This window comes from Erythranthe guttata, chromosome 5 (genome assembly GCF_056151865.1).
Source record: "Erythranthe guttata isolate IM_541 chromosome 5, IM_541, whole genome shotgun sequence".
NCBI classification, from domain to species: Eukaryota; Viridiplantae; Streptophyta; class Magnoliopsida; order Lamiales; family Phrymaceae; genus Erythranthe; species Erythranthe guttata.
Genome location: NC_142537.1, coordinates 5,407,460 through 5,479,548, shown reverse-complemented (window position 1 = coordinate 5,479,548; position 72,089 = coordinate 5,407,460). Strand labels below are relative to the sequence as shown.

The 72,089-nt window shown below is 36.1% G+C and overlaps 2 protein-coding genes and 1 long non-coding RNA gene across 3 annotated transcripts; 2 read left to right on the top strand and 1 right to left on the bottom strand.

The window, feature by feature from the left end:
- Window positions 1–214: 214 nt before the first annotated feature.
- TRN2 (Tetraspanin family protein) lies at window positions 215–2,351 on the bottom strand. The gene is made up of 2 exons (XM_088818721.1): window positions 1,766–2,351; window positions 215–710 (listed from the first exon to the last, which is right to left on the bottom strand). Exons 1-2 carry the CDS (start codon window positions 2,261–2,263, stop codon window positions 390–392), a joined length of 819 nt encoding a protein of 272 aa, XP_088674847.1. The 5' UTR covers window positions 2,264–2,351; the 3' UTR covers window positions 215–389.
- A 36,634-nt stretch (window positions 2,352–38,985) lies between these two features.
- Window positions 38,986–39,746, top strand: LOC148770487 (uncharacterized). Its single transcript, XR_016031388.1, has 2 exons — window positions 38,986–39,477; window positions 39,712–39,746. It is a non-coding gene; the product is annotated as an uncharacterized LOC148770487 (long non-coding RNA).
- Window positions 39,747–50,957: 11,211 nt separating this feature from the next.
- On the top strand, window positions 50,958–60,274 carry LOC105961145 (class I diterpene synthase 2, chloroplastic). Its single transcript, XM_088818720.1, has 14 exons — window positions 50,958–51,123; window positions 51,254–51,318; window positions 51,419–51,701; window positions 56,708–56,888; window positions 57,260–57,456; window positions 57,617–57,737; window positions 57,826–57,923; window positions 58,039–58,241; window positions 58,368–58,477; window positions 58,609–58,707; window positions 58,809–59,024; window positions 59,178–59,319; window positions 59,407–59,652; window positions 59,798–60,274. The coding sequence occupies exons 1-14, from the start codon at window positions 51,048–51,050 to the stop codon at window positions 60,086–60,088; spliced, it is 2,328 nt and encodes a 775-aa protein (XP_088674846.1). The 5' UTR covers window positions 50,958–51,047; the 3' UTR covers window positions 60,089–60,274.
- Window positions 60,275–72,089: the final 11,815 nt, after the last annotated feature.

Below are 72,089 nucleotides of genomic sequence, written 5' to 3'. Positions count from 1 at the left end.
CTTCCTATGCACCTCCATAATTCTTTTATCCCAAAGATTATTTATTTATTACATTGTTAAAATTTAGTTTCAGTTCGTTTGACCTTTTTTTTCAAATTTTATTATTGCTGTATATAATAAGATATTGCATGCACTAATAATTACAATTGTGCATTTGGATTTTGGTGTATATACATTAATTGAACATGATAAAGCGATCATTAATAAATCACAATTAAATAAAATACTTAAACAATACCATTAATATAATGTGTAAGTAGGTCAAAAAGTGTTCCACAAAACAGAAGAAAAAAAATGAACTCCAAACCAAGCCAAAACCAAATTACAACCCCACATCAATTAATTTATCTAGGGTTTAATAACTAATAATGAAATGAAAGAAAGAAATTTTAGTTGTATGGATTATTACCTTGCTTGTATTTCCTAAAAAGCTCGTCGGTCTTGGCGTTCCGAAAAGCACAGCATCCGATGACGTAAACCGAAATCAAAGCGACAAGAGTTACGATCAAAATAATATCAGCCGTTCTCCATTCTCTCTTGAGGTTGGCTAGTAAACCAGCCTTGCATGAATTGCACGAGTAGCAGAGATTCGTCTGTTCGTTGCTCCACTGTAAGCAGTCGGTATCTGCCGCTGCGTTTATCGGGCTTATCCAATATGTTGGGCTCACAAATGTGTGCCCGCATTCCGTTGGTGGTTTACAGCATCCTGACTGTACATATAGATCATGATCAAAACATTTTCTCAATTATATATATATATATATATATATATATATATATATATATATATATATATATATATATATATATATATATATATATATATATATATATATATATATATATATATATATATATATATATATATATATATATATATATATATATATATATAGGAAGATATTTATTTATTGAATGTTTTCTTTAGTACTTGTATAAAATAAAAGGAGTAATGAATTTGATACTTGTTTATACAGCATGCATTAATCAGGAAAAGCTGAAAATTGTAAAGTAAGCACATGTTTTTGAGAATCTCTGTAGTTATGCAGATGCTTTGTGTAAATCTAGTATATGCTATGATAAATAAATTAAAAATTAATAATAATAAATGAATAAAAATCAAAATAAATAAAAATATTTGTTTTGCTAATTGCATGGCATGACCACTACTCAAAGAATCTTGTCAAAAAAAAAATCTCGAGAAAGAGGACTCCTTAATTTTGTAAGATGTTGGATTTGATAATTAATGAACATACTAATATGGATGTATAAACTATTCTTTTATTTATTATTATATAAAAATAAAAAAATAAAAAATAAAAAATAAAAAATAAAAAATAAATAAAAATAAATTGTGAATGTATGGTGATAATGGGGTAATACTCTCGTATTTCATCCGATGCAGCACGAAATAAACAAAAAATGTGACCGATCGAATAGTAACTAATTCATTACTCTATAATTACATTGATGACAATTTATAGAACATTACCTTTTATTTAATATGTTTTTTTTTTCTCTTTTTAATGAAGAAACCCGCAGCCAACTATACAGATGCACTGAGTAAACCTACACTATTGTATAATAGCTTGCAAAATATTTCTCATGTTGGTTTAATTAACATATAACTTAGGAAAACCATTTTCACCTAGAAACAAATCTACTAAAATATAACTAGAGACCAAAAATCATATGAAAGATGAAGACCATATAATATTAAATCAAACAAACCCCTTTAATTAATTAAATAAATAAAATTAATTACCTGCAAGGGAGTGATATGAGCGTCGAAAAAATCCTGCGCCATGCGATAGCTCTGGTTCAACTCGGCGCACATACTCGACGAACTCAGACAAGCCCGGATTCTATCCCACTTGTAAGAACTCTGCACCCTTCTTCGTAGCCAACCCGAGTAGCTATCGAGATCGTACTCCAAGTAAGCTCTACTCGGGGCAGGATGACCCGACCCGTTAACGGTCACCATGTATATGAACCCAACTAAGCATGCAAGAAGTATTATTAGAACAAGCATGGCAATTAGGTAGAATATTAGCAGCCACGAGATTCTCCAAAACCCTCCGATAAATCCGGCAATAGCCACAACGAGGATAAGTACTCCGATAACGATGACCGGATATTGTAGTATTTTCACGCATGAGTTGTCTGCTTCTGTCGCTAACCAGACTCCGGCCCCGATTATCGGGATGGATAGTAGCATGGCGACGAAGTTTATGGCTCCGATTACATTGTTGCTCAAGGCCATGGATTTTTCTTTTCTTTTTATTTTTTGGTATTTATTTTTTTGTTCTGGGAGAGAAAAAGTGGTTTCTTGGGATGTTTTGATGAGGAGTGAAATATGGAGGAGAAAATGGAAGATGAATTTCAACTTTTGAGACAAGGGTCCACTACTTTTTGTTAATTGCTTCTTAAAGGGAAAATTGTGATTTGGTCCTTGATCTATGTTGGTTTGCTTAGAGATTTAGTCCTCTAAGTTATCCTATTTTGATTTTACACACAATGAGTTTACAAATTTAGCATTTTTGGTCCTATTTCTGTTGAATTTTGAATTTTACACGTTGATTAATAATAATGCGGCTAAGATACCCTCCGGAATTTATTTATACATATAGACGTTGTAAAATTATGATTTGTTCATCATCTAACTTTGTTTTCTCACACAATCAAATATCTATCAAAGGCCAATTTAGATGTCAAATTTGTATAATTTTGAAGGGTCCGTATTAGTAAAATCGGTCACGTTTATTTGTACTGTTTTAATAGGGCAAAAAATACTATATTTGTAAAACTATTGCATGTGAAACTGAAGTATGGCAAGTTAGATGACTAAATCACTAAATAAGCTAACACAGAGGACCAAAACTATAATTTGGAATTATATTGTACCTTGAAAATGGTGTTTGTTTGTCATATTATCGAATTTTTGGGTCCCTTAAGTTGGACTTTTTTGAGAGGAGAACAGGATGTAAAGAAGGGAAAAAGTAAAAGATGGGAAGAAATTCTTTGCTGGAATACAAGTACTTGATGTTGTGTCGTCCCATTGGATTCGCTTGTTCAAATATAATTAAATATTGTAGAGCTTTTGTAGTGAAAAATTGTGAGTTAACTAGTTGATTAGATATTGTTGGGCTTGTTCAATATTTAACTTTTAATTTTTAAATGGTAGAGAATAATATATTTAGTGTACAAAATTAAAATTAATTCGGATCATATATAAATATGGATTTTTTGCCATCTTTATTAATCTAAGTTTAGGGATTATATCTCTTTCGCCAATAAGTCCATCCTTTTAATTTTATTAACAAAAGAAAGGTTCCTGAAAAAAACCCTAAGAAATCTTCCCCACTCATTTGAATGTTATTATTGTCTGATATGTTAAATCACACACTAATTTTACCAAATCATACACACAATTGAATATTTTTCTCTCTAAAATCTCATCTTCTCCTTCCCCACCCTTCTTCTTTTTCCCTAACCTTTTTCACAAAATCACACACTAAAAACGTCCATATCATTCCAAGTTCGAATTTGAGAAAAATATTCATGTGTTCAAACTAAAATAAAGTTGGAATTTGAGAAAAAAATTCGAATTGATATGAATTTAAATAATTAAAAAGGCATAATCAAATTAAAAAATATTAAATAAACTTAAACTCACTTTTTATGATTATTCACGTGAAAGATTAACGAATTTTGAGTGACATGGAAAAAATCATCATAGAAAAAAGTTAGAGAGAATATAAATAGAGAGAGATTTTGTTTTTAATTTATGCGTGGGATTTAGTAAATTTTAGTGTGGGATTTAGCATGCCCCATTGATTGTACATGTCTTATTTAATATTTTTTAATTCAGTTTTTGAATTTAATTTTATAATTATCATTTTATTTTTTGTCCATAATGTTTGTCAATCCTATCCCTATCAATTTTCAAAACATTGTGATTAAAACATAATCACAAAAATAATATACTAATTCAAAATATTGTTTACAAGATTTTTATTTCTGAATTTGTATTAACATTAAATTTCTGAATACATTTAATATTAAGAATAATATACTAAATGACCGTTTATTATCATTTATTATTTATTTTGACCAATCTCAAAAAAAAAATACTATGAGCACTTTGTGATTATATTTTTAATGATCGTAAATATAAACCCATTAATAATTCAATAAAATATAAAGCATAATAAATATTATTATAACACTGGAGTACATAAAATTATGATTACTTTGTAAAAATATTTTTAATGCACATAAATATAAATCCATTTTTTTTGACTAAAAGTATAAACCCATTCATAATTCAACAAAATATAAAGCACAATAAATATTATTGTAACTCTGTAGTATACTATAGTATATTTGAAGTCTACTTATTTTGGACACTACAAATACAATTTTAAACTATAGTTGCGATTTTATTTTGTACACATCTTTATATATTTAATTTTACTAAATTCCATAACAACGTATCTTAATAAGTTTCCAGTAGGCCTAAATAGAATTAAAGGAAATATAATGCAAAATGAATCGAAATGTACACTTTATTACGTAAATATGATAATTATTTTCCTTTTGACAATATTATTTTCTTCATACTTTTGAATTAATAGGTTTGCCATTAAGCCTAAATAGAATTAAGAAAATATAATGCAAAATGAATCGAAATGTACACTTTAATACAAAAATATGATAATTATTTTACTTTTGACAATATTATTTTCTTAATATTTTTGAAATAGTATTCTTATTTTGAATTAAGTATATTATTAAAATGCCTTCTTATTTGAACATGACCAACACAATTTTAGGCTATATATAATTGCAATTTTATTTCACACGACTTTGAATATATTTATTTTGCATATATCTTATAATGTATCTTAATGGTTTGCCATTATGATTTACGCCTAAATGTAATTAAAGAAAATATAGTTCAAAATAAATTGAAATGTACACTTGAATACAAAAATATGATAATTAGTTTTATTTTTGACAATATTATTTTCTTCATATGAAATATTCTTATTTTGAAATAAATATATTATTAAATATTGATTAGGAATATATATATATATATATATATATATATATATATATATATATATATATATATATATATCGTGCATCGCACGGGTGAAATTTCTAGTATGTATTATATAAATAGAGGAAAAATGTATATGACATAATTACCCTCAACCCTTTACACCCAATTCTTAACTGTGATCTTAATTTAATCAATTTTGATTTTTTTTAAAACAAAAATTATGGAATTATTTTTTTACCGCCGATCTCCGGCGTTGACTCTATCGATTCTTTTTTTTTTTTTTCTGGAATGCTTTTTCCGCCGTCGGTCTCCGGCGTTGACTTTTTCGTATATTTGTTCTTACGCCCCGACGTTGAATTTTTTTAGTGATTCTTTTTTTTTTCTGAAATTCTTATAGTTTTTTTTTACCCCCACCGCTAAACGTTGACCGTAATTGTACTGTCATTAACAATAATTATACTGTCATTGATAGTGTATTAATGTTACAATATTTTTATTTTTTTGGCTTTCTTTATTTTATTTTTTATTTTGTTTGATTTGTTGACAAGTCAACGTAATTATATTACTGTCTTGATAGTAAAATAACTGTAAACACAATATTATTACTATCAACCACATCAATATTGATTTTTTGTTTTGTTTGAGTTGTTGACGAAGCAACGTAATAATATTACTGACTACTATTGTAATATTATTGTAAATACAATAATGTTACTGTTGTTACAGTAATATTACTGTCAACTACATCAATATTAATTCTTTTGACTTTTTATTATGTTTACCTTTGTTGAACGGTCAACATATTAATATTACTCTATTACACAATAATAACGAATTTTGTTCTGTTAATATTACTGTGCTAGAGATTAATATAATAATATTACTGTGTTAAACTGTAGTTTAGTTAATTTTACTGTGTTTAACAGTAATATAGTTAACATTACTGTCAACCATACCCATATTGTTGTTTAAACGGGGGCACAAAGATGTTAAAGAAAAAAATACTCAAAAAAAAAAAGGTCAACGACTGCGACGGACGAAATTGTACTCAAAATTGTGTTTTGGGTCAAAATTGAATAATTTGTAAAAGAGACGTGTTGTTTCCACCCTCAAAATATCTTATTTCACCACCAAATTAAATATATTTCTCATTTTACCCATTTCTTCTTTTTTCACCTGTATTTTTTACAAATTTATAAACCGTCTACCACTAAACCAATTTAAATATTTCTAAAAAAAACACCACTATTTTCATTGGAAACCTCAAGTGAATAATATTTTCGTCAGAGAAAAATATTTTCAAAGGTCAAAAGGAGTCACGTTTTTTGAGAAATAAATTAAGAGTACGTATGCAAGGTCCCGAACTTCCTCCGGAATTAGCTAGTTTGGCTTAATATAATTTCGTTTCCTAAAACAATATTACATAATCTGTAGGTCATCTGATATGGAAGTTTTAATATCTTGTAATAAATATTTCATTGTAAAAAATAAAAAAATAATAAAAAAAAACAAAAAAAAAATAAAAAATTTAAAAAATAAAAAAATTAAAGAAATAACTTAGAACACATGATGATTAAGTGAATATAAGGAAGTGTGGTGGATTATAAATTTTAGGTGTATTTATGAGATTTTATAATCTTTGGTGATGAATTGAGATACTTTGGAGGTGGAAATAGTACCATTCTTTGTGAAATTTGGGGTCAAATTGAGGTTTAATTAAATTAAAGGATGAAATTGGAGCATATTAAAATGTGAGGGGTTATTGTAGTCTTTTACAAACCTCTGAATAATGTGTGGACTCTTTTGTAAAAGAGTTTTTTGTGTGAACCCCTTTATGAATAAGTATTCATTAATGAACTTATTTGTAAAGTGCCTATAAATTTTTTAATTACCAAATGTTATTACTTTTATGGAATTATTATTTGACAATACCCCTGAGATGGGCTAGTTTGCCCATTTTCTACGGCCTCATTAATGTCGGCCCACTACCTGGAAATGTGGAAGGCCCACAAGCATATGGAAGGTGTGTTCTAACTCTAAAGTTTCGGTTTGTTTTTTGCAAGAACCACCTCTGTGCAATCTCTAGTTGCTGAAAAACCCCTCATATTAAAACAATTAGCAAGCGCCCCTCTATTAAAGTTAGTTAAAGCCAATATGACCCTTATCGTGTTCTGCACGTGCACATTGTACGGCTCGGGTGCATGTTTTGATCTGATAAAACCTAAATATCTTTTAAATAAAAAGTTGAAAATTACAAATTAGCCCCAAAATTTTCATAACCCCAGAATGAAGCTTGTAGAATTTTCAATTCAGTCCTTGACAATTTCTAAAACGCCCTTTCTCCAAATCATCTCATCCCCGATCAAACTCTCCACCATTTTCACGCAAAACACACGCAAAATGCTTCCTGATGGCGCCCCCCTTTGCATATATGTTTTTTTCCGACAAAATGTTTGGTAGGTACCTCACCAAAACCCGAGGAACTCTGACCACTTCACCCGGCGAATAATTCCACAGTTCCACCACATCAATTACCACCACTGCACCGCAATCCGTCGACGAAGAAGTGGCACAAGCATCTTGCACAAATTTATGGCGACGAATAGGACGGATTTGAGATGCGACTATTACGGAACTTTGTGGGACGCCGCTGCTGGACTCCGCCTGTCAGAGATTCGAGTGTGCAATGCACGGTGGTCGATGGTTGAGTTGGCATAGTATGGGGCGGCGGCTGGAGGAGGTAAAAACGGCTGGGTATGGTGGTGGAAGATTGAAGGAAGAGAGGCAATGGTGGAAATGGCTTATATGTTGGTTCTTAGTTCTTGAACAAGAATTTTTTTGGGTCGGGGTGGGGGTGGGAATGGGTCGACGGGGAAGACAAGACTCTTCTCTTAATTTTTTTTCGCACTGATTTTTCAATTGGGTTTTAGGTATTTTTTGTTTTTAAATTAAGGATATTTTTTTCATTTCAATTAAGTCAACAATTAAATCTGATAAAAATGGCAGTGTGCTATATAAAACTAAACATAAGGGGGTCTTTGCTAATTATTTTATCACGATGACTATTATGCCAATTAGAAATAACACAGGGGGTCTGTGCTATTAGCTCCTAAAGTTTCACTTCCCTCTTTTATATATATATATATATATATATATATATATATATATATATATATATATATATATATATATATATATATATACTAGTATTTTTCCCCGTGCGATGCACATGGTGACATTATAAAACGGAAAGTAGCAATACCAATAACATTCACTAAATTACATAGAAAAAATAGAAAAGCAAATAGAACATAATAAATTAAAGTTCCAATCAATCTCATTTTTTACACTGTATACATGTTTACACATGTCTAATAAATAATGAGAAATGTCTAGTTTCTCTGATCAAGTAGGATCAAGTAAGACTATCTAAAAGGAATGGAGTTTTTTCTCTCCGCGTGAGCGGCGAGATTCTCTCTGTGTGAGAGGCTTCAATGTTCTTCCTTTCTCTACCATTGAACTCAGCACATTATCTTCCCGGTATACGTTGTGATCGTGTGCTTATTACCTTCCAAGTTTCATAGTTGTAGAGTCTTGTTTCCAGGGTTTGAGATTCTTTTAGTCCAACCTAGGGGTGTAAACGAGCCGAGCTCGAGCCGAGCTCGCCTCTTTTGGCTGGCTCGAGCTCGAGCTCGAGTTTATTTTGTCGAGCTCGAGCTCGAGCTCGAGCTCGCGAGCTCCTCTTTTTTTGGCTCGAGCTCGAGCTCGTGTCAGTTTTATCGAGCTCGAGCTCGAGCTCGAGCCCATTGTCTTTTTTTTTTTTTAATATTTTTTTAAATATTTTTTTAATTATTATTTTATTATTAAAAATTATTTTAAAAAATAAAAAATAAAAATTAAATTGTAATTATATATATTTTTAATATTTGTATTTATTTCTATAATATTTTATATTATTATACATTATTTAAATAAAAATAACATATAAAAAATAAAAAAAATAATAAAAAAATAATAATAAATCCGGCTCGCGAGCCGGCTCGCGAGCTCATGAACAACTGAAAACCGGCTCGAGCTCGGCTCATCAGAAAGCTCGAGCTCGAGCTCGAAAATCTCGAGTCCGAGTTCGAGCTTTTTACGAGCCGGCTCTTCGAGCTCACGAGTCGGCTCGGCTCGTTTACACCCCTAGTCCAACCTAGTGTTTGCTGTATCTTTTGTTATCAATTATCATTTTATCTAGAAATTGTTGTCACCTCGTTCTTCGTCCTCTTATACCCTCCAGATCTGTTATGTGACGCCGCCGTTGGAATCCACCTATCTCGTCCATCTACCGTTCCTCCATGGGCGGTTTTATAGCAGTTTTTGGGAAAAAAATCACCCTTACTATGAAAGAAGAAGAAATGGTCTCAACAGACCCCATCCGCCTATCCCAATGAGTTGTGTTTTTTGAAATTTTCAAGGGCTTCGGGTACCCTTGACAATTCATATCCTCGGAGATATTCTCCGAAAATACCATCGTAAGTTGATGTTTCTCTCGAAAACAAAAGCATCATCAAACTTGGTGGAGAATTTGGAACTTGTTTGGAGTCTCTGTGGACAAGATAGGACAATATGGTGGTCTTGCACTACTATGGCCAAAGGATAATTTGATAGATCTTATTAGTCTCTCGATTAATCACATTGATGTAGAGGTGCGCTGGAAGGATTCTAATATTAAGTAGAGGGAAACATGTTTTTATGGAATTGTAGACCAAGCTCAAAGACATCGAACATGGGTTCTCCTACGCACTCTTCAAACTCAGCAGTCTCTTCCGTGGGTAGTGGGGGGTGACTTTAACGAGATCCTCTGTAATGTGGAGAAGGAAGGGGGAAAATTGAGGCAACTGAAACTCATCGAAATGTTCCGAGAAACCTTAGATGATTGCAGGATTTATGAGATTGTATATGTTGATTTCCCCTTCATGTGGACTAACAACCAAAAGGACCCAAACACTATCCCATGTCGTTGGACCGATGTTGTGCCAATAATGAATGGCTTTCACTATTTCCCAGACATGTGTTCATCATTTAGAACTGCCAGGCTCGGCCCATATCCCGATAATGCTCTCAACACGGGACACTATGACAAGGAGACGAAGAAAGCTTAACAGACCATTCGATTCGAGGCTATTTGGATTCGTAGAGAAGTATGTGAACATATCGTACAAAAAAAATGGGTCGGAGCTGATGGTATGAACCCTGCAGAGGATTAACTAAGAAAAGCTAATGAATGTCGACTTTCACTTATCCATTGGAACAAGTCGACACTCAAAAAGTCGAGAAGTAGAATTGAGGAAATCAAGAATAAACTCAATGCTCTCCAAGAGGGGTCTCAAACTAACGAGAGCAGAGTTGCAGCTAGCATTCTTCGAGGGGAATTGGAACAATTGTATGAAGATGAAAACACCTATTGGAAGCAAATGAGTCGAATACAGTGGATGAGAGAGGGTGATAGGAATACAGGGTTATTTCATGCCAGGCTACTGTCCGAAACCGAAGCAACAGGGTTAACAAACTTGGAGATGATGCTATTGGAAAGAAGCTGATGAGGAAATGGAACATATAATCTTTGAATATTTTAACCGTATTTTCTAGTAAACCAATCTCCGAGAAGATGAGATAGACGAGGTACTTGAGCATTTGGAGGCCAGGATACCCAACGAGGATAGTCAGAGATTGTCCCGAGCCTCTACAGTAGATGAGGTGACCCGTGCTATTTCTCAAATGGCACCTTTAAAATCTTCGGGCCCTAATGGCTTGCCAGTTCTCTTTTATAAGAAATATTGGCATATATTGGGAGATACTATTTGATCTTGTGTCATTAATTTCCTTAACAGCCGCAAACTCCCCGCCTTTATTAATTTCACCTTTATTGTCCTTATTCCAAAAGTTAAACAACCGGAGCGCATAACCCAATTAAGGCTCATAAGCCTTTGTAATGTTACCTACAAGATAAGGTCAGAAATTATTGCCGACCGACTTAAGCCTTTTCTCTCCAAATTGATTTCCCTACCCAGTCAGCCTTTGTTCCTAAACGACTCATTATTGATAATGTGCTTGTAGCTTTTGAGATTAATCATTTCATAAAGTCAAACCAGAGTACTAGAGTTAGTCATATGGCTATTAAACTGGACATAAATAAAGCATACAGTCGGAGCGACTGGCTGTTTTTGAAAAAAACCTTAATCCGACTTGGCTTCCCTGTTACTTTTATTGAGCTTATTATGCTATGTATTTCCTCAATTTCTTACTCTTTCTTGATTAATGGATCTCAGTTTGGATATGTTCACCCATCAAGAGGTCTTCGCCAGGGCGATCCTCTTTCCCCATATATTCTCATCTTTTGTGCTGAATCTTTAATTTCCATGGTACAACTAGCGGTTGGCGATGAACGACTACATGGAATCAAAATCGCCCCATTGGCTCCGGTAGTGACTAACCTATGTTTTGCAGATGACACCCTCATTTTCTGTGAAGCTAGCAGGGAGGATGTGGCTGTACTGAAACATATTCTGGACAAATATGCACGAACCTCTAGGCAAGAAATTAATTTTGAGAAATCAACGATGGTTTTTAGTCCATCAACTTCTTTGGAGGTAAAAATCCGGATTCATTATATTTTAGGATTCCAAGTCGTTGATTGCCATAAAAAATACCTTGGTATGCCAGATTCCATGGGCCGAACGCAAAATGAGATTTTTAGCTTTTTCAGGGATCGAGTGTGGGCGAGAACCAAAGGTTGGGGCGAGAAGCAGTTGTCTAGGGCGGGAAAAGAAGTGTGGATTAAAGTCGTCCTCCCGTCTATTCCTTCGAACATAATGAGTTGTTTTCTAATACTGCAAGGACTCATTCAAGATCTAGAATCAGCAATAAAAAGATTTTGGTGGGGAGATGGGAAAGCTCGGGGAATGGCGTGGATGTCGTGGGACAAAGTGTGTAAGGAAAAGACTATTGGGGGTATGGGCTTTCGTGACTTGTACTGTTTCAACCTAGCTCTCTTGGAAAACAAGCATGGAGATTGGTGATGCAACCAACCAAGCTCTCCTCTATTCACTCGAGTTTTCAAAGCAAATTACTTTCCATAAGGGGATATGTTTTCGGCTGGCATTGGAACTCGACCCTCTGCCAGTTGGCGAAGTATTTTTACTGCTATGTCGTATTTAAAGGTTGGTATTCAAAGTAGAATTAGAGAGGGGACTAGTACCTCAATTTGGAGAGACCGATGACTTACGGATTACACTTCTTTCAAGGTTATCACACGGAGACCGATTCATAATGCTTTTCCTGATAAAGTGACAGACATAATTGATCAACCAACTCGCTCTTGAAATATTTCCCTGATCAATGCTACATTTTGGCCAATCGTTAGCGATCGAATCCTTGCGGTCCCAATTGGAAATACATAAGCGAAAGACAAGATGATATGGCACTATACGAAGAACGAATATTTTTCTGTTCGGACTTGCTACCGTTTAATTCTTACAATGAGGCAACGGGGCTGACTTAATGAGAAATTGAGGTGCATAATCGAATCGTGGATCTCACACTATGAATTGGAAGGAGATTTGGCAACTTCTTATTCTCCCAAAAGTTTGTTTATTCCCGTGGAGAACATGTTCAGACATCCTACCCAATTTTGTGGAGCTTTATCGTCGGAAAGTTATATAGTCTCCTCATTGCCCTGCATGTGGACATACTAGTGAGACTACATTATACGTTGATAAGGAATGTAGAGGTCTTAGTAAGGTTTGGGAAGCTCTTCCTTTCAATATTTTCGTTGGTGCAGAGTTGGGGTCGATGTGGTGCTGGTTTGACTATCTCAAACATCATCTTAGCTCGGACCTTCTTTCACTCGCTGTGATTATCATGTGGAAGGCATGGGATAATAGAAACATTGAAGTACATGGTGACTATCCGCCATTGACGAGCAAGCTGAGTAGCTGGAGCATGTCCTTCATGTAGGCTTTCCGTAACGCGCAAAGCCCAGTTGCAATGTTCGAGATAGAACAACACCCGAGCTCCTGACTTACACCTCCGATGGGAATCATGAAGATTAATTTCGATGCCGCTTTCCCCAAGGAAAATGATTATTTCTCAACCTCGCTAGTGGTGCGAGACTGGAATTGAAATTGCATTTACTGGAAAACACGGAAGTATCTTGGCAAGCCACAACACTTTATAAACAATGTTGAGAAAACGAAGAACAGATAACATAATTGAATTGTTAACAAACGCAAAAAACATATAATTGCTTACGCTTATTGATGTGATGAAATAGATGACAAAATAAATAATAATAATAATAATCTCTAAAAAGCAATAGTGTTCTTATTGTTCTTGTATGTTCTTGGTAACGTGTATGGTACTGGAAGTTTATGGGGTTGAGATTGAGAAATCCTTGATGAAAAATGCGTACAGAGAGTGGGGCAGTTAAGAAGAGAAGTTGAAGATCATGTTCAGTGGAAAACGAAAAAAAAATGCATAATTGATCATGTTTAGTGGGGAAGGAAAAAAAAAAAGAAAAAGAAAATAATTAAAAAACGCGTGCTATAAAAAGGAGAAGTTAATGCTGGAAGGGAAAAAAAGAAGAAAAAAAGAAAAATAAATTAATTAAAAAAAACAAACAAAAAATCAAAGTTGATCGTGTTTCGTGGGGAAGGGAAAAAAGAGAAGAAGAAAGAAATAAGTTCGTATGTGTGCTATAAAAGATGAGAAAATAAAGGAAACAAAAAAATTAAAACTAACGTGTATTTTGAAATCCAACAAAATAAGGAAAAAATAAAAAAAAAATAATAAAAAAGGGAAGAAGAAATAATACGTTTGAATGTGTTATGAAAAAAGGAGAAAATAAAGGAAACACATATTTCACAATTTGTTTTTAGAAAAACAGTGTTTAGTGTTTCGGGGTTAAACCTTTCTTTTATATATAAAGATGATATTCCACTCCAAGAAAAAAGGTATATTGACTATTTCTCTAACAACACTTTATCTCTACAATATTTAGCTATAATTCTTGGGAGTCCTCTAACTTGGGAGTCAGAGTGTTAACTGTTGATTGTAATACCTACACGCAAGTGCACGTATCGTACAAGTAATATAGTGGACTAAAAGTCCGGATATCGAACCCACAGGTAATATTTAATTATTTAAACCTAGACGCTAAATTCTACCAATTATTATCAAGCCCACCCTACACAGTCGACTTTAGAGAGAATTAACTAAATTAAAATAAATTAAAAAAAAACAAATTAAAAAGACTAGAGCACTAAAGCAATAAAAAACGAAGGTTTAATCAGAGTAAACAAGCCTAGGATTTTATTCTTCCCCCTATGTGATTATTATTCCTCTAATTCCTTCAATTATGCAAGCAATTAACCCGGATTATTAACCTGCGAATTTGCTTGCAATTTCGGACGGCCGTCTGGACCACCTGACCATGTTTTCGACCCTGAAAATTAAAATTCAAATAAATTAATTAGAATGCATGCCTATGACAATAAAAACGAAACGAAAAATTAAATAAAAATCCGAAAAACAATAAAGCTCGGGTTGCCTCCCGAGAAGCGCTAAGTTTAAAGTCTTCAGCCGGGACGTTGCTTCGTTATTTTCAAGCAAAAGTGACCGAGGTCACTTGGCAATCTTCACTTGCTTCCCAATACGGTTTGAGTCGGCTCCGCTTCACGTTGTACGTACGATTTGAATCTCGCTCCTTTATCTTGATTACCTAACGAGGAAGAATTTCTTGGACAGTAAAATGCACTAAATCAATGAGCGATCTAAAACTTTTACCTCCTATAGTACAAGGAATAGTAAACTTACCTGGATCGCCGAGTTTTTGTGGAACAGGTCGAGTAAGAATTGCACTAATTAGCTCCGTGAGTTGGATCATCTCGTTCCCTTTCAATTTCTTACCTTTCGTCACTAGGTCCTTGAGGAATTTCACCCACTTTGGCATCTTTTGAAGTGCTTCAATGAAAGGAATATTTATACGAATTTCCTTCAACTTGTCCAAAAAACTTTGATATTCGGCATCGAGCTTCTTCTTTATAAACTTTTGAGGATAAGGAATTGGAGGGACTTGTGAAGGCACCGTTGATGGTGGCTCTTCATGAGTTGATTATTTTTCCTCATTCACTTTTAGCTTCTCAATTACTGTGTTTCTCTTCTCTTTTTGTGGAGCTTCCTCCAATTTCTTGTTGTTCTTCAAGGTGACATCTTGGCATGTCTCGACCTCGATCTTTTTCGTTAGCAATCTTTGTGGATATGGGATTGGCTCGACCCATTCGACTACAGTGACTTGCTGCTTGACTTGAATTTCTACATTTTTCTCGATCTTGAAATTGATAGCTTGGCACGTCTCGAACTTTTGCTTTCGAGGATCTTCCGTATTCGATGGCAATGCTCCCGCAGAACGGTTCTCTTGATTCACAACGAATTGAGTGAATTGATTCTCCAAATTCCGCAGCGAGGCTTGGGTAGCAGTCATGAGTTGGGCCAATATCTCCTCCGTGCTTGCTTTTTGGGCCGGTGGATTGTTGCCTTGATAGCTTTGTTGAGGAGGGGTTTGATTTTGGAATTGACCTTGAGGTCTTTGATATCCTTGGCCTTGTTGATTTCCTCCATATTGCCCTTGTGATCTCCACCCTTGATTTTGGAATTGGTGAGGCGCGTTATTGACGTAGTTGACCGATTCCACATCTTGATGGCATTGGAGCGTGTAGTGATTTCCACCGCAAATTTCACAACATGGAGAATCATTTGCTTGGACTTGTTGTGGTGGACTTGCTTTGATGTGCTGTAGAAGGAGTTGATTTTGTTGAGCAATTTGGGTCACTTGAGATTGAAGGGCCGTAATTGCATCTAACTCCAATACTCCGGGAACTTTCTTGGCTCCACTAACCATCCTCTCGCTTGACTTGGCAAACCGATTTTGTGCAATTTGATCCAACATGATAAATGCATCCGGTATCGATTAACTCATAAAATTTCTCCCGGTTGATGCATCTAAGGCAGTTCGTGCATTCTCGTTAATCCCTTGGTAGAAGATGTGGATTTACCGCCATTGTTCGACTCCATGTGTTGGACACTGCCGCAAAAGAGTTTTAAATCTCTCCCATGCCTCGTTGCTCTTGGACGAAATTATGAATTTCTCGTCGGATTCTCTCGTCCTTCTCGGGTGAGCTGTAAACTTTCATGAAAAAGGTTGACGAGTTGAGGCCACGACGAGATAGAGTGGGGGGCTTGGGACATCAACCACTGGCGAGCTCTTCCTTGTAAGGAGTGCTTGAAGAGAATTAATTGAAGCACTTCTTGGGAAATGCCGTTTTGACGGTGGGAATTACAGGTATCTAGAAAATTGACAATGTGAAGATGGGGATCTTCACCCGCCAATCCACTTAATAGCCCGTTATTTTGGAACATCGTCAAGAGGCCTTGCTTGGTCTCAAAATTGTGCGCCTCAATAGGTGGATATTAGATGCTCGGGCGGAATCCGTCGAGAGTTGGGATTATGTAATCTTGAAGTGCCCGTGGCCTAACTGCTGGCTGTAACGGAAGTTGAAGGGGTGGGTATTGGATGAGAATTTCATTCGCATCGAGTAAATGACCCTTTGCATCTCTGCATTCTTCGTTTGCCATTATATTGTTTGCACGTTGACGTCTCCTAGCGGCTCGAAAAGTAGGTTCGATTTCGGGATCAAACGGTTCTCTAGCAAGATCGAGTCTCATGCGCATACACAGTACCTAAAAAGAAAAATAAAATAAAAGAAAAATTTAATGGGTGAATCGTGAAAATTGTTCAAATCTAGAGCTAGAATAAAATAAATAATTAAAATAATCCCCGGCAACGGCGCCAAAAACTTGTTAATTGTAATACCTACACGCAAGTGCACGTATCGTACAAGTAATATAGTGGACTAAAAGTCCGGATATCGAACCTACATGGAATATTTAATTATTTAAACCTAGACGCTAAATTCTACCAATTATTATCAAGCCTACCCTACACAGTCGACTTTAGAGAGAATTAACTAAATTAAAATAAATAAAAAAAAAAAACAAATTAAAAAGACTAGAGCTCGAAAGCAATTAAAAACGAAGGTTTAATCAGAGTAAACAAGCCTAGGATTTTATTCTTCCCCCTATGTGATTATTATTCCCCCAATTCCTTCAATTATGCAAGCAATTAACCCGGACTATTAACCTGAGATGCTAAAATAATCATAACCTGCTTCCGTGTGTATTACGATTCCAATACCCTAGATTCAATTACTGTATCCCTATGCAATTAATTCTAGAACACATCAATAAGCATAAATTTCAATAGTGGCTACCTAAGAGAATAACTATATTCCTATGTTAATATCACAAAGGCTCTTCTACCACAGTTCTAATTATTAACCCTATCTTCCGATTCATGCGATTAACAATAACATAAAAGCACATAAGGTGATCAAGTTCATGCACTTAATAAAACAAGTAGAAGAAATAATCCGGAATTAAAACTTGAATAAAATCATAGAAAAGGGTTCATAAATCCCACATAGGGTTCCAAATAAAATCCTAGAAATAAGAAAATTAGCTACTCATGATTAAAGCAAAAACGCAAATAAATAAATCATAAATGATAAATACATGCTTGGAGTCTTCGAATTCTTCGTCTTCGTTATTGCTTTGTTGCTCTTGAAATTGCGTAAAAAGATCCCCAATTGTGTGTTTGGCTTGGTCTTATATAGGGTGAAAAACTTGGGGAGAGAAGGCAGTTTCCTTGTGCAATTAAAATCCCTTTACTGCGATGCCACGTGGTCTCGGACGGTCGTCCCACAATTTGAACTAAAACTCGGACGGTCGTCCGAGTTTTAAAGCTTCATATTTTTGTTTTTTTTCACTTTTGGCCCATATTTTCTCCAAAATTGCAGTTTTTACCCCATACTTTTCCAATTCTTCAATTTGTACCTAAAATACAATAAATCAACTTTTAAAGCACCAATTATCGTTAAAACACACCAAAAGCTTAAATAAAAAGGTACGATAAAGTGTAAAAATATACACTTAACACTAACGCTGGGGACACCCTCTATGGCCCATTTCACAGGTCCACGATGCACATGCCCAAGGTGGAATGTCTTCAAAGATCTCTACATTCTTGAGGCAGCCAAATGAGTTGCGTCAACTTGCGCCGTTTGTGGGAAAAGAATCAAGTTAAGGCGTGAGTAGATCTAGTTTTCTTAATCATAGTGAAGAGATGAACTATTATTTGTTCCTGATCTGAAAATATTCACAGATTTGGAAAGAAACTGATAAGAAGAAGAAAACAAATCTCTTCAAATATCTATAGGGTAATTGTCTCTCTTTGAGAAAAAACAAAGTAGGTCGAGAAAAGGAAAAAAAAAGCTCCCCAACGAGCTGAGCTGGAAAGAGCTCTGCAACACGCTGAAAAGAGCTCTCCAACGAGCTGGATAATGCTCTCTAATGAGCTAGAAAGATCTCTCCAACGAGCTGAATTGAAAAGAGCTATTCAACAAATTTAAAAGAGCTATCCAACGAGATGAGCTCTCCGCGAGCTGACGACCTCAAATGCTCAGTCCGCCGATCTCCCGAATACACTCTATGGATGGCATTCCTGGATGGAGTGCTTGGTTCGCCGACCATTCGAATATGCCCTAAGGATTGCAATCCTGGATGGAGCGATTGGTACGCCGACCTCCTGAATATGCCCTAAGTATGGCAATCCTGGTTGGAGTGCTCAATCCTCCGACCTTCTGAATATGCCTAAGGATGGCAATCCTGGATGGAGGGCTTGGTCCGCACACCTCAAAAATAAGCCTAAGGATGGCAATCCTGGTTGGAGTGCTCGGTCCACCGGCCTCCTGAATATGCCCCAAGGATGACCGATTGTTAGCCCCTTAGCCGGTGACATCGGCGATGACTCAATTGTGGCCGAGTCATGGCCGAGAAACAGTGCCAAGCGAGGGTTCGCACAAGACAACCACATAATCGGGCAATGAGTGGTCCAGTGTTGGGCAATCATTTGGGGTGTTTGTCCGAGAAAGCAAGGAACGACTTGATTCGGGAGGGAACAGTGATCGAGAGTACTTGGATGATGGCACAAGTGAGTATCGACAATACTCAGCGCTTGTCATGGGAGTTGCTCGGCAAGTGGCATGAAGAAGTATCGGCAATGCTCGACATTTGGCACAAGCGCTGCAAGGCAAGTGACACGAGATAGTCTCGGAAATACTCGGCATTTGGCACGGGCGTGGCTAGACAAACCGCACGAGTAATCCTCGGTAAGACTTGTGGCTGGCACGGGCATTGCTCGACAACCAATACGGACAAGCGTGGGTAGTAATCAAAATGTGGCCGAGAACTTAGGCAAACAGGTGTCCGAAGGAAATCAATAATGACTTGGCCAAGTGACGACAGGTTGGCACGGCCGACTGGCAAGGCAAGGAAGGCAGCCCGATGACCGTGCGTGCTGACTAGATGATTTCGACGTGATACTGGGGCATGAGTACCTACTTTCTGCCAAGGCCACGGTGATACCGTTTCTCGGAGGCTTGATGATTACGGATGAAGAGTTTTCATGGTTCGCGGAGTGCTCATACATGACTAAAGCAAAGGTGGGAGAGAAACTAATGGGCTTGTTGGCTGCTGTGCAATTGAAAGCAGAATTGAGTGATGAGGAGTCATCGAGCCTACTTGCAGCCGTTGGAAACAAAGCGGTGGATTCCCGGGCGGGTGATTGTACGTTCACTGCCGAGAAACGAGACTAGGGCCGAGGGCAAGTTGAGGTATTCACTTGATTTTGTGAATGGGCAATATGGCCTTAATTTTGTTCTAAGTTGTTACCATGTGTCGTGGAATGTGTGGGTTCGAAATGTGGTATCTTCTGAATTTGTGAGGCATGTTAGATTTTTGTTGGTTTGGTTTCTGTTGTTGATGAAATGGAAGCCGATTTTGAGTGATTTATGTGGGTTGGAAGTCTGCTTTCTTTATTTGTGTTGAAATCAGAATAAAATACTTGTTGTGTAAAAAAACTAGTGTTTTCACTTGTTATGGGAAGTTGTTGTTTGAACGTGGTCTGCGTTCATTGTTTCGTGGGCTGAAGGAGTTTATAGGAAACTCGTGGGATCAAACTTGGGACTTGGGTTTGGAAGTTGTGCTGTTGATCAAGCACAATCGAGGGCAGTGGCAAGACACGTGGAATAGAGTAAAAGCTGAAGCTAATGTTTTCGGTTAGACGAGAGCGTCGGACACCGTTGGTGGGGGAGGTTTGTTAGACCCTTAGCCGGTGACATCAGCTATAACTCGAGTGTGGCCGATTCATGGCCGAGAAACAGTGGCTAGCGACGGTTGGCACAAGAAAACCACACAATCGGCCAATGAGTGGTCAAGTGTTGGGCAATCATTTGAGGTGTTTGTCCGAGAAAGTAAGGAACGACTTGATTTAAGTGGGAACAATGATCGGGAGTACTTGGCTGAAGGCACAAGTAAGTATCGACAATACTAAACGCTTGGCATGGGCGTTTCTCGGCAAGCGGCATGAGGAAGTCTCGGCAAAGCTCGTCACTTAGAACGAGCGCTGCTCGGCAAGTGGCACGAGAGAGACGTGGTAGTACTCGATGTTTGGCACAGGCGTGGCTCCGCAAATGGCACGAGTAATCCTGGGCAAGACTTGTGGCTAGCACGTGCATTGCTCGGCAGCTAATGCGGACAAGTGTGGGCAGTAATAGAAATGTGGCCAAGAAATTGGGCAAACAGGTGTCGGAAGGAAATTGACCATGACTTGGCAAATGAGGGCAGGTTGGCATGATCGGTTGGCAAGAAAAGGAAAGTCGTCCGATGTCTGTGTGGGCAAGAGCTGGCCAAGTGATTGACAAGATGGTCAGGGGGTTTTGGGAGATGGTTGATGGGGTAGTTTTGCCCAGCACATGCACGAAAACTTCTCTATTGTGTTGGTTTAAGTTGCTAAGTGGCAGTTTCTTAGGGCGCCACCAGTCCCTAGGCAGTTTGGGGTGTAAACTGCCATCTTCCTTGTATTTATAGGGGTAAGAGTGCACACATCCGGCCCATCTAGCATTAAAGAGTTCAGATTGCAACTGTGGGCATTCTTAGTGCGGATTTTGTGTGAGCACCTTAGTTTCCTTTGCATTATTTGTTGGGAAATCAACATAAAGGTGTGGCATTGCCCGTAAACGTGTTGTGTGTTTGTTGTTCGCTGCATACTCTTGTTTACGTTTATGTTGGCTTAAAAGACTGTGTTTGTACGTTTGTGCAAAGGGAATCGAGGGAAGGCTGACTTGTTTTGAGCGAAGAAACCAAGCTGCACGGACGGATATTTCTTGTGTAAAGAAACCCCAGTTACAACAATCCTGGTGGGAGTGATCGGTCCGCCGACCTCCCGAATATAGTGTTGGGGATCAGACACATGTACGCAGCGGAAAAAAAATTATTTTATTTATACAAACTAATTTATATAAATAACCACGTGCACATTAATTATATTTAATTGCGTACCTTTTTGTTTCCAATCACCGCAACATGCTTGCATATATAATTAATTTAAATAGCATAAATCAAATCATCATAGCTTGCTCGCAAAATTAAATCAAATATTAAACATGCTCAACGAATGATTCACGTAAACACATAATCGAACATATAGATTCATGTGATTCAATAATTAATTAACATACATTAATCTCAGTTAGTATAAATTAATTAATATATATTAATAAGGGAAACATACTTTTAGCCTTGAAGCATAAATCGAACGAAGACTCGAGAAGATGGCTAGCTGCTCTTCCGACTTCTATTGATCTGACAGGTGACGATGGTGCAGCAGATCGAAACTGTTTTCTGATCTGAAATTTCAGGGCTGCTCCGACTTTAATATCTCCATGATTATTGAGTGGATAGACAATTCCTTCAGGGATATTGTATATCCATTAGTCTTGAAGCTTCTGTCTAAATTTCACTTCCATCCGATCATTGGTTGATTTATAGCAATTTGTTTGGCTGGACTGCGCAGAAAACCCGAAAGCAGTATTTCATTGCCTTCTCACATCACCGGGTTTGTGGGGGCGCGTGGCGCCGCGTGGAGATGACTCTGGTGGCAACGATGGCGGCATAACACTCTTCATCCTCTTAGGTATCACGTCGTATATTCAATTAATCCACGCAGTACTAGATACGTGATAGGCTAAGTACAACGAAGAAGAACGAGGGAAAAAAGAGAAAGATGGCAATGCTGCGGCGGCTGGCAATGGCGGCGCAGCGGCTGGTGGCGGAGGTAGGGTTTTGGTTGCAAGGTGGGAAGCTGATGAAGGGAGAGAGGCTAGGGTTTCATCTTGTGTTATGTCTTTTTGTGTGTTTTTCAAAGATATATAAATCCTATTTATATGCTCCTTGTGAAAACCTAACAAACTTAAGTTGGGTTAGGCCCAATAGCTTAAGCCCACTCTCTTTCTCGGATCGTTTCTTACAAACGAATTGTAACACCCCTTAATTTTATTATGTGGTATAATAATAGTTTATACATGTATGTTATTGAAGTATATTCGTTAATGAGAGTAATATAGAAATATAGTGAGAATTAGGTAGCTGAAGTGTTATTAATAGATAAATCTGGGGTACAAGTATAAATAATAAAGCTAGGAAACTTAACAATCAAGGAAATGACGTAGGTTTATTTAAAACAGAAAATTGAGAAAATTATTTTGTTTATTTCAAAAATTGAGAGAGAGTCGTGTGTCTCGAGGTGTAGACTCGTCAGCGTCTTCTTGCTCCGATAAATACCTCGTCATTGTTAGAGTAGGTGACCGAAGAGCCAACTAATTGTTGTGTTTTCTCACGCCTCGTAAATAATCTATTTCGTCTTAATGTTAAATACCCCCTTTGACATTCTATATCTTTGACACATGCATAAGCATAGATATAGTCCTTACAGTTACTTAATTATTGTAAATGGATCTAGTAGAATTGTGAGATTATTTATTTAAGTATATAATTGTTAAACGTGGTTCCAAGTCAACGGGTTACGCCACTAATGAGGATATCGGCATTTCCCATTCGAGACTAGCACTTAGTGTATGTGTACTGCGTCTCATCAGTCAATGGTGTTGTCACATCGTCATACATAAGTGGGTGCTCATAACTAAGTTTGTGAGTTCACTGAACTCCCTCAATCTAGAGATCTCTAAGTGGTTCCCTATAATCGAGTAGAGGTTTCTATGATATAGTTATACACCATTAATCCTTAAGACCCAGACATCACCGTCACTTCACTAGAGGACCAGCTGTATCGTGACCTATCCATGAGTTCCACCGAGGACCGCCCCAAGGGCCATTGTTCGTGCATTCTAAAATCTAGTGTGAGGTCTGTGCACTGTAGTAGGGGATTCGATCGCTTGATCAATCATGGATATCCTGTGTGTTCTTACGATTTATAATTCATGAAGTCTGTGGCCACAGCTGAAAGTGTCGTGATTAAAGAAATATATTTCTCTAAGTCAAACACGAACAAATTATATAATCAAGAACGTCCACACAGTTATTGAACTCATAAAGAGGTCTCGATGAACCAATGCCTCTAGTTCAATCGGGATATATGTATCGAAGGGATCGTATTGTACGTTAACTATATCACACGGTTCCTGCAGGCACTTCATTTGTATCTAGGGAATCATGACGTGTAGTTGCTAGACGCCAATCTTGATTCGTTGGGTAGTTAATTTGAAAGTAGCTTCAACTTAATTGTAACTCTAAGGACGAGTTTAAACCACAATGGGTTGTGGGCTCACGACTAGCTTACACCTGAACCATCGAGGGTCACACTGCTCGTGTACTTGAGATCCTTAATGCAACGAGCTAAGATTAATTAGTTAATCTTTGTGTAATTGTAAGTCAATATGATTGAGTCCAACATTCGTAATTGTTAATTACGGATGAGAATAAGTAGAGGAAAAGAATCCGACAAAAATTTAAAGAACTTTCTATATTCGGAAGTTTCCCGATTTGGCAAGTTCTAAATTAGGGTTTCCAATTTTGGTAAATTGCAAAGTGGTACTCGTATCGACGAGAATTTGTGCTCGTCGTCAAATTATAATTGTTATATTTTTGCGAGCATTCGTTTGTTGGAAACGAGCCGAGAAAGAGAGTGGGCTTAAGTTGTTGGGCCTAGCCCAACTTAAGGCCTGTTAGGGTTTTCACAAGGAGCATATAAATAGGATTTATATGTCTTGTGAAAGACACAACAAATACAAAAAACAAAAACGACATAACACAAGATTGAAACCCTAGCCTCTCTCCCTCCATCAGCCGTCCACCTTGCAGCCGAAACCCTACCTCCGCCGCGCCGCCACCAGTCGCCACCGCACCGGCATCTTCCTTTTCCCTTCGTTCTTCTTCGTTGTACTTAGCCTATCACGTATCTAGTGCTGCGTGGATAGTGGATTGAATATACGAGGTGAAACCTAAGAGGAGGAAGATTATGATGCCGCCAACGCTGCCACCAGGGTCGTCCCCACTCGTCCCCACGCGCCCCCACATGCCGGTGATGCAAGAAGGCAATTATGAAAAACTGCTCTCGGATTTTCTGCGCAGTCCAGCGAGAAAATTCGCCATAAATCAACCGGTGATAGGATGAACGTGAAATTTGGAAAGAAGCTTCACAACTCATGGATCTACTATTTTCCAAAAAGAAATTGTGTATGCAGTAAATAACCATGGAGATATTGAAGTCGGAGCAGACCTGTAATTTCGGATCAGAAAAGAGGTTGGATCAGTTGGAGTGGGATCGTTTGTTTCATGCTTCAAGGGTAAAGTATCATTTTCCCTAATTAATATATATTAATTAATTTATATTAATTGATAGTAATGTATGTTAATTGATTATTGAATCACATGAATCTATATGTTCGATTATGTGTTTATGTGGACCGTTCGTTGAGCATGTTAATTATTTGATTTAATTTCGCGAGCATGCTATGATGATTTAATTTATGTCATTCAATTAATTATACATGCGATCATGTTTGTCGGTGATTGGAAGCGAAAAGGTATGCAATTAATTGTAATTATTATGCACCGTTTGTTTATATAAATTAGTTTATATAAATAATATTTTCTTTTTGTTTTCCGCTGCGTCCACGTGCCTGATCCCCAACAGTCATCTCGTCTCAAATTCCTTCATCACTCCCATTCTTACTCAGCATATGAACTACACCACCCAGAAATTCAAGAGATTGAATATCAAAAACCATAGGAATAAATAAGAAGTAAGAAGATGCTAAGGTTCAATCGACAGAGAGAAGATGGTGACTTGACGATCTTTCCGGTGGAGTTCCAGTGAGCGGGGTATGCGTTGAAAGCCCGCTGTAGAAGCTTTGATTCGGTGGAAATTTCTACCCGTTTGATTTGGTGACGAGTGCTCGGTTTTGTCAAAGATATCCAACTTACTATTAATTTCATAATCCGATTTGAGGTATTTTGACTTTGAATTTCAATTTCGGTTCTTCATAAAAATTGTAGAATATGCTGAATACTGTTAGTACAATTGATTTTCCACAATTTTTAGAACCCTTGTTGAAACTGATCTTAGCTCAACAGTAGCTTCAAAGGAATTTTCGAAAATAAAAATTGTTGTTGTTACTCTGATTTTTCAGAACACAATTTGGGAGCTTTGGAATTCGAATTTTAAAAACGTTTGTTCTCAAACATCATGGATTTTCTGGAACATGTTAATTATATGTCGAAGCTCGTTCCATATGATTGAGTCCTATAGGCTTTTAGAACAGAGGAATATGGGCGTTGAAGCTGTCAATTCTGGCAGCTCGTATGATTAATATTTTGGGGTTGTTTCCTATGTATTCGAGTGCTATTGATTGGAAGGTGAGAGTTCTCTTGCTTGACCTTTTCTGGGAATATGATAGACTCGGGTAATTGTATCGCTCGAGTACTTGGATTTTGCTCTCTTTCATTGAATTGATCCATTCGTTATCATTTTGATTATCGTTATTTAAAAGTGATTGGATTATGTTGAGCTTGAGATTAGTTGAGAAATGCTATCTTATCGAGGGTTCAATTCTTTAATTTCCATTTCCTTCGAATAGTAATTATTGAGTGATCGGTATAAAATTCTTTGAAGCTGATCGTTTTCCTTCAAGTTCTATTCAATGGTCTAAACTTCATGTTTTGAACCATCAAGCCTTTCTTTGAGCCAGTCACTTGATCATGTTTCTCCTAAAGTCTATTGTCTTTGAAATCCGGAAATAATCGAATAGTATGGTCTTCTTACATGATCTATAAGTCCTTTTAGGATGCCTCTCAAGGACAATGGATATTGATGGGTCCGGGGCTGTTTGGAGGTGATCGATGGGCAGTATCGGGCCGACGGTGGGTAGTCTCTACAACAGTATCCACATAGGTTTAGACACGTACACAACTGGAGGTCAGTTGGGTTTCGGGCTAAACCGGCATGCATCCGGGCATGCCACATTGCATTACAGGGTCATTCCTTGCTCGGTGAATAAGGTAGTAAACGGCTACGGAAGTCACAAGGTAGGTGTATTCTTATCTCTATTGATCGGAAAATCGATTGATCATTCTTACTATTATTCTTGAATTTCCAATCGAAATATAACCTTTAAACGATTCTATTTTCCGATATCACCTAATGGTTCGATCATTGAACTTTCTCTCAGATCATGTCGTCACTCGTTATTCTTATATTTCACCTCACTAAGTCTCCTATGACTTATTCCTCTACTCTATTCTTTCATATTCTTAGATACAGGTGCAAGCTTTGAATGAATCACAGGATTTTCCGTCCGAGTAGCTACCTTATTTATATTTGTAAAAGAGTGGTTTGAATTAAGTTCCCAATAATCGTTGCATGTATTATAAGTATCAGCGTTTGCACTTATTCATATTATTAGTTTTGTAATATTCTGAGATGAAAACAACTGTTAGAACAGTTGTGAACCTTTGTACTTTACCTTGCTATACGTAAGGTTGTTAATAATAAATCGTACGTATATTTCTGAGTTATAGTTTGATTAGTATTATTCAAAAAAAAAAATAGACTAGGTAATTTCACAGAGTAATTTGACAAATGCTACATAGAAGGCAGGCGTCACACGAATGTTTGCAAAAATATAAAATTTATATTTTGACGACGAGCACAAACTTCTCCTTGATAAGAGTACCATTCTGCAATTTTCCAATTTCCGAAATTGGAAACCCTTATTTAGGACCTGCCAAATTGGGAAACTTCCCAAATTAGAAAGCTCACTAAATTTCCGTCGAATTCTTTTCCTCTACTTATTCTCATTCGTAATTAACAATTGCAAATGTTGGACTCAATCATATTGATTTCTAATTATACTAAGATTAACTAACTAATTTTAGTTTGTTGCAATTAAGGATCTCAAGTTCACGAGAAGTGTGACCCTCGATGGTTCAGGTGTAAGCTAGCCATGGACCCACACATTGTTGTTTTAACTCGTCCCTAGAATTATAATTAAGATGAAACTAGTTTCACCTTAATTTCCCAAGGAAACAATATTGGCGTCTAGCAACTACGCATCATGATTCCCTAGATACAAATGAAGTGCCTGCAAGAACCGTGTGATATAGTTCACGTACAGTACGATCCCTTCTATACATATATCCCAATTGAACTAGAGGCATTGGTTCAGCGAGACCTCTTTATGAGTTCAATAACTGTGGGGAAATTCTTGATCATATAATCCGTTCGTGTTTGACTTAGAGAAACATATTTCTCTAATCACGGCACTTTCAGCTGTGGCCACAAAATTCATGGATTATAAACCGCAAGAACACACATGATATCCATGATCAATCAAGCGATCGAATCCCTTACTGCAATGCACAAACCTTCCACTAGATTTCGGACTGCACGAACATTGGCCCTTGGGGGGGTCCTCGGTGGAACTCTAGGACAGGTCACAATACAGCTGGTCCAGTAATGAAGTCACGGTGATATTTGGGTCTAAGGATTAATAGTGTACAACTATATCATAGAAACCTCTATTCGATCATTGGGAACCACTTAAAGATCTTTAGATTGAGGGAGTTCAGTGAACTCATCCACTTATGAGCACCCACTTATGTATGCCGATATCACAATACCGATTAGTAATGAGGCGCAGTACACATACACTAAGTGCTAGTCTCGAATGGGAAAGGACGATATCCTCGTTGATGGTGTAACCAGTTGACTAGGAACATGGTTTAACATTTATATTACTAATTAAATATCTCATGATTCTACTAGATCAATTATAAGTAATTATAATAACTGTAAGGACTACATCTATGCTTGCCAAATGGGGTATTTATCATTAATACGAAATAGATTATTTACGAGTAGCGTAAGAAAATATAACAATTAGTTGGTTCCTCGGTCACCTACTCTAACATATAGGCCATATGTAAAGATCTCTTTCATAAGCTGAGCTCTCCGACGAGCTAAAGACCCAGAGAGCTCTCTGATAAGATGAGCTCTCCGACGAGCTGAAGAATTAGAATGCTCTTCGACGAGATGAGCTCTCCTACGAGTTGAGATCTCTGACGAGCTGAGCTCTCTGATGAGCTGAAGACCTAGAGAGCTCTCTAACGAGCTGAGCTTTCCGACAAGTTGAAGGCCTAAAGAGCTCTCCGACGAGCTGAACTCTCCAACGAGCTGAGCTCTCCGACGAGCTGGAAGACCTAGAGAACTCTCTGACAAGTTGAGCTCTCTAACGAGCTGAAGACCTAGAGAGCTCTGCGACGAGCTAAAGGTCTAGGGAGCTCTCTGACGAGATGAGTTGTCCGACGCGCTGATCTTTCTAACAAGCTGAAGACCTAGAGAGATCTCTGACGAGCTCAGATCTCTGACGAGCTGAGCTCTCTGATGAGCTGAAGACCTAGAGTGTTCTCCGACGAGATGAGCTCTCCGATCAGTTGAAGACCTAGAGAGCTCTCCAACGAGCTGAAGACTTAGAGAGCTCTCTGACGAGCTGAGCTCTCTGACGAGTTGAGCTCTCCAATGAACTGAAGACCTAAAGACCTCTCTGACGAGCTGAGCTCTCCGATGAGATGAAACCTCTGACGAACCGAAGACTTAAAGAGCTCTTTGGCGATCTGAAGACTTAGAGTGCTCTCCAATGAGCTAAGCTCCTTGACGAGCTGAAAGCCTAAAGATCTCTCCGGCGAGCTGAAGACTAAAGAGCCCTCCGACGACCTGGAGACCTAAAGAGCTCCCCGACGAGCTAGAGACCTAAGAGCTCTCTCAAGAGTAGAGCTGTCCAATGAGCCGGCGACATAGGTATTTTCCGACAACCTTACCTCTCCGACGAGCTGACAACCTATCCTTCTCCGCGTACAAAATATCACTCCATATTGGTACATATAGACCAACATCCCAAACCGAAGTGGGGAAGTAGTTGATATGGGATAGTTTGCCCACTTCCTTGGGCCTCACTAATGTCGGCCCAAAACCAGGAAATGTGGAAGGTCCACAAGCCTAAGTGAGGTGTGTTCTAACCCTAGGGTTTCACTTCCCTCATATATATAGTATCCACCTCCAAGAGAAAGGTACATTCAGTATTTCTCTCAAAACACTTTATCTCTATGATATTTGGCTATGATTCTTGGAGGTCCTCTAACTTGGGCATCGGAGTGCTAACGCCGAGGGCACCCCCTCCGGCCCATTTTGCAGGTCCATGATGTACATGCCCAAGATGGTATAGCTTCAAAGACCTCTAGATTCTTGAGGTAGCCAAATGCCTTAAGGATGGCCAAATGCCTTAGAACACACCTCACTTATGCTTGTGGACCTTCCACATTTCTAGATTTTGTACCAATATTTGTGAGGCCCAATAAATGGGAAAACTAGCCCATATCAGGAGGGTGTTTGTCAAATAGCCCCTATTTAGTGGAAGACAAGAAAAATAAGTTGTTTCTAAAATACTATAAAACATAATTTTTTTTTCCCAAAAACAAATATTATTATACAAATAAATGAAAGAGGACTTCGTTAAAAACATTGTGGGCCATTTACAAGGGAAAGAATATCCGTAGTTCATATTAGAACAAAAAATATAAAATAGAATGCCCAAAATGGAATAAAAATCTAAAAAGAAAAAACCCTAACATCTTTCAAAATGAAATCCTCGTGGAGCTTTTCTCTGCTATAATCATCGGTCATCGCACAGTGGGAAAGCCAAATGATAGATTTTGAATTGGCAGTGTAAAATTTCTTATCCTAGTGATGAAATTAGCATCCTTGGCCAAGCTATCAACCACTGAGTTTGTTCTCGAAAAACGTGAGCTAGTGATTCCACCTCGGGAAGAATTTCAATGCAGTCTCCAATCAAATATTCTAAAGGAGAACCCATGCCAAAAGATTTCGGAAATCCAAAAATCATATCCCTAGTCTCATTTCTGTGAATTTGCTCCACTTGTGGAAATGTTAGTTTTAGAATAAGATCCATCAACATTAAATTAAAAGTTTGCACGCGAAGGAGCAATCCACTTAACCCAACTTCTCCAATGACTTTTAATTCGTTGAATCGGATTTTGAAGCTGTTGTGAATTAGGTTAAATTGCAGTTTAGAAACTCAAACATAAAACCATACAAACCAACGTAAGAAAACAGATAAGAACACAAAGATGTAACGTGTTTTGGATTAGTGTAATCATACACCCACAAGAACAACAATAGCAGCGTTTGATTTTACAAGACTACACACTCACACCTGGAACGCGCAGGAAACCTCTGCAGAAATCCCTAATTATTTTCAAGGAATTTTCTATGTTTAAACGTTCTATCCCGTCCTCAGTTTTTCAACTGAGTCACACCTCTATATATATGTATTAATCTTGTGCACTAAGTAAAGAAAAACATAACAATAGAATTTTGAAAGAATAAAAGTTGAAGAAGTTATTTCATTACTTTGTTTTGATGTGAGCACTTAGGCGATATAAGCAAGTATTTAAACACAATAATAGAGAATCCTTGATAACAAAGAATTACTTATCAGTCGGTGTTTGTTGAACCTTCATATTGATTTGCTTTATGCATAAACTTGAGTCGGTTTTCAATTTTGTTTGAATTTTCCATAGGATTTGGAGATTTACTTAACTTTTCTCCACTTGTTGAGGCTTGGTTAAGAGAGTCTCCATCCTTTTTACTGCAATAATTTTGGCCATCCTTATCTCTCCGTAGACTCTCAAAGTTGATGGACTATGTGTTGCCAATACCCTCCCACAAACTGTGTCGTGGCTGAAGGCACAGTTTGTTGAGAAAATACCGAAGATCTGTTTTTTACATCGGTTTTGTGAAGAGATGAGAAAATTGTTCACCAGAGGAGATAGGTTGAGTGATCAACAATCCACGGGCAACGTGTTCGCGCACAAACTGATAATCCAACTCATATGTTTACTTCATACATTGAATACATGATTTACGGTCATGTGAAGAGCACTAAGATTGTCACAATAGAGCATTGGAGGTCTAGTCATTGTAATACGAAGTTCTTTAAGAATAAACACGTCCATGTGAGTTCCGCCGCTATGTTTGCCATCGGTCAGTATTCTGCTTCGGTGCTTGACCGAGAAATTGTATGCTGCTTTAAGGCACACCAAGAGATAAGATATTTTCCTAGTAATGTACAGTACCCACTAGTTGAACTCCGTGTTGTAGTGCAACCTGCCCAATCTGCATCTGAAAAAGCAAACATATGAAGTGTATTGGCTGAAGAAAAATATAATCCCATTTCTATGGTTCCTTTGACATATCGTAGAATACGTCGAACCATTTTTAGATGTGCCACAGTGGGAACATGCATAAATTGAGATACAAAGTTAACACTCTACGAAAGATCAGGGTGAGTGAGTGTAAGGTATTGACGAGCTCCCACAAGTCCTCGATAAAAGCTCGGATCTTCTAGAGAAAGATCATTGGAATAGGCGTTAGTCTTTGCTTCAAGGGTGTACTCATTGGCTTACACTCAACCATATTGGATCGTTCAAGTCTGGTCATAATGTGATTGATATAGTTGAAAACCATTGGCTTTTGGCGTGACTTTCATCCCGAGGAAATGATAAATAAGCCCCAAGTCTTTCATTGCAAACTCACTACTTAGCAACTGAACAAATTTTGATAAGTTGAGGAGTTGATCCGGTGAGCAGCATGTCATCTACATAAAGAAGTAAAATTAAAGAGCCGTAAGTTGAATGAAAAGCAAATAATGACGGATCAGCTAAATTGCAAAAAAAAAAAAATCCATATTTAAGAAGAAAAGAACTAAACCGGTCGAACCAAGCACGTGGTGCTTGTTTCAAGCCATAAAGAATTTTTTGTAGTTTGCAAACATGTGTTGGCCACTAAGGATCTACCATTCCTGGTGGTTGTTGCATGTAAAGTTCTACATAAATGACTCCATGAAAGAAGGCATTTTTTACGTCTAATTGATGAATTGACCACTTCTGAACAAGGGTTATGCTAATTGCCATACCGATCGTCTTAGGTTTAATAACCGGGAAAGAGTTTATGTATAATCCACACCATCAATTTGATGACACCCCTTTGCGACTAAACGTACTTTAACACGGTCTAAATAAGTATTAGCTTTTGTTTTTGACTTAAAAACCCATTTAGAACCAATAACATACATATTTTGTGTACGTGGAACTAGTGTCCATGTCTTACTTTTAAGTAGTGCATTGGTTTCCTCTTCCATGGCTGGTTTCCAACAAGGATGTGCTAACATTGTGGGGCTCACGAGGTATGTTAGAGGATGTGATGGTGTATAAGGCATACTTAGGATTTGGTTTTACCACCCCTATTCTAAACCAATTTGTCATTGGGTGATTCACTGAAGGAAGAGGATTATTATGGGGTGACTCAATTGTTTCAACAATGTTTGGCGGAGTAGGGATATGAAGGTTGACAGACGGCACAAGCTGTGGTGGTGGTGAGTTAGAGTTGTTCAGTGATTCTGGAAATTCATTGGTTTCATCAGTAGTATGTAACTTGAGAATGGGGTGATGTGCATGGGATGTCTCAACGGGACTTTTGTTTTGACAATGGTTAGATAGAGGATGTGGAGGAAGAGGCAACAATGGACTTAGACATGGATATGAGAGAGAGTTCGTATTTTTTCCTGGAGTCAGAGAAATGTGAGTATGTGACAACCAAGAGTAAAAAATAATCATTACTTGGGCCGATTGTCTGTTGAAGAAGAAGTGTTAGTAGGTTTATATATAATTCAATTGATGAATCTTCTCTTTGTCATTTCCAACAATTAGGATATCATCCACATACAATAACAGTAAGATTTGCTTGCTAACTTCAGTTTCTCCATTGTAGTAGACACAACTATCATAGTTGCTTTCCTTGTACTCAGTTGATCTCATAAACGAATCAAGCTTTCTATTCCATTGCCTTGGTGACTACTTTAGACCATACAGTGGTCTTTTCAACAAGCACACTTTCTTTGAGTCTTCCTCTTCAAAACCTTGAGGTTGTTTCATGAAGATGGTTTCTTCAAGCTTACCATGTAAGAATGTTGTGGTTACATCCATTTGTTGTAACTCTAAGTCAAACATAGCCATAGTTGATTACATTATCTTTATGGAAGTTTCCTTTACTACAGGAGAGAATATGTTATTATAATATATCCGTTTCTTCTGTGTAAAGCTTTTAGCAACTAATCTTGCTTTGTATGTAGGCAACTCCACTCCAGTGATTAATGCCTTTCTTTTGAAAATCCACTTGCAACCCTACAAGGTTTTGATGATGAGGCTTATCAACACGGTCCCAAGTCTTGTTTTTCTATACATAAAAGCAAAGGTGCATTACAGTAAAACAACCTAGTCATTCCCAATTCTCTTATAGTCTTATGACGTCTTTCTACCACACCGGTTTACTCAGGGGTATAGGGAGATGATACCTGCTGTAAAATCATGTTGTACGAAAGTGAGTCGACAACCTGAAATTGATGAATTCACCACCTCCATCCGAATGGAACACTTTTATTTGATTATTAAACTGTCGAGCAACATACTTTTCAAACGCAGGATATGCATAAAAAAAATCAGATTTATTGCTTAAAGATATAATCCACGTTAACATGGAAAAATCATCAACCAAACAAGCATAATATCGAAAACTACATCAATAAGGCCATTATTCTTAAGCATACGTAAAGCTGAATATTGAGGATGTCCTAGATGGTTATGCCAAATATCTGCAGTGCCAAATCTAACCTAACCCGATGGGAGAAGTACAATGCTGGAGAAGTGGGTACGACATAGAGATTACCCTTGTGTGTTCTTGTTATCATTGCATGTCATGTTTCCCGTTCCTTAATACAAAAATTAATATTAGAAAACTCACAGTAAACATGAAATTGTGTAAGTTGGCCGACAGAAAGTAAATTTTTTTGGAACTAATAAAACATTATTGAGAGATAATGTAGCATTATTTCGTTTGACAGAAAAATCACCAATTGCGGAAATAGGCATAGAAGACCCATCTCCAATCAACACGCAGTATAATTAACACCAGAATATTTACGGAACTATTTGACAAAACACTCTAATATTAATTTATGGATTATTTTGTAGACCCGCTCATTTCCAAATTGTATAGAACTAACTACCAAGTGGACTGCATCCTAGGGGAAACCCCCCTCATTTCGAAAATATTTTGATATACCCCCTGGGCCACCCTGAAGTCCCTATAATACCCTTTTAAAATCAATTTTAAACCCTAGCCACTACAGTCGTCTCTCTCTTCTTCTCCCACATTCAAAATCCCGCCTCCACAAACCTCCCACCAGCGAAATTGCTTCTGGGAGCCATAACTCTCTCTCCGGTGGTCGAAATTCGATGGTTTAACCACCGTTGGATTCCTCTCGTCGAGCTCTTTCTTTTGGTGGTGATTTCATTCAGTTTCGAGCGCTGATATGTTTCTGCAATTTTTTTTTCATTCGAGGACGGTGGTCTTGCCGGAGCTTTATTTTGTGTTCCACCCGTCGAAATTTGACGGGCCACCCACCGTTGGATTCCTCTCGTCGGGATCTATGTTTTGATGGTAATTTCGTTTATTTTTATGTTTTCAGATTTATTTCTATATTTTTTTGCATTTGTGGGCGCGCGGAACCGTGGGTGGTTATTAGCGGCGTCTAGGGTTTTGGGGGGGGGGGGGGGTGGGGTGGGGGGGGAGGTGTTTGATTTAAAATCTGTAGCATTTCCCAGCAATAACCTATCTCTCTATCCCTCGATCTCTTAGTGTTTGTTGATTTTTGAGTGTTTTGATGTTTTTCTTCAAATTTTGTTGATTTGCACTAAAGTAATTTCTTTATGTTTTGATTTTGCAATTGCAGATTAATGAAAGCCATTGATCCTTTCCTTGAAAGTGTCAATTTTGTTTTTTTGAAGTTACAATTTTTTTTTTGAAGTTACATCTGATTTGTTCAACAGACTGTATACATTATTGTACATTACTATAGTAACATGTAGTTACATATGCGTATATTTGTGTATTTTCGATTTGTATTTTATTGGTTATGATGTGATGTATAATAAAAATATGTCAATTTGTAAATTTTTGTTGGGTTTTTATGAATTTATTTTGTATAAGCTAGTATTCGTGTGTGTATACAATTGATCGACTAAAAATTTGGGGAAAAAAAACGAACATAACTATGAATTACTATAGGTACTATAGTTACATGTAGTTATTTTCAGTACTGTAAACATATTGTTTTGAAAATTAAAAAAGAAGAATTAAAAAAAAAAAAGAAATTTAAAAAAAAAAAATTATTTTTTTTTTAATTTAAAAAAAAATTAAAAAACTAAAAAAAATTATATATATATATATATATATAACAAACAGGTTTATAAAAAAAAATAAAAAAAAAAGAAATAATAATAAATAAATCAGCGAAAATGATAAATGCAGGACCATAAATGTTGAATGCAGTTTGGCCGAAAATTGCATATAAGGGTAGTATAATACTTTTGCTTCTTCAGGGGGTATGTCAAAGGATGATTTGAGTTTGAGTTTATCCCTAGTTTATTTGGTGGCTAGGGGTATGTAAAATAACCCCATTAATTTAAGGGGCTTTTTGACAAAACACCATTAATGAAGTTCCCTATTGTAATAGTCGCATAAATTATATACATATAAGTCATAAATCCATTAGAGCATCCACAGTGGACTCCTTAAAGGGGTTGCTAGTGTCAGATCTCCAAATTTTGGAGAGAGAGGGTGCTGCAGTGGAGATTTTTTTTGCTCTTTATCCCTCTCCAAAGTTGGAGAGTGCCCAAACCCATCTCCACAGTTATAGAGTCATTTAGCCAGCACTTGTAGGCCCATGTGTTCCCTTGTAATTCTTTATTGCTTTTTATTATTATTATTATTATTTAAAAAGAAAAAAAGGGTTTCATTAGCCTCTATGTATTATTTATGTAAAACGTTTTAAATATAATTAATTTGAAAAATTGCAATGTTATAATAAAACTATATTATTTTTTATGATTCTGTAAAAATAATTAATATTACATTCATTTACTAATTAAAAACAAAATTATAATGTACTATGATTTTTTTTATAAATATTTTATTATACTACATAATATTGCAAATTATAATTAATAGATAAAATATCATAAACTAAGCTAATTATATATTGTAATTTACCAATCAGAGCATTACAAAATAAATTACGGATACAAACACACAAAATTAAAGAAATTATAACTTACATATGAAAATAAGACAACATTGAAAAGTACATTATTTAAGCCTCCTCGTCTCCAAAGATATTCCACAAATGGGTCGTAAGATCTGATCTCAAGACATCATTGGTTCGGCGATTGCGAATTCGACCAAGACGTGCCGAAATGTGAGACACAAGAATTGATGGATCTCGACCATATTCGGGAGGAAAAATATTTTCTTCTGGCAAAGGTGTCCATACGTCGTATTCAGTTTCTCGTTCATCTTCAATAATCATATTATGAAGGATAATACAAGTTTTTATTATCTCACATAGATCTTCTTTTGACCAATAGCGTGCGGTCCTTGTGTTATGCCCCATCTAATTTGTAAAACACCAAATGCACGTTCTACATCTTTTCGGACAGCCTCTTGTTTTCGAGCAAATAATTTTTCTTTTGAAGTGGTCGGATGAGGAATAGTTTGAATGAGAGTTGCATACTTGGGGTAAATACCATCGGTTAAGTAATATCCCATTGTATATATATGACCATTCACTGTATAATTAATTGGAGACACTCTACCATGTATGAGTTGGTCGAAAGTGGAGAGTGATCTAAGACATTAATATCATTATTACCTCCTGCCGTTCCAAAAAATGAATGCCAAATCCAAAGGTCTTGGGATGCAACTGCTTCTAAAATTAAAGTCGGTTTATGATGACGGCCTCTGTGTGTGCCGTGCCAAGCCGTTGGACAATTTTTCCATTCCCAATGCATACAATCTAAAGAACCAAGCATACCTGGAAATCCTCGCGATTCACCTTCTTGAAGTAAACGGGCAATATCATCTTCGTTTGGTGATCGCATGTATTGTTCCTCATAGAATTCTATGATCGAGGAACAAAATGTCTTTAATGTCTCTGTTGCAGTCGTCTCCCCAATCTTTGAATATTCATCGCAATGATCTACAGAAAATCCATAAACAAGTATACGAAGTGCAACAGTTATTTTTTGAATAGAGGATAGACCAAGGCGGCCACGAGCATCTCTCTTTCGAATGAAGTATGAGTTATGATTTTCAAGATCATTCGAGATGCGAAGAAATAACTCTCTACGCATCCTAAAACGTCTGCGAAAAAAATTCGGTGGATAAGTGCAATTATCAGAAAAATAGTCATCCCATAATTGTTGATGACTTTTTTCACGATCACGATTAATATACCGTCGATGGGATAATTGGTCTGCATATGCTTGATATATTATAGGAATACAATTAAGCATATTTTGAGTATCTCTCCTCATACGAATGGAAAAAAGCTCTTCGTCCTCTGAGGATGTGGATGAAGAACTTGATGATTGAAAATATGTTAACTCATCTTCTGGAAATCATCCAGATGAAGAATCCATACTGTTTTTTTTTTAGTTGATATAACTTTTCACATGAAGAAACTATTTTTATAATGAGTTTAAATTGGTTTGAATGGGGAACAAGGCCAATGAGAAGTTTATGGAGTGAATTAATTTCTCGGGAACAAGCCATGTGATTCTTTTTTTTTTTTTTTTGCAGGGATAAGATATTGATTAAATTATTTTTTAGGGATAAGTGATATCATAGTGTATGTGTGTGAATTATTTTGTTGGAGAGATATGGTAGATAGTGATTGAATTCATTTTTTGCAGGGATAAAATATTGATTAAATTGAGTTTTTAGAAAAAAGTGTTATCATAGGGAGTGAGCTATTTTGCTGTAAAGTCAAAGATAGATAGCAATTTATTTTTTTTGCAGGGATAGAACATTTATTGAATTGATATTTCGGAAAATGTGCTATCATAGTGGCTGATTTATTTTGTTGCAGAGATATGATGGTTTTTTGCAGGGATAAGATATTGATTGAATTATTTTTTTAAGAAAACAAAAGTGTTATCATAGGCAGTAAGCTATTTTGCTGCAAAGTCAAAGATAGATAATATTGCAGGGATAAGATTGAATTGAATTGAATTTATTGAATTGATTTTTCGGGAAAAGTGTCATGATTTTTGCAGGTAATATGTATATTATTTTCAGGGCAAAGTGTTATGATAATGGGTGGATTATTTTCTCCACTATAAATAGTAGTCTTATATTAATGATGAAAACTCACCCTTCATCTTCATTTTACATCTAAATCATGGACCCATACAGTAATTGCAATCCTAATACGAATCCACCACCACAAAATGAATCTCAAACATTTAATCCTTATTCTACCTTTTCACAATTTTCACAATTTCCATTCAATCCTTTTGTTTTTGCAGGTTCAGCTCAAATTCCAACTCAAGAGCAGATGCGTACTTCAAATACATCAAGTAAGAATAATTCTAAAGCAAAGGGACATAGAGAGCGAATGCCAAACTGGAGTATACAACAGGATGAAGTATTGTGCAAAGCTTGGTTGCATATTTCTGAAGATGCCGCAGTTGGTCCAGATCAACAGAGAGGGAGGTTGTGGGATCGAATCACAATGGAATTTATAATTTAAACCCCGATATTTGTAGAAATTTAGTTGGGCTAATGAATCGATGGTCAACCATTCAACAAAGCGTTAACAAATTTTCGGGATCCTACAAGTGGATACAATGCAGAAGATAATGTAAGTAAATAGAAAAAATGTTATATTTCATTCACTTTTATATATATATATATATATATATATATATATATATATATATATATATATATATATATATATATATATATATATATATATATTAAAGTCAGGTATTTATATTTCAAGTTTTATTTGTAGATGGGAGCAACGAAGAATTTATATTTCAAGAGTGAAAATCATCATTTTAAGTGGGATACTTGTTGGCTAATTCTGAAGGACACTTCGAAATGGCACCATCATGTCAACCATCATGTCAACGAACAACGAAAAAAACAGAAAAAGACTTCTCAAAGAAAAAGGACATAAATTAATTTGGATGATGATGATGTTGGAGAGTCTTCTAATGCACAAACTCCATCAGCTGAGCAATCAACCCTTACCGGAACTCCAACCGCAGTTAGTCTTGATGATGAAGATAGACTATCTAATCACGGTTCAACTGGACCAGCACGTCCTAATGGTCGCAAAACTGTAAAATGTCCTAGAAAGAAGAAAAAATTTCCTTCCATGGACTTATTTGTAGAGGAGTTTTCTAGTATGAGAAAAGAAGCTTCAAGTCAGTTCGAAGAAGAAGCCATTAGAAGAACTGCAAGAGAACAACAAAAGTTACAAGCCAAAATGGAAGCAAAACAAATGAGGCTACAAGCTCAAAAAGAAACCGAGCAGATGAGAATTGCAGCAATGCAAGAACAAGAAAAGAAAAGATTTGAGAAAGACATAATGATGATGGATCCCGAGTCAGCACCTACACTTGAAGGCAAAAAATGGATTATTGATCAACAAACTTGGATTCTATAACAACAAAGAGAAATCATAAGTCGTGAACGAAAAAATAAGTCAACATTTACGGATTCTGATAATTAATTTCCATGCATTTTCGTAAATTTTGATTTATTTTGTTTATGCCTATAGTTGGAGGGATGTTCCAACATTTTTATAATATCATATTCTATGTTTTTAACATTTATGTTATTTTTAAATAATAAATAAATTTTAATAATTAATACATTGTATATGAAAATAGACAAATAAATAAACTAATGAAACTCACAACATAATTAAACATAATAAAATATTAAATAAGATAGCGTAATTTAAAAATTAAAGTAATCAAAGAATTATATCTTATCTATTAATTAAATATATGAATTTTAAGTAATTATTTTTTTAATTTTTATGTTAATAATGAATATATTTTATTATAATTTAATATTTAGAGAGCTATTTTAGAGATGATCAAAATGTACCCATTGGAGCAAAAAATATTTTGGAGAGTGTATAAGTTGGACCCACTTCTATTGAGTAGTTAAAAGAGGATGAATGTGAGTATGTGGCATATGAGTCCCACGGTTTGGAGAGTTGATTTAGAGAGCACCATTGTGGATGCCCTTAGGGCATCTCCAACCTTGTGAGGTAAAAACATGACTGTTATATCTATTATTGGTGGGGAACAGTGTTTTAGCAAGTGAATTTTAATTTTGCACTCCAATCATACCACCTATATTTATACCATTTATTATATTTAATTACCCCTCAATTTTCCTATTATAATAGGTATTTATAAATTATACAATCTGCCAAAGAATTAATCATAAATAGAAATAAAAAAGTTATAATATCAAATTCTCAATATTAATAAAAAATATTTAAATAATTAATTTCAAAATTAAATATTGGTAATAAAATATTATAAGCATATATTAAGAATAAATATGTCGCACTTGGTAGCGGAAGTTTCATTTCTTCTACAAACCAAAATTAATTTTTATATTTGGAAGTCTTCTTTTTTCCACTGCTTTTGTTATTATTTTATTATTTTTTCATTTAGCTGGTGTATACATAGCAGCTGGACAATTGATTTTAGCTGACCTGGTAAAATTTAGCTTTCCCGTTGGAGTTCAATTTTTCGTTCATAAACGGTATAATCATTTATTTTTAGCAGATAGCATTCCAAAAGTGGGATGGTTGGAGATGCTCTTACATGCAGATTACCTAAATTATCCCGACTTAGTGCATTTTTGTATTTCTTTGTTTTTATACATTTTTTTTAAGTTTTCCTTTTTTTTTCAATTAGTTATTTCTTATTTATATTTTCACTTTTTTTCAATTTGATTTTTAAAAAAATGGTTTTATTTTTATTTTTGGCATTTTAATAGTCTTTTTTATAATTCGATTTTTACAAAGAATTGGTTTTGCAAAAACAAATCAGTTTTTTGAATAAAAGATATTTTATTTATATGGCCAATTTAAAAAAAAATTAATTATGATTAATAAAATAATTGTTTTTAGTATTTTTAAGAAAAAAAAATATTTATTTATATTTTTTATCAAATTGAATCCACTGCACACTTATCGAAATCAACTATAAATTTATCGAAACCCACTATGAAACTACCGTACATTCACTATGAAATTAACGTAATCCACTACAATATTAATGTAATCCACTAAATTAATGTAATTCGGTACGAAACTTTTGGAGTTAACTTTAGCAAATGTAGACAAGCAAATCATATGTGATTAAAAAAAAAAAAAAAAAGAAAAAACACCAAAAAAACAATGTGCTATGCAAAGAGAAATAAAAAACGACTTTAACAATTCTAATAAAATTACTACAATCTCTTTCTTTTATTTTCAAAAATAGCACATAAGCACAAAAAACGCCTTTGCCCAGACAAACGGCATTAGAGCTACCCTAGCATCATCCAATCTAGCAACCCCATCGGTATCACTTCGCTTGCTCAAAAAGATGAAATTAAGAAATAGAAGACAAAGACGTATCAATCCATCATTCAAAAAATTGTCTTTCCAATAAAAATTTACTAAAAACCTTATCAAAATTCACTATAAAAACATTGAAAATTCGCAACAAAATTTATCGAAATCCACTAGCAAAATCACATCATACACTAGAAAAATCAGGTAATCGACTACGAAATAGCGTAATTCACTAGTAAATTCACAAAAACCACTATAAAAGTTCATTTAATCCACTACATAATCCACTAAGAATTTTACGTAACCCAGTACTTATCTTGATTAAGAAAACATCATTTTCACATCTAAGTTTAAAAATTAAAGTCCCTACACCCTCCACAAAATAACTTCCGAGATGATTTGTGCAGGCACCTTTTAAACTTGCAGGCACTCTTTTTACCATTCTTCAAAAATCAAAAGGTAAAAATTCTCACAAACTCTCTCAAGCTTTTGAAATTCGGTTTCAGATCCTGACCGGGACGACAACAGATCGGAGGTAATTTCTATATTTTTTTGATTGTTTCGTTACGTAGATTACGACTATTGATTTTTTTTCTAAAACAGCGCCTCAGGTAGTACTCGCGTGATTCTACATGAGCACAGTGGAGTTACTCGTGTAGAACACGCGGGAAGATGAATGTTTGATTTTTTTTTTTAAATTGAATAAATGCGTATTTTTTATTGAAAAAATAAAAAAAAAAACTTAGAGCTCGTGTGTTATTAGGCGAACAAGGAGGGTTGTGCTCCTGTCAAACAACGCGAGCTTGCCTACGAACACACGAGCTCTATTTTTTTTAATTGCTTTTCAATTTTTTTTCTTAATTTTTGTTACTCTTGTGAAAACACGCGAGCATATCTATTGTTCTCGCGTGCCTTCTTACGAGCAGAATATATCTGCTCTCTCGTTTCACACGAGAACTTTAATATAATTTTTTTTTTAATTAAATACTTATTCAGTTTTTATGTTAAATTATAGATGGCCGGAGGTAGAGGGAAAAGTTTAACGAGTCAAGTTGCGGTAAAAGGTAAGATTTTGATGAAAGCTTTGGGTGGGAAGTCGGAAAATCCGGATGATTCGGATTGTATTAGAGATCGGGTAATTCTTGCATCCGATCATAGAAGGAAAGAGACGGCAAGAGAAGAAGCGAGAGCATTAGAGGCAGCGAAGAGTGCGAGGGAAGAAGCTATTGCAGTCGGAGTCGGGCCTTCTGTACCTATTGCCGATGATTTTGAAGTCGGTCATGTTCGTACTCCGTTGTAGAATGCTACGATGATGACGATGAGATGGTGGCTAATGATTACAGCGATGATGACGAGGAGATGGTGGCTAATGATGATGGTGATGATGATCATGATGGTGGTATAGAATTGCCATCGGCTCAACGGTCAATGTTCTCCAGAATGGATGTATCTGTTGGGGGTAATAAGTATCTCCTTCCGCAATTTTAACTACAATTTGACATGCACATCGGAGATCATGTGTTCCACTCTTCATCCAAAAGGTCCAATGCATTATGTAATACGTTGCATATCAAAGCACCAAAACACAGATATAAAGTACCGTACATTCTGATTTTTCTTCTTCTCTCATTTTTTACCTTCAATTCATTAGCTTGAAGGTCAACTTGCACATCAAGTTGATTTTGCACAGGATCAATAGCTCATGTCGATGATTGCAACGAACTCTTCGATGCACGGTGTGCACTCTCCATCTTGTTTAAACAAACAATCAGATAATATAGAAATGTAATATGTAGCAAATCTGGTGTAAAATGTTGTTCGTCTTTCGACGCTTATGTGGAAAAGATTTTACACCTTGCTACTGTTGGGATGTGATGCCCAGGAGTCAATGAAAATTCGCAAGAGATTCTAGATTAGCCGGTTTTGATTTTATTAACATGCTTTGATTCGATCCGTTAACGTGGAATAAATTTAATCTAGCAACTTACGTTTTCCGTTAGGATTCATTTCTATCATCGGCGCACGAACGAGAATTCACACCAAGCCTCCATTCCTCGAAAAGTTGTTGTCCAGAAATTTCCAGCCCTCTTCCTTCACCGATATCTCCGAGATAGTTAATCTGATGGAGAAACCTGTCAGGCGATTATAGTACTATGGGTTAGGAAGCTACTGTATAAATTTCAAGCCTATCAGATGAAAGGTTGATTTATGGAGAATTTCTTGGCAGGACTGCTCAGAAATTTTGGGAATAGTAGTTTGGTCAAAAAATCTATAATCTTCTATTGTATATCCCGGATTAATAATTATTCTACAAGGGTGGACTTGTACTTGAAGAAATCTAAATCTATATAAACTAAGAGAGAAAAGAAGAAGAGAAAAAATTATTCTTCTTAAACGTGTTGGACGTGTACAGCTCATTGTGAGATCCGTTTTCTCTCTCCAACCAAGTCTTGTATATATAGCGCACTAAATAGAGTTGTGCCAGGAAAGAACTAAGGAAACAAATTCTCAAATATTACATTCGAGCTACGGTGATCATTCCTTACATTCTCCTTACATTAAGATATCTTATAACTACCAAATAATTTATTCACTGCTAAATAAATTATATGGTTTCTTTTCATGATCAGTTTTACCGCTTGACTTATTTGAGTACGTCGGATACGAAATCCAGCTGGCCAGGACTTGGCATAAACAAATATTATAAGCTACTTAAAGGATATTATCAATTGCATATTTCAAAGATGTGGATTCCTTTCGATTATTAATTTCCACTTATTTTATTCTTAACGTCTGTACCCAACGCACTAGGGGCCATTTGACTCGATATAGGAATCTCTCCCTTTGTGACATCAAAATAGAAATCATCAATTAAATGTGTATGATTAAGAGAGTAGGTATTTTACTGTCAACTAGAAATAATACAGTTCATTTATGAACAGTGATGAAACAATTAATTCACTTTGTCCGGTTCAACACATGTCAGGTGTGCTAGCACAATAAGTCAAAACAATAGCTAAAAAAGTTATTATTTGTTTACTATGATCAAGACCAATCACTTAAATATTGTGCTACAATCTTTTACCAATGCTTAGTCCAATTTCATCTAAATTGTGAACAATTAACTTTATATTCTAAACGGACTTTCGAAATGATCTTTTGTGTGTCGTAGCACACCATCTCGAATACTATTAGAATATTAGACTTATGCTTTTAATTAATTAACAAACAATCAATTAAATGCATTGAATATCCTAGTGCAGATTCTCCTAAAAGGATAATATACTATTTTAATTCAATAATAAAATTATGTAGCTAAAAGCGAGACTTTTAATCTACTATTCTAACAATTACTTCTTTTGTTCACTGTAACTTTTCGTTTGTTTAACGAGGGAATATTTTGGCCCATGAGCTTGCTATTATGGTCAATTCTAGTTGTAAACCTTCCATCTTTTTTGGCTAATTATGCCTAATAAATTACCTTTTCGTCAAAAAAAAAAAAAAGAAAACAATTTCCCTTAATATCAAATTGAGGTTGAATGAATGAAATTATAGCATATTAAAACATGAGAGGATATTTTACCTTTTACACATCTCTTAACTTTATGTGGACTCATTTATAAAATTGTTTTTGAAATGAAATTAAATATGCATAGGTAACCCATGATGGACTTATTGGTAGGATCGACAATCGAGTTGGGTCTAACCGAAGCCCGGTTGGTCAGCCCGATTATATTGAGTTGAGCCTACATTTTAGTGGGTCGCGTCGAGTTTGAGCCATTTTACTAAACACGATTTATTTATGAGTCGAGTTTGAGCCTATTATGACTCAATCCAAATAAGGCCCGACCAATTAGATTATTAATAAAATATATAATATATTTATTATTTTAATATTATGATCAACATACAAGTTACTAGCGCATAAGATTAATTTATTTTACACCAAAAAAAAAATCAAAAAATAAAAAGAATTAAGTGGTGGCGGGTAGTTATGAATCAAATGCAACATATCCACTGAAACTCGATTGTTGAAATTTATGACCGAGATTTGGGAATACTATATGTTTCCAATAATAAGAGTTACTAATCTTTTTTTACTTCTTTCGGTCTTGTTTCTAATTAGTTTTTCCAATAACTTACTAAGATCGTTTAGAGTTTATTTGGATGGACTTCAATAAAGGTGAATCTTGTTTATTACTTGTTTATATAGTAATGAGGACTGATATAAACCTGAAATCCGAAAAAATACATATGTCGAGTTTGAACTTATACAAATGGGGTCCAATAGTATGTAAACTTAAGCGTATAATAACGAAACCCGATAATATATGAGCTTGAGCGGGACCCAGATTTAGGTGAGATGGCTCGATTGCCACTACTAATTATTGGTAATAGCCCCTTCCTTAATTTAAGGGCAAGACTTTTTGAGCGAAAATTATTCCCATAATATCTTATTGTTTACAGCGTGGATGTGTTATTGTGTTTTGAGCGAAAATTATTCCCATAATATCTTATTGTTTACAGCGTGGATGTGTTATTGTGTTACGTGCAAGACTGCAAGTTGTACCGTGCGCTGTTGTGTGTAGTGACAAAGAATAAATATAAAAAAATAACAAACGAATTAAAGAAATGATTTGGCAGCACTGCTGCTAGTTGAATATTCAACAAATAATAATTTGGCAGACCTGCTTGTAGTTGAATACTAATCAAATAATATAATATTACGTGATGAGAGTCATATACATATATACTACTTATTGAAGCATAATGCAAAAAAAAAATTGTAACACTGCTTTTTTCTTTTATTTTTTTTATTATTTTTTTTTATCTTTTTTAGAAGGTAACACGCCGCTTATTTCATTTCATTTATGTCTTTTTACTCCTCGACTGTCTCACTTATACATCGAGAAACAGATAAAGAAAAAAATAATAATAATCTCATTAAATAGCCCTTAGTTCGATTTAGAAACAATTATAAAATTACCTAATTTCTAAAAGTAATTATATCCAGGGCAGAACCAGGATCAAAATATAGGAGGGTTAATTAAAATTTTGAGATTCGGGGCAGCGCCCCGAAAAAAAAATATATGTTCACAAAACATTGCAAAACTTAAGTTTATATTACTAATTTTTAATTACAATATCATATATATTATATGTATTTCATATTTTAATCATCACAAAAAATTCTAAATCATTCAAATTATTCTAATAATGTATTGCACTTAATATTTGGGAGATTCATAGCAATAAAAAAAATTCAAAAATAAGTAATATTCATAAATTTTGTTTAAAATAATACAAGTTTTAACCATCTTATTTTATATTTTATATTAAATATGATATATTTATCTATAATTTATATAAGATTATGGAGAAAAAAAAAAATAATAATGAGTTAAAACACATATTTACAAAAATTTTGGGAGAACAAAAGTAATATTGAAAAAATAAAGTACCAAATACTTGGAAAAAAAGAATTCTTGGGGGTCAACAGCCCCTGCCCCTTGCAACTACCGCCAGTGATTATATTATACATGTCTTCTCTTTAGGAATAATGATTATTGATCAAGGATAAAATTGATACACCAAAGTTAATTATAATACATTTAGGGCTCGTTTGATCGAGGAGATTAGTTATTATTAATTAAATAATTGAAATGTAATATGTTTGATGTTTAGTATCTCCAATAATTTGTCGGGTCTACCGCAAATATTATGTTATCGCTTATTTTGTCTTATCTAACCTTTTAGAGTGTTTGGTTGCTAAATTAAGATTACATAATTCAATAAAAACTGAAGGGGTTTTGTGCATAAGTTCCTGACCGGCCATCTTTATTATTCTAGGTTTAGCGGTTGTATCTCTTTTGTCAATAAGCCCATCTCTATATATATTATAAATAGGACACTTTACAAATAAGTCAATCAATAAATATTTATTCATAAAGGGGTCCAGACAATAAACTATTTTACATAAAAGTCCACATATGATCCAAAGTTTTGTAAAAGACTAAAATAGCCTCTCACATTTTAATATACTCCAATTTCATCCTTTAATTTAATCTAACTTTAATTTGACCCCAAATTTCTCAAATTATTCAAATTTGACCCAAAACACAATTTTATGGACAATTTCGTCCATCATGGCCGTTAACCGCCGGTCTTCGGCGTTGACTTTTCTTTTTTTCCTTATTTTTTTTTTTCTTCTTGATTTTTCCGCCACCGATTTCCGGCTTTGACCGGCGGTCAACGCCGGTCTCTTGCGTTGACGTTTTTAAAATTTTTATTATTTTTTTATTTTTTTCATTTTTTTTCTTTAACATCTTTTTGCCCCCATTTAAACAACAATATTGTTGTGGTTGACAGTAATATTAACAATATTACTGTTAAAAATAGTAAAATTAACTATACTACAGTTTAAGACAATAATATTGCTATATTAATCTCTAACACAGTAATATTAACACTACAAAAAGTCATTATTATTGTGTAGTACAGTAATATTAATATGTTGACCGTTCAACAAAGGTAAACATAATAAAACTCCAACAATAATATTACAGTCAACCACAGTAATATTACAATAATATACAGTAATATTATTATGTTACTCCATCAATAACTCAAACAAAAAAAAACCCAAAATAATAAATAATATTGATGTGGTTGACAGTAATATTATTGTGTTTATAATTATTTTACTGTCAACGACTATAACGACAGTAATATAATTACGTCGACTTGTAAACAAATCATACAAAAAAAAATTACCCAAAACAAAACGTTCGCTCAATTTCGGGATCGAGAGGTAGCAAGATCGTGTCGTGTCTTCTTCGCATAAAAAGTACCTAAAACAAAATAATAAAATAATTAAATAAAATAAATAAAATGGCTGAAGTAAGAAAAATTGCTCAAATTTAATATTAGGATAAATAAATAATTTAGCCGTATTCCCCGGCAACGGCGCCAAAAAACTTGTTGGGTGCTAAATACCAACACGCAAGTGCACGTATCGCAAACAAGTAGTAAACTGGACTCGTGAGAGTCGGATGTCGATCCCACAGGGAATACTCAAATTATTTAATCCTAAGTACCAAATTTTAACAACTATGATTTTTATCCAGCCTACGCAAGTTTGTCAAATTAATCAATTAAACAATTAAACTAATTAAGAAAGCAATTAAACACGAGAAAATATCAATATAAAAACGGATCTAGGATTTTATCTTCCCCCTATGCGATAATTCTTCACCCAATTAATCTTCTATCATGCAAGTTACGATTCCCAATTATTAACCCAAGACACGAAATTACTCATAACCAGCTGTCGCGTGTATTATAAGTCTATTATTCATAAACGATTCACTATATGTCTATGCAAACCTAGTATGAATAAAGCATTAAATAACAAGTCTCGTAAACGGCTACCTAAGGTATTATCTATATGTCTACGATAATACATGCAATTAACACACTCATCCGGTGAAAACTACTCGAAGGCTCTTCTATCCCTGTTCTAATTATTAAAACGACATGTCAATCAATTCTAACAATAACTAATAGCAACATAAATTAGCCACGTTCATGCGCTAATTAAGATCAAAATAGAAGAAATAATCGAAGATTTAAACTTGCATAAAAGTAGAAAAAGAGGTTCGAATTACCACATAGGGTTCCAACAAAATCCTAGGATAAAAACTTAGCTACTCATGTTCTCTACGAAACGCATAATAAAAATACGAAAAATCATAAAAGCTATGAATAAAAATAAAAAGAGGAGAACTATGGTGAAGATTCGTCAAGTCTACGTCTTCGTTGCCCCGTTCTTCTGCTCCTAGATAGCGTGTAGAAAGATAAAAGATAGATTCCTTATTGTGTGCTATTTGACCTTTAAATAGGGTGCAAAAATATAAAAGGGCGGTTTCCTTGTGTAATTAAAATTCCTTCACTGCGCCACTTCGTTCATCCGGACAGCCGTGCGAGAATTCCTTCTTAAATCCGGACGGCCGGGTCTTTAATTCTTCGGAGTTCTGATTTTTTCACTTTTGGCCCACTTTTTCTCCGAATTTGCAGTTTTTACCCCATAAGTTGCCAATTCTTCAATTTGCACCTAAAATACAAATAATAACCATTTTAAGCACCAATTATCGTTAAAACACACCAAAAGTTCCAATTAAAAGGTTCAATTAAGTGTATAAATATACCCTTAACACCAAACATCCTCTAGATTCATATGATTTAGGATTCGATTTGTTATAAATATATATATATTTTGAGAATAAAACTAAAATTATGCTAAAATCTTAAGTTTTGATTACAAGCACTAGTTAGATACGATCATTCTCACAATAACAAAATACGTTCACATTTTATCATGATTACTTTCCTCTTCTTTTAATATGCAATGGCAGTAGACAAATTTGAGTCGAAATTGGAGTCAAAATAAACTCAATGCTGGAGACCAAGTCAATGCTGTACACCAGCAATCAACAACGGGGATAGTAAGAAATTGAAATCAAAATTAAAAGATACTTGAGGATGAATCTAAATTGAAATAAGTTGTCCACCACTGACTTATTTGCAATTGTCCCTTATTATATTTGCCTCGGCTACCCAAATTTTTTCAGTGCATTTATTGGTCTTTTTGTTTATTCGTTTATAAATTATAACCCGGTCCAGAGAAGTATATAATAAGACCACCATCGGTCATTGACTATATATATATATATATATGGCAGTTCCGATGTAACAACTGCTCCGTTTTGGCCTATATATATTAAAATAAATATTCAGCATATTAAACGTACAAGGAACAGTTTTTTACTAGAAAAATGTCACTCGGGTTGTACCTCAAGGTTTTCCCTTTCTTAGACAATGGGATTGGAAGCAGCAGACATAGTTTTCCAGGTTTAATTGTTTTTCATTTCAATCTCTTGGATATCTTATCTTCACAGTTGGATATTTTTCGATTTTCAAATCCGTCCTATGAATCAAATATCCCACCTCTGCATTGATTTTAATTTGTTCTACTTTGCAGCGAGTGGATTTCCCATCATCAGTAAATCAGCCATCACCGTCAGATGCGGCCTGAATAAGTCAACAGTAAGTTCATATATAACTAGATTCCTATTTCTCCCTTTCTTGTTATTATTAATATACCTTATTTATAACCTCATCAATTTAAACTAACATGTAAGTGTAGAGTTTACAAAAATCAATCGAAAAAATAAGAGAGAGGATTACAAATGAAAAGGTCGAAATATCTCCGTCAGCGTACGACACGGCGTGGGTGGCGATGGTGCCGGCGAGAGAGCATTCCAGCGGCAATCCTTGTTTCCCGGAGTGCTTAGATTGGATCATTGATAACCAGAACCCAGATGGGTCGTGGGGTCATCAATTTATCGTTAAAGATTCACTTTCTTGCACGCTCGCATGCTTGCTTGCCCTCCGCAAATGGAACGTTGGCCACCAACAACTCCAAAAAGGTGCATTACTACAACATTGGTTTTACCATTATTTTGTTTCTTTTCTCTTGTTTCACCGGTCTTGTGATTTTATTTACGGTTAAGTTCATTTTACACTCGTGAGCTATTGGGGTTGTACCGGATACATTTTTGAACTATCAAATCAAACGTAATAAAATAATCCATATTATTTGTGGTCGACGTTAGTGTTAATATTCATTTACTTATTTGCCCCCAATTTTGGCCTCCTGCTTGCACACACAAGAAAAGGTGAGCACTTCAAAATTACTCGAATTGGGTCATTACAAATAAGTCATCAATGGTTATTTATTTATAAAGAGATTCATATAAAAAATCTTATTTACCAATATGTCAACATATGGTAAAGATTTTTGTAAAAGACTAAAATAACCCCTCATACTTTAATATGCTCCAATTTCATCATTAACTTTATTTAACCTCAATTTGACCCCAAATTTCACAAATTATTCAATTTTGACCCAAAACATTTTTTTTTCAATTTTTTTTTGCCGCCGGATTCCGGCGTTGAGTTTCATTTTTTTTTTCTTCCGGATTTTTTCGCCGTTTCTGACGTTGACCGGCGGTCAACGCCGGTCTCCGGTGTTGACTTTTTTTTCTCTCTCCTGATTTTTCAACCACCGTTTTCCGGCGTTGATCGACGGTCAACGCGCCGGTCTCTGGCGTTGACTTTTTCGATTTTTTTTTCTTTCTATAACATTTTTTTTTCTTCGTTTAAACAACATTATTGTTGTGATTGACAGTTATGTTAACTATATTACTGTTAAACATAGTAAAATTAACTAAACTACAGTTTAACACAATAATATAGTTATATTAATCTCTAGCACAATAATATTAACACAACAAAACTCATTATTATTGTGTAATAGAGTAAGGGCTCGTTCGGTTACCTATATTGGATTAGATTGGATTACATGAGATTGGATTAACTCCCTACTGACTAATTAATTATTTAATTAGTAGCATGTTCGGTTTCTTAGATTAGATTTTCTATTAAATTTGTTAAAATCGGTTATTATATATGAATTGTCTATTAAACCACTTAGTTTACAATAATAAAATATGATTTTAAGGATAAAATTGCCTTTTTCCTCTTTAGTCACCCCCTATTAAATTAATCTCAGGGGGAGGGGTGCTACTAATTTAAAGAAATAGTAGCATTTAATAGCGGACTTTGATTTTAGTAGCGGGTTTGAAAAAGTGTGAATCTTACCAACCGAACATGCTATTAGCCCCTACTATTTAGTCAGTAGAACCTTATAGCGGTAACCGAACGAGCCCTAATACTACTATGTTGACCGTTCAACAAATGTAAACATAATAAAAAGCCAAAAGAATTAATATTACTGTGAGTGACAGTAATATTACCATAACAACAGTAATATTACCGTCAATCACAGTAATATTAAAATAATAGACAGTAATAGTATTACGTTACTCCGTGAATAACTCAAACAAACAACAAAATCCAAACAAAATAATAATATTGATGTGGTTGACATCAATATTACTATAAACAACAGTAATATTACTGTCAACCACAGTAATATTATTGTGTTTACTTCAATATTACAATAATAGACAGTAATATTATTACGTTACTCAGTGAATAACTCAAACAAAACAAAAAACCCAAAAAATAATAATATTGATGTTGTATACAGTAATATTATTGTGTTTACAGTTATTTTACTGTCAACGACAGTAATATAATTACGTTGACTTGTCAACAAATCAAACAAAATAAAAAAAATAACAAAAAATAATAAAAATATTACGTTAATTTACTTTCAACGGCAGAACAATTACATAAATGTATTGTCAACGGCAATACAATTACGTTAATTAACTGTCATTGACAGTATAATTACGTTAATTTACTGTCAGTGATAGCACAATTACGGTCAACGTTTAGCGGCGGACGTAAAAAAAGAAAAAAAACACTAAAAAAAGTCAACGCCGAAATCTGGCGGCGGAAAAAAATTGACCAGAAAAAAAAATTTAAAAAAGTCAACGCCGGAAACCGGCAAAAAAATCCAAAAGAAAAAAAAAATCGAAAAGTCAACGCCGGAATCCAACGGAAAAAAATATTTTTTTGAAAAAAAAAGTCAAAATTGGATTTTTTTGGTCAAAATTGGATTTTTGTGGACAAAATTGATTAAATTGGAGTTACAATTAAGAATTTGGTATAAAGGGTTGGGGGTGATATTGTCACATACATGAATGTTTCCTTTATTTATAATAAATATTAAAGTTATTGGTGAGAGATATAGCCCTTAATCGCATAATAATAAAGATGTTTGGTTTGTGACTTATGCACAAAAACCCCTACTCGAAAAGGTAATTGTAAAACAATAATATTTGATTTCATATTGAAATTTTAATTGTTTTTTATTTGATTTGATTTTTAAATATTATTAGTTATTTTTATTTTTTATTTAAAAATACATTAGTGAAAAATATTTAATTTAATGAGTTTAAATTCCATTTTCAGTTAAAATATTAAATTTTATTAAAGGTCTATGTAATGTTTGAAATATAAGGATAAAAATGTAATTGTAAAGTCAATGTTAGATGTTAGCCATCATCAAACTTAAAGGGAGGTGTACGTAGTTTTTTTGAAAATAGAGGGATCTTGCTGTAATTACACCTCACCTCAAGAGATGTATGTGTAATTTGTTGGCAATTTTGAGTAAAATATTTAAGTAGATTAAATTTATTTTCTCAAAGTGATTTGTTGGTGAATGAGAAATTAATAAATCACTTTAAAGTATTTAATTATGAAAAATAATAGGTGAAAAATCACCATTAAAGATGAGGTGTTTTGATTTATATGAAAATATATGGAATATTTCCATGAATTATTTTCATAAGAGTTGTGACTATTGGCCACAACTATTGAGAATTTATCTATATATATATATATATATATATATATATATATATATATATATATATATATATATATATATATATATATATATATATATATATAGATATATATATAGATATATGTATGTATGTATCCTACACTACACAATCCACAAGTTGTATAATTCATTTTTTACTCAATTCCATATTTGTTTGTTGGAGTTCTTCTTTCTTTAGCCCGAAAATATTCTTTAATGTTATCTTCCATACTTTTATCGAGAGTTCAAAAACACATTTGAGTGTTCGTAGATTTCGAGATTTGTAGTGCTACAATATCGAAATAAGGTCGTATCTTGGGCTACAAAATTGCGAGCACCAGTACGGGACAATAATGTTTCATGGACAAAGAAGCGAATTCTTGTCTCGACCATTTTCCTAAATTCATTGTCCATTGTTATGCACCGAAAATATAACATAATTTTCCTTAATATCGAACTTCACGGGAGGTAGATGTGTCTATGGTTTCCCCTAGTAGTTGCTCTCAAATTAGTGGGTCAAAATTAAGGGATTATTAGCTTAAAGTCCCTCAGAACTATTTTCTATAGCTTAAAAGTCAGTGCGGATATTTAATATTTATGTCAAGTTTTTCGAGCAGCTTCGACGGACGACTTACACCGAGAACTCACTCTCTATGTGATGTGAAGTGCTCTATTTATGCAGTGTTAGGTCCTAATTTAAGATCCCCCGTAAATGTTCCCTATGTGTTGTTATACTACGATCTAAGCTCCCTGTCAAAGATGCCCGAAAGACTTTAAGCAAAATACATAAAACAAAAAGAGTGTCCTTATATGAAAGGAAATTAGACTTAAAGGGTGTTTTACAAATTGCCCTAAAACTAATGGTGAAAGTAGCCCTTTCAGAAAAATATCAATATTTTTTTGAAGTAACTAATTCTACAATTCTAAAAAATCGGAAATTAAAATTTAAAAAATTGGAATGAAAAGTTTGGATTTAAATCGATGGACTTCGTAAATTACACTTATTAGCTCACCTATAATATAAACGATATAATAATATTCATATTATAAAATATAACCAAAAAATCACAAAGCAATGTTTTGGAAATGTCATGCAAACTCGCATGAACGTCACTGAAAAAATCGTCTTAGTGAAGCTATAGGATATCGGAGTTCGCCAAAAAAAGTTCCGATCGCCCCCACTGACCATTGACTATCGTCGTCAAAATCGACAAGGGGTTGTCGGATTATTCAAACCTTCAAAAATAATCTTCAATTTTGTAAAGAAAAATTAAATCTGAAAATGATTGTCACTTTAAAAAAAAAATATTTGTTTTATATTATATGTTCCTTTAGATTCCCAATACAACTTTAAATACATTTGTTTTTTTAACTTTACTGATTCAACTCTATGTACTAACTCTCTATTATAAATTATTAATTAATAAAAGGTTATCATACTCTTTTTTATGTGTTTTTCTCCTTTTGTGATGAAAAGTTTGTGACATATCATATCTATGACAATTAGTGACCGACTAAATGACGGATTTGTGACTGATTCCAACAAAAAAGAATATAATAATTCCATTGTGACGAATTTGTGATTAATTGTGAGACGACTTTTGTCAGAGCCGAAAGTCGGTCACATTTCCATTAGTTGTTTTTTGACGAAAATTAGTTTTGTCAACTATCGGTTACAAATATTGTGACAGAAAATTAGTTTGGTCAAAAATCTGTCGTAATGTTTTCATAGAAATAACGTCTTGGCTAATATTGGTCACCAATTCGTCATAAACTCATTCCATCACAAATCTATCACAAAATAAATGACAAAATTAGTGACAAATCTGTGATGGAATTTAACAAAAAATATTCGTTTTTGATTGTGACGCACATTTGACTGATTTTGTGATTGTGCAAAGGAGAAAAGAAACACGTAATTATCCAAAAAATATGTAAACTCATGTGTTATATATATATATAGACCGACCCTAATAACAACCTAATTGAAATAACTAACTCAAACGGTTACAGATAACTAATATCCAACACAAGAAATCGACTTGCTTGACATAAATAGAGCCTAATTGTTTTCAGGATTGGAATTCATAAGGGCAAATACATGGGCAGCTAGCGACAAGGATCAACTTTCTCCAATTGGTTTCAACGTTGTTTTCCCCACGATGATATGCCATGCAAACGAACTTGACTTGACTCTACCTTTTGACCAAGATTTACTCGATTCTATGACTCGGATACGAGACTCGGAAATTAATAGGTTAGTGTATTAATTACTATTTTGTGTACATTCATACATTACTAAGAACAAGTAAGAATTGAAATCTACAAGTTATCACGTATAGTACACATCAATGATGATATATCACACCCTTATCGATCGGTTCAAACAATATATGTCTATTTTGAATCTAATTTATCACGATAACATCCTTATAGCTAGCCCCTCATATTTAGGAACTTCTATAAATGTTTAATCTGTGATTTGACTCATTAATTTCAACTCAATAAGTTCGTATTTTGCCGGCGTTGCTCTAGTAGCACATTAACTTCACATCCCATAAATCCTTTGATCTTTAATTTTTATTTTATCTGACTATATATATATAATCGTGGTGTTTGTGATCCTAGTGAACGAAATCAGAATTTGGAATATTTCGCTGAAGGACTTGGAGAGTCATTCAATTGGGACAATATATTGACACACCAAAGAAGTAATGGCTCACTTTTCAATTCACCCGCTACTACTGCAGCTGCCGTAATTCACGGTCAAGACAACAAGTGCTTCGAATACTTGCAATCGCTTCTCATAATTTTCAAGGCTTGGGGTAATTAATATTGTCAATAGTTGTAGACAAAGAAATAATATATATATTGGATATTAACTATTTTTTCTTTTAAATTCTAGTGTAATTAGTTTTATCACAATTCATCGTGTAAAATGCATGCAACAGATGATCCCGTTTTATTTGTTGAAATCTCTGACAGTGCCCAATACTTACCCGTTGGATATATACACTCGTCTCTGCCTTATTGACATCATCCAAGGGTTGGGAATTGGTCGATACTTTCAATCTGAATTCTATAGTATTTTAGAAGAAACATACAGGTAACGTTGTTCTTATATATATATATATATATATATATATGTAGTATCACAAACTATTAATGGTCCGATGAAAAACACGGGTGAACAGGCTATGGCAACTAAAAGAAGAAGAGATTTTTGCGGACATTAGTTGTTGTGCTATGGCATTTAGACTATTGCGAAGCAGAGGATTTGAGGTCTCATCGGGTACTTGTTTTTCGTTAAGTGGTGGCATAGAATTAAAACCAGATTACTTTTCAGTTTATTAGATGAAGAAATTAAAATGCATGGGCACTATATAATCAAAATTGATTTGTTTCAGATGCATTGGCTCCATATGCTGAGAAAGATCACGTTAGCCTGCAAACGGCTGGTGTAGGTACGATTCTTGAGCTTTACAGAGCATCGCACATAAGAATAAACGAAGAAGAAACAACTCTTGAGGCTATAAATGATTGGACCACCACATTTCTCAAGGAGCAATTGCTGAGTAAAACTATTCTTGACAAGAAATTGGAAAAACAGGTAATCAATAATTAGTATTTATTTATATAATTTTATCAAAAATAAAAGTTGTACTCATATATATATATATATATATATATATATATATATATATATATATATATATATATATATGTATATATGAAGGTGGAATACGAGTTGAAGAACTTCCACGGCATACTAGAACGCGTTGGGAATAGACAAATGATTGAATTATATGACGTGGATAATTACCAAATCAGGAAAACCGCGTATAGGTGAAGATATTTGAACAACAATCATTTTTTTATTTTTATTTTTATTTTTATTTTTATTTTGTTCTAGTGAAACAATAACGACACTAAAGAACATTAAAAACTGCATATGTTAATTCCTTGTTTGATTTTAGGTGCCCCACAATCTACAATAAAGATTTTCTTGTATTTTCAAGGCAAGATTTTAATGTTGGTCAAGCTCAAAACCAGAAAGAACTTCAAGAATTTGAGAGGTATCTTTGCCACATATTTAGTAGCTAATAAAGCAGTATACATTTATTTATAAGGGTAATACTACTTTAATGTATTAAATATAATTACATGTTGTATATAGGTGGTACGTAGATTGTAGGTTGGACACGTTGAAATACGCACGAGATGTAAAAAACATTTGCCATTTTCTGGCTTCATCGATTTTTGCTGATCCTCAGTTGTCCGATGCTCGTCTGTCCTATGCCAAAACTATTCTTCTTGTATTATGTGCCGATGATTTCTTCGATCACTACGGTTCTAGAGAGCAATCATACGAGATCTTACAATTAGTAAAAGAGTATGTTAGTTTCTCTCTAATTAAGTACTATATATAACTCAAATTTTTTTTTTCTTTTTCTTTTTCATTTCCATTCACGTTTTAACGAGCTACCTAGTATTTTTGTCTACGCGATAATGTATACACTATATAATTTTGATGGATGAATAATAGGTGGAATGAGAAGTCAGATGTGGTTTATGGTTCGAAGGAAGTTGAGATCATCTTTAAAGCGGTGTACCGCACAGTAAACGATTATGCAGAAAAGGCCTATGTGGAGCAAGGTCGTTGTGTTAAACATCATCTAATTAACCTGGTATTTGGTCTTTTTTTTTTTTTTTTTTTTTTTTTGTTTCTTTTTGTAGTAACTAAAATATGAATGTAATTTCACCTCTACGAGCAGTGGGTTGAACTTCTAACATGTTTCATGAAAGAATTGGATTCATGGTGGGATGAGGCTACAATGAACTTGGATGAGTACTTGTCTTTCAGTCGGGTAACAATTGGTGCGAAAATATGCACTCTCACCTCAATCCATTTCATTGGTGTAAGATTATCGGACGACATGATTTTGAGTCAAGAATGCACCAGCATGTGCATGCATGTTGGCATAGTTGACCGGCTGCTGAACGATATTCAAACTTTTAAGGTAACCTCGAATCTCAATATATAATATTAATTACGCAGAAATATATATATATATATATATATATATATATATATATATATATATATATATATATATATATATATAGTATGAAATTAATTTGGAAGATGAATGAGTTTTGACACAGAGAGAGGAAAAGGAAAGGAAGTTAAACGGAATGAGCATTCTGAAAGAAGTTCATAAAGATGAAGAGATTGCGGTTTCAGAGATGCGAAAAGTGGTAGAGTATAACAGAAGAAAACTGTTCAAAATCGGTTATCAAAGAGGAACAATTCTTCCTAAAGAATGCAAAGATGTCTTCTTGGAGACATGCAAGATGGGTTATTATGTGTACTGTAGTGGCGATGAATTCACTTCTCCACGACAAATGATGGACGATATGAGTTCATTGATTCATCTACCCCTAAAAGTGATTTAATCCAAATGCGATTTAAATTGCTTTTCTTTGTCTATATATATATATATATATATATATATATATATATATATATATATATATATGTATACTGTTTTTTTTTTGTGTGTGTAAAACCCCTGGATAATTGTCTTATTTTTGTTTGCTCAAACACTCTCCTTAATCCAATATGTTGCATGCATTTCACAAGAATAGGACTAATGGATTAGAGCAAGAATATATATATACTGTGACCATGCGTATGCTTTTGGTCGGTAAATAATAATCATTTAACAACAAAGTATTGGCTGAATCCCACTTTGCACTCTTCAAATATACCATTTTGGCACTTTGCACCTTTAAAAGAAATTAATAGCACTTTGCACCCTTGAAACTAGGGCTAGGACTGAGTTGGGTCGGTCGATTACCAGCCTAAAAACCGACCCATCCGTCAAACCATTTTTGCTCAAATTTGAAAACCGTTGCCGATCCAACCTTTGTGGTTCGGTTGATGGTTGACAACCAAATATTTGGTTCCGAAATGGGTCGGTTGATGGTTTATACCCGCAATCTAGTTCACTTACAAAAAATTCAATGAAATAAAAATATCCACATTTTGCGTAATGTCACGGTGCGATCATCATTTACCAGTTCAAAATAATTAATAACAATTTAGTGAAAAAATATAATAGAAAATTCAAAGTAATTTTAAACATGCACAAGAGATTTAGTGAAGTTTTGTGGAGCTTTTTGTTTAAGCTTGGGCATAAAGAAATTGTTGGAAGATTTATGTCAATTTTTTTTTACCTTGTTGATCGTTTTTAAAATTTAAAATACTAATTATTTTGATAATTTCAATAATCACTTAAGAAAACACGGCATTTATTTTATATTTTTAATAAAATTTTAATAATATAGTTGGATGGCTGATAATTATCGGTTAACCAACTTTTGATAATATTAGGAACCACCAGCCGACCCATTATTGATGGGTTGGTTGAAATTTTCGACCCGATCCAGTGGGTCGGTTAAAAATTGATTATCCGCCTAAAAATATGGTCGGTAATGAATCGATTGGTGGATAAAAACCAACCCAGTCCCAGCCCTACTTGAAACACAATATATCATGCATAATGCACCCCACATGAGTTTTTAAAACTAATATAGGTAATTTAATATTTTTAGTAGTATTTAAAAATTATATTTTTATCACAAAAATATTTTACGAAAAAAAATAGTTCAGGTATTTCGTTATCAAGTTATCTGAAAATCATATTTTCTTCCTAATATCTCTGCCTAATATTTCCACCAATGACAATAAAAGATTTGTCAATAGAATAATTTGGTGATAAAAATATATTTGATTTTATTTTGAAAGAAAATATATTTTTTTTCAATTATCCAGTGTGATTTTTATTTTTCCGCACTTTGTTCGCTCGAAATTAGGTTGGAGGGTGGAGAAAATAAAATTTAAATTTGTTATTTTCCACCCCGAAGAAAAACCTAACAAAAAATGAATTATTCTTTATTATTCAATAAAGGGTGCCTTGTGAATGATCTATTATATTTTGAGGGTACAAAGTGCTATAATTATTTTTTAAAGGTGCAAAGTGCCAAAAGACTCCATTTCAACGGTGTAAAGTGGGATTAAGCCACCAAGTATTTGGTTGCAATACCTATAACATGGTTGCAGCAACAATTGTCGTTATTTAATATATTTTAATGGGTTATTTTGTACAACCCTTCATTTCCAAATTATATAGAACTAACTATCAAGTGGGTTACACTCTAGGGGAAATCTCCCTCATTTCGAAATTTTTTTGACATACCCCCCTGGGCCACCCTGAAGTTCCTATAATACCCTTCTAAAATCAGTTTCAAACCCTAGTCACTACAATCGTCTCTCTCTTCTTCTATCAGATTCAAAATCCCGTCTCCACAAACCTCCCACCGGCGAAATTGCTTCCCGGAGCCATAACTCTCTCTCCGGTGGTCGGAATCCGATGGTTTAACTACCGTTGGATTCCTCTCGTCGAGCTCTTTCTTTTGATGGTGATTTCATTCAGTTTCGAGCGCTGATTTGTTTATGCAATTTTTTTTCATTCGACGACGGTGGTCTTGTCAGAGCTTTATTTTGTGTTCCACCCGTCGAAATTTGACGGGCCACCCACCGTTGGATTCCTCTCGTCCGGATCTATATTTTGATGGTAATTTCGTTTATTTTTATGTTTTCAGATTTATTTCTATATTTTTTTGCATTTGTGGGCGCGCAGAACCGTGGGTGGTTATTAGCGGCGTCTAGGGTTTTGGTAGGAGGCGAGGGGGTGAGGAGTCACTGTCTGTTTGATTTAAAATCTGTAGCATTTCCCAACAATAACCTCTCTCTCTATCTCTCGATCTCTTAGTGTTTGTTGATTTTTGAGTGTTTTGGTGTTTTTCTTCAAATTTTGTTGATTTGCATTAAAGTAATTTCTTTTTGTTTGATTTTGCAATTGCAACTTAATGAAGGCCATTGATCCTTTCCTTGAAGATATCAATTTTTTTTTTGAAGTTACATCTGATTTGTTCAACAGACTGTATACATTACTGTACATTAATAAAAATACATTACTGTACATTACTGATGTGATTTATAATAAAAATATTGAAATTTGTAAATTTTTGTTAGGGTTTTATGAATTTATTTTGTATAAGCCAGTATTCGTGTGTGTATACAATTGATCGAGTAAAAATATGGGGAAACAAACGAACATAACTATGAATTACTATAGGTACAATAGTTACATGTAGTTATTTTCAGTATTGTAAACATATTGTTTTGAAAATTAAAAAAAGAAAAATAAAAAAAAAATTAAAAAATAATACATATATATATGATCCGGCTGGATTCGTGGTGGGCTGGTTTAGAAAGTTGAGTAGGCCTGAACTTGGACCGGAGCCCACGATAAACCTACAAGAAAGAAAAGAACCGGACTTAGGCCGGAGTTAGCACTCCGACGGCCAAGTCAGTAACTTCCTGAAGAAGATATTATGCTTCTGTATGTAATTGATGTATATGATTTCGTTCTGGTTTTCCTGTATTTACTGCCCCTATTTATACTAAAAAAGGGGACGGACGTCAAATATTCTTCAATTTAATTTACCTGTCCAATCGCGGTAATTTAGGCATTCGGACCCCAAATTACCTTCAATGCAGTTTAATATGTCATTTCATTGTCGGCTGCATGTGCAAAAAGTAGGGGGCCGAAACGACATTCCTCTGCGTCTGTCAGTGGATTGGACGTGCATTAAATGCCTCCATGTGCAGCTAGAATCATATCCGGGCTGGTCCGGCGAGAAGCTTGGCGGGAGGGTGAGTCAGCGAGAGGCCTCTCTCTCTCGCGGGTTACTCGCGACCCGCTGCTTGGTCCCTCTCGCCTAACGAGCACACCAATTTAATGGACCTTCTTCTCTTAGTGGGCTTAATGGTGCCCTTTGACCTTGCTTGGGCCTTTGGTCTTTACTGGATCTGGCAAACGGTAACGGGCTAGAGCCACCTTGATGAGCCTTTGCTCCTTATTGGGCTGTCTAGGTGGCCCTGGCCGGATCAACTAGTCCCCCACTCGAGGTTAGGCTCGCAATCGAAGGCGAGCTACCGCGAGTCTACCTCTCGCGAGAAATAGCCTATGTTCCCTTTATCCGCTCGCCTATCGGCATGCTCATTGCTATAGCTTCGAATGGTGTGCTCCGCTTCATATTCCTTCAGAATAAATGTACATAATAAATTAGGGTTAATTGACCGGCTAAACTCTTTGTTTGATGCAAATTCTGCCCGCCACTTTTGTATTGTAAATAGTTAACTTTCGTCTCGTGCTTCCTAGCGGAATTTGCTCGCTGCAAATTCTGCCCGCAACGTTCGTATTGTAAATAGTTCAACTTTCGTTTCGTGTTTTCTAGCGGCATTTGCTCGCTGCAAATTCTGCCCGCAACATTCATATTGGAAATAATTCTAACTTTCGTTTCGTTCTTTCTAGCGGAATTTGCTCGATGCAAATTCTGCTCGCAACTTTCGCATTGCAAATAATTCTAACTTTCGTTTCGTGCTCTCTAGCGGGATTTGCTCAATGCAAGTTCCGCTCGCAACTTTCGCATTGCAAATAATTCTAAACTTTCGTTTCGTTCTTTCTACCGGAATTTGCTCGATGCAAATTCTGCTCGCAACTTTCATATTGTAAATAGTTCAACTTTCGTGCTCTCTAGCGGAGTTTGCTCGATGCAAGTTCCGCTCGCAACTTTCGCATTGCAAATAATTCTAACTTTCGTTTCGTTCTTTCTAGCGGAATTTGCTCGATGCAAATTCTGCTCGCAACTTTCGCATTGCAAATAATTCTAACTTTCATTTCGTGCTCTCTAGCGGGTATTGCTCGATGCAAATTCCGCTCGCAACTTTCATATTGTAAATAATTCTAACTTTCGTTTCGTGCTCTCTAGCGGGATTTGCTCGATGCAAATTCCGCTCGCAACTTTCATATTGTAAATAGTTAAACTTTCGTGCTCTCTAGCGGAGTTTGCTCGATGCAAGTTCCGCTCGCAACTTTCGCATTGCAAATAATTCTAACTTTCGTTTTGTTCTCTCTAGCGGGATTTGCTCGATGCAAATTCCGCTCGCAACTTTCGCATTGCAAATAATTCTAACTTTCATTTCGTGCTCTCTAGCGGGTATTGCTCGATGCAAATTCCGCTCGCAACTTTCATATTGTAAATAATTCTAACTTTCGTTTCGTGCTCTCTAGCGGGATTTGCTCGATGCAAATTCCGCTCGCAACTTTCATATTGTAAATAGTTCAACTTTCGTGCTCTCTAGCGGAGTTTGCTCGATGCAAGTTCCGCTCGCAACTTTCGCATTGCAAATAATTCTAACTTTCGTTTCGTGCTCTCTAGCGGGATTTGCTCGATGCAAATTCCGCTCGCAACTTTCATATTGTAAATAGTTCAACTTTCGTGCTCTCTAGCGGAGTTTGCTCGATGCAAGTTCCGCTCGCAACTTTCGCATTGCAAATAATTCTAACTTTCGTTTCGTGCTCTCTAGCGGGATTTGCTTGATGCAAATTCCGCTCGCAACTTTCATATTGTAAATAGTTCAACTTTCGTTTCGTGGTCTCTAAGTTATTCTGCTCGTCAGTAAGATCCTTTTCGTAGGAGGTATTCTGCTCGTCGGAGAGATCCTGCTCGCCGGATATATTATGCTCGTCGGCGAGGTCCTTCTCGTCGAAGGTATTATGCTCGTTGGAGAGATCCTGCTCGTGGGATATCTCCTCGTTTAAGTTATTCTGCTCGTCGGCGAGATCCTGCTGGTCGAAGGTATGTTGCTCGTCGGATATATTTTGCTCGTCTAAGTTATTCTGCTCGTTAGAGGTATTCTGCTCGTCGGAGAGATCCTGCTCGTCGGATATCTCTTGCTCGTCGGCGAGATCCTGCTCGTCGAAGGTATGCTGCTCGTCGGAAATCTCTTGCTCGTCGGCGAGATCTTGCTCGTCGTATTTTTCGAAGCTCGCCTGCTCACCTGCTCGTCGGCGAGATCTTGCTCGTCGGATTTTTCGAAGCTCGCCTGCTCACCTGCTCGTCGGCGAGATACTGCTTGTCGGATATCTCCAGCTCGTCCGGGAGATCCTGCTCGTCGGCAAGATACTGCTCGTCGGATATCCTCAGCTCGTCTGATACCTCCTGCTCATCGGCGAGATCCTGCTCGTCGGATATCTCTTGCTCGTCGGCGAGATCCTGCTCGTCGAAGGTATGCTGCTCGTCGGAAATATCTTGCTCGTCGGCGAGATACTGCTTGTCGGATATCTCCAGCTCGTCCGGGAGATCATGCTCGTCGGCGAGATCCTGCTCGTGGAAGGTATGCTGCTCGTCAAAGAGATCCTGTTTGTCGAAGGTATGTTGCTCGTCGGAGAGATCCTGCTCGTCGGATATCTCTTGCTTGTCAGGGAGATCCTGCTCGTCGGCGAGATCTTGCTCGTCGGATGTCTTCAGCTCGTCTGATACCTCCTGCTCGTCGGCGAGATCTTGCTCGTCGGCGGTATGCTGCTCGTCAGAGAGATCCTGCTCGCCGGATATATTCTGCTCGTCGGCGAGTTCCTTCTCGTCGAAGGTATTATGCTCGTTGGAGAGATCCTGCTCGTGGGATATCTCCTCGTTTAAGTTATTCTGCTCGTCGGCGAGATCCTGCTGGTCGAAGGTATGTTGCTCGTCGGATATCTTTTGCTCGTCTAAGTTATTCTGCTCGTTAGAGGTATTCTGCTCGTTGGAGAGATCCTGCTCGTCGGATATCTCCTGCTCGTCGGCGAGATCCTGCTCGTCGAAGGTATGCTGCTCGTCGGAAATCTCTTGCTCGTCGGCGAGATCCTGCTCGTCGAAGGTATGTTGCTCGTCGGAGATATCATGCTCGCCGGATATCTCCAGCTCGTCAGGGAGATCCAGCTCGTGGGCGAGGTCCTTCTCGCCGGATATCTCCAGCTCGTAAGGGAGATCCAGCTCGTGGGCGAGGTCCTTCTCGTCGGATATCTCCAGCTTATTAGGGAGATCCTGCTCGTCGGATATCTCCAGCTCGTCTGAGTTATTCTGCTCGTCGGAGGATTTCTGCTAGTCGGACTCCAATACATTCGCAAGTTAGCGGAATGTCCAACACTGTGAGCTCTTTCGAGAAATCCCACTAAAGCTGAGCTTATTCTGAGGAAAATCCATCTCGCCAAGTCCCTATCTTTATAGAATAATTTGCGAGTTATTCTACTCTATACCTCTAGCGAAATAAATTCAAGTCAGCCCCTGTACAAATTTATAGTTTATCATAATTAAGCGAAAATTCAAATTACGATTATATTTTTATGTATAATCTCAGTTTAGAAAGCATTGGATCGGTGAATTTTAGCTCGGCGAACATTGAGTCGGCGAGATTCGGCTCAGGAACTTCGGGTCGCGAGACTCAGCTCGACGGACATTGGGTCGCGAGACTCAGCTCGACGAACATTGGATTGGTGAATTTCAGCTCGGCAGACATTGAGTCGGCGAAATTCAGCTCGGCGGACATTGAGTCGGCGAAATTCGGGCTCAGGAACATCGGGTCGCGAGACTCAGCTCGACGGGCATTGAGTCGGCAAAATTCAGCTCAGGAACATCGGGTCACGAGACTCAGCTCGACGGACATTGGGTCGCGAGAGTCAGCTCGACGAACATTGGATTGGTGAATTTCAGCTCGGCAGACATTGAGTCGGCAAAATTCAGCTCGGCGGACATTGAGTCGGCGAAATTCGGGCTCAGGAACATCGGGTCGCGAGACTCAGCTCGACGGGCATTGAGTCGGCAAAATTCAGCTCAGGAACATCGGGTCGCGAGACTCAGCTCGACGGACATTGGGTCGCGAGACTCAGCTCGACGGGCATTGAGTCGGCAAAATTCAGCTCAGGAACATCGGGTCACGAGACTCAGCTCGACGGACATTGGGTCGCGAGACTCAGCTCGACGAACATTGGATTGGTGAATTTCAGCTCGGCAGACATTGGGTCGGCGAAATTCAGCTCGGCGGACATTGAGTCGGCGAAATTCGGGCTCAGGAACATCGGGTCGCGAGACTCAGCTCGACGGGCATTGAGTCGGCAAAATTCAGCTCAGGAACATCGGGTCGCGAGACTCAGCTCGACGGACATTGGGTCGCGAGACTCAGCTCGACGAACATTGGATTGGTGAATTTCAGCTCGGCAGACATTGAGTCGGCGAAATTCAGCTCGGCGGACATTGAGTCGGCGAAATTCGGGCTCAGGAACATCGGGTCGCGAGACTCAGCTCGACGGGCATTGGGTCGCGAGAGTCAGCTCGACGAACATTGGATTGGTGAATTTCAGCTCGGCAGACATTGAGTCGGCGAAATTCAGCCCGACGGACATTGGGTCGCGAGACTCAGCTCGACGGACATTGGATCGGTGAATTTCAGCTCGGCGGACATTGAGTCCGCGAAATTCGGCTCAGGAACCTCGGGTCGCGAGACTCAGCCCGACGGACATTGGATCGGTGAATTTCAGCTCGGCAAACATTGAGTCGGCGAAATTCAGCCCGACGGACATTGAGTCGGCGAAATTCGGCTCAGGAACATCGGGTCGCGAGACTCAGCTCGGCGGACATTGAGTCGGCGAAATTCAGCTCGGCGGACACTGAGTCGGCGAAATTCAGCTCGGCGGACATTGAGTCGGCAAAACCTGGGCCAGAATCAGACAATTGAGCTCCAAGCAGTAAATATAAACTTCCGGAATTCATTTCGAGAGAATACTGCGTGCTTGAAAAGCTTCAAGCCAAAAAATAAATTTAGGAAATCAAACTCCCATGAATCAAGCTCATTAAAGCAAATCAACTTCGAGCTCTAAGGAGTCCTCCAGATCCAACATCTCTGATTGAGGTTTTGGGTCGGTTTATGTACCCAGGCCTGCCTCATATGTATTGAAATCGCACAAGTAAAACAAATATGGTGATGCAGTGGATTTTAAGGAAAGCCCAAGAAATCTCCCTCGATTCACTAACATCCACTCCCACAGGTGTTTTGCTTACAGTAGAAGTAGTTGAAAAATCGACGTCTTAACGCTCAATTTCCCACAGACGGCGCCATTTGATCCGGCTGGATTCGTGGTGGGCTGGTTTCGAAAGTTGAGTAGGCCTGAACTTGGACCGGAGCCCACGATAAACCTACAAGAAAGAAAAGAACCGGACTTAGGCCGGAGTTAGCACTCCGACGGCCAAGTCAGTAACTTCCTGAAGAAGATATTATGCTTCTGTATGTAATTGATGTATATGATTTCGTTCTGGTTTTCCTGTATTTACTGCCCCTATTTATACTAAAAAAGGGGACGGACGTCAAATATTCTTCAATTTAATTTACCTGTCCAATCGCGGTAATTTAGGCATTCGGACCCCAAATTACCTTCAATGCAGTTTAATATGTCATTTCATTGTCGGCTGCATGTGCAAAAAGTAGGGGGCCGAAACGACATTCCTCTGCGTCTGTCAGTGGATTGGACGTGCATTAAATGCCTCCATGTGCAGCTAGAATCATCTCCGGGCTGGTCCGGCGAGAAGCTTGGCGGGAGGGTGAGTCAGCGAGAGGCCTCTCTCTCTCGCGGGTTACTCGCGACCCGCTGCTTGGTCCCTCTCGCCTAACGAGCACACCAATTTAATGGACCTTCTTCTCTTAGTGGGCTTAATGGTGCCCTTTGACCTTGCTTGGGCCTTTGGTCTTTACTGGATCTGGCAAACGGTAACGGGCTAGAGCCACCTTGATGAGCCTTTGCTCCTTATTGGGCCGTCTGGGTGGCCCTGGCCGGATCAATATATATATATATATATATATATATATATAACAAACCGGTTTATAATTATAAAAAAAAAGGAAAATAATAATAAATAAATCAGCGAAAATGATAAATGCAGGACCATAAATGCTGAATGCAGTTTGGCCGAAAATTGAATATAAGGGTAGTATAGTACTTTCGAATCTCCAAAGGGTATGTCAAAGAATGATTTGGGTTTGGGTTTATCCCTAGTTTATTTGTTGGCTAGGCGGTTATGTAAAATAACCCCATATTTTAATTACCACGTTACGATGAAAACCATGCCCAATTGTGATAATCTGATCAATTTTTACAATCAAAGTCAAAATACAACTTTTCTTTTTTTAAATACTAATTGAATAACATAACACCTAACACTTGAAAGTCATGCATGCTCTAAACCATTTCATAACGGTGTCTACTTATAATGATTGACATAATCCAAGCACCCTCTTTAGTCTATCTCTATAAATCCGTACACTTAATATGTAGGATGTCTTTCCCATATCTTTCATTGAGAAACGAGTGGATAACCATACTTTAGTTGACTGCAACATTCCTACATTATCCCAATGAGCAGTATGTCATCAATATAAAGTACTAAAAACATTATGGCACTCCCATGCACTAACCTTCTTGTACACACAATCTCTTTCGGATTCTAAACAAAATTAAACTCTTTGATTGTAGTATCAAATCGGGGTTCCAATTTCGGAATGCTTGTTTCAGTAAATAAATGGATCGCCAGAGTTTGCAAATCTTCTACTTATCTCTAGAAGAAATAAAGTCTTTCGGCCGCGCCATATATCTCGTAGTCATTGTTAGAGTAGGTGACCAATAAGCCAATTTATGATTGTGGTCTTTCCTTTATTATCGCAATAAACAATCTATTTTGTATTAATGATAAATAGTCTAAGAACGTTCACATATTTATTGAACTTTAATAGAGGTCTCGGCGAACCAATGTATCTAGTTCAATCAGGACAAATGAATTGAAGGGATTGTACTGTACGTTAACTATATCACACGGTTATTGCATGCACTTCATTTATATCTAGAGAATCATGATGCATAGTTGCAAAACGTTATTTGTTGGACAGTTAAGTTGAAATTAGTTTCATCTCAATTATAACTCTGAGAAGAGTATAAATCTCAATGTGTTGTGGACCCACGACTAGTGTACACCTGGACCACCGAGGGTCACACTTCTCGTGTAATTGAATTCCTTGAAAGTAACGGAATAAGACTAATTATTAAGGGTAAATTCCACTTTACCCCCTTGTACTCTGCCCGAGAATCACTTTACCCCCTCGTACTTTCAATTTCCTCAATTTACCCCCTTGTACTTCTACAATTTCCCAATACAGCCCACTCCTTCAACTTTTGTCGATTTTGACTCTGACGACGTTTGGTCGAGGGTCGAAATATTGACGTAAATATTGACTTTTTTCGATTTTGACTCTCGAGTTTGGAAAAGAGAAAGTTTCACACATTCATATATTTTTTTCTTTGCACTGGGTGGAATCGATCAATTTTTGGGTCTTGTTTTTTGCTAAGTTAGGGCTTCAATTTGGGGATATCTTGGAAGGAGAAGTGGTGGGAGAAGAAGAAACGATAATATTGACGGAGAAGAAACAACGCGTTATAGGCAGTGGCAATTTTGTAATTTACAAAGTTGACCAAACGGCGTAAGAGTCAAAATCGACAAAAGTTGAAGGAGTGGGTTGTATTGGGAATGGGTACAAGTACAAGGGGGTAAATTGATGAAATTGAGAGTACGAGGGGGTAAAGTGGAATTTACCCAATTATTAATCTTTGCATAATTGGAAGTCAATTTAATTGAGTCCAGCGTTCGTAATTGTTGATTGCGAATGAGAATAAACGAAATACAAGAATTGAGCAAAAATTTAGTGAACTTTCTAAATTTGGAAGCTTCCCGATTTAGCAAGTCTACTAAATTATGGTTTTCAGTTTTAGAAATTGAAAATTGAGAATTGGCATTCATATTGACGAGTACGTTACAATGATTACGGAAATATAATCGTTGTATTTTTCCGATTGTTGAATAGTGAGAAACGAGCAGAGAAAGACAAGTTGACTTAAGTTGTTGGGTCTGGTCCAACTTAAGTCCATTAGAACTTTACAAGAACACTATAAATAAGAGATTTATAGATGTGAAACAAAACACAAGAGAAGAAAAACTCCGTCTCTCTCTATCTCCCCCTTGCATCCGTCCGCTGTCAGTGATGTCGCCAATTTCCGACGCCCCGTCGTCGGTATTGTTCTTTTATAGCGTTTTAATTACGGTATTATCTAACATATGCGTGTTTAGTGCCACTTAGGGTGTGAAATTTTGTATACGAGGTAAAATCCGAGAGGAGGAAGAATACTATAGTTGCCACCGCCGCCACGAGCGAACCGCCTCCGCGCGTCTCCTTCACGAGCCACCATGACGCCATCGCATAACCAGATCTGTTGGTGGGGGCAGCAAATATAGAGCTACTCAAAAGACATGATTTTTCGGTGTCGATGACTTGAGGCATGGTCTTCAATCTCCGTCGCCGCTGCCATCGTCTTCGTATCCGCCGCCGCTGCCATGGTCTTCACGTCTCCGTCGCCGATGATTTGGGACATGGTCATTCCCTGTCGCTGGTGTTTCTGTGAGTGAAGAGAAC

What these genes read in the sequence shown, in the direction of transcription:
- TRN2 (XM_088818721.1), bottom strand. Translation starts at nt 2,263, where the DNA reads ATGGCCTTGAGCAACAATGTAATCGGAGCCATAAACTTCGTCGCCATG. An exon ending in CTCATATCACTCCCTTGCAG is followed by an intron (nt 711 to 1,765) that starts GTAATTAATTTT and finishes CTATATGTACAG; the next exon opens with TCAGGATGCTGTAAACCACC.
- LOC105961145 (XM_088818720.1), top strand. Translation starts at nt 51,048, where the DNA reads ATGTCACTCGGGTTGTACCTCAAGGTTTTCCCTTTCTTAGACAATGGG. An exon ending in CAGCAGACATAGTTTTCCAG is followed by an intron (nt 51,124 to 51,253) that starts GTTTAATTGTTT and finishes TCTACTTTGCAG; the next exon opens with CGAGTGGATTTCCCATCATC. An exon ending in ATCTTACAATTAGTAAAAGA is followed by an intron (nt 59,025 to 59,177) that starts GTATGTTAGTTT and finishes GATGAATAATAG; the next exon opens with GTGGAATGAGAAGTCAGATG.